The sequence below is a fragment of the Triticum urartu genome, chromosome 2 (genome assembly GCF_003073215.2).
Source record: "Triticum urartu cultivar G1812 chromosome 2, Tu2.1, whole genome shotgun sequence".
Classification (NCBI taxonomy): Eukaryota; Viridiplantae; Streptophyta; class Magnoliopsida; order Poales; family Poaceae; genus Triticum; species Triticum urartu.
In genome coordinates this window covers 28,552,505-28,624,033 of record NC_053023.1, presented here as the reverse complement: position 1 = coordinate 28,624,033, position 71,529 = coordinate 28,552,505, and the positions used below count along the sequence as shown (strand labels likewise).

The window sequence follows — 71,529 nt, the reverse complement described above, 5'->3', positions numbered from 1 at the left end:
GACTGCCATTGGAACTTGGTACACATGGTGCTGGTGATGGTCCAACATCCCTTCACATGGAAGGAAACAAGTTTCATGGACAAATTCCAGCAGAATGGCAGTTAGCATCAACTCGATCTATCCTACAACAACTTGGAAGGGGAAATTCCTAGAAGTGGGATCTTTGGGAATTCCGCCGCAATAGTTTTGGATGGAAACAAGGGACTCTATTCAAATTCCCTGAGTCTAGCATTGCCAATTTGTCCTGGCATCTCATCTTCAGCAACTAAAACAAAGCACTGTCTGTCCTTGCTGGCAACCTTGCTGCTAATTGTACTACCATCACTTACTATTTCTTTCCTAGTATTGTCATGGCTTCTGTTCACTCTTTGGGAGAGAGGGGTACTGTCCATTCTTTGGAAGAAAGTGGTTTTATCATTTTCACCATCGGATGTTTTGTCAAAGATGTTTCGCTTTTTTGCCCATCTCAAGCAAAGAGAAGTGCATACATTTTCGTCCAATGAGGAGAAGCTATAAAGAGTGTCATACCTTGACATCCTTCAAGCTACTGATTGGTTTTCACCAAACCACAAAATAAGCTCAACCTGCACTGGATCAGTCAATGTTGGGAGGTTCAAGTTTGAGAATGATTTAGTGGCTATCAAAGTATTCAACCTGAATGAACCTGGTGCCAATAAAAGTTTCTTTGCCGAGTGCCAAGTGCTACGGAGCACACGCCATCGAAACATTCTCAAGTGTGTGACCTCATGCTCGACGTTGGACACAGAAAGCAATGAGTTCAAAGCACTAGTCTACCAGTTCATGGCTAATGGCAGCCTTGAAAGATGGCTTCACCCTAAGCAACACAATGGCACACCAAGTAGAACCCTAAGCTTAGGGATGAGGATATGCATAGCCGTGGATGTGGCCTCTGCTCTCGATTATCTTCACAACGAACCGACGCCATCTTTGATGCATTGTGATTTGAAGCCAAGCAACATTCTTTTAGATTATGATATGACTGCACGTATTGGCGACTTCGGTTCATCAAAGCTTCTGTCGCCAGTTTGGGTAGTCTGGAACACTTGATCAGTTTCCGAGGAACAATTGGATACATGGCACCTAGTAAGTTTATTTTTCATTAATGCACTTATCCATGGTTTATCTTGTATGTAAGTACATCATGTTGCTTTTGCAGAGTACTGAATGGGTTGCCAGATCTCAGTAGGAGGTGATGTCTACAGTTTCGGAGTGATTCTACTGGAGTTGCTTATTGGTAAATGACCAACCGATGATATGTTCGTGGATGGGCTTAGCCTTTGTAAGTTTTATGAATCCATGTTCCCAGACAGAGTTGCAGAGATTCTAGATCCTCATATGGCGCATGAGGAGCATCAGTCGAAGAAGTGGACGCGGAAGCATGGATGCAACGATCTATTGTCCTGCTGGTTGCCCTAGGGCTGACATGTACCGCGGATTCTCCGAAGAATAGGCCTGGAATGAAGGATGTTTATGCAAAACTATCTTCTATCAGAAGCTCTTTTCTGGAACGTCGTCATGATTGATGAATATATCAATTATGTTAGGGCGTACTAAATCGTCATTGTTAAGAATGTATTTTTGTAATTACCAGAGTGTGTTTGCATCATGTACCCTATCTATTTGACGAAACTAAAACATATAGCAAGTGTCCGTCTCCCATTGTAGAGGAGGAAGCTGGTGTTGCACATCACCTGCTTGCTGTAATGCGCTGCTCATATTCTTGTTAGAATTCAAGAAAGGACCTGCTTAAAGCTTCGCCACTTTCTCTTTTCCTTCCTCTCGTTGGTCATCAAGGCCGGGCCAGAGGAGGTGCACACCTGGAGCAGCGGAGGAGCGGAGCCGCCTAAGTGCAGCTGCCCCGAATCGAGGTACTACTTTGACATCCTTGCCTCTTCTAGCTTGTTTTGCAGCTATACATGGTCTCAAGTCTCAACCAAACATTCAGCACCTGTTTGCTCTTCCCGTCTTGCATCAAGCTACGTGGAGGGGGCTGTTGTTGCACATCACATGTTTGTTCTAATGCCCTGCGCATGTTCTTGTCAAAACCAAGGATTGTTGCTTAACAACGTCCAGTACTTCTTGTTAACATTAGCGCCTTCTGTCATTCCCGCGACCAGTTTGTTTCTTTCCATCGGTCAAGAGATCAATGGGAGATTTACTCCCTCTGGTGTTGTTGTCGCTGCCCATCACGTGTTTGTTTCAATGCCCTGCCCTTGTTCTTGGTAAAAAATTAAGGATAGTTAGTTGCTTAACAACGTCTAGTACTTCTTGCTAAGTGTTTACATTAGTTTGGTCAAGAGATGGAAGATAGATTGGATGTCTGAATCCAACTTCTGTGGACCTCTGTCTACATAACTAAAAGCGTTCAGTAGAGTTATGTGGCCGGGTCACTCTTGAGTCTTGACCGATCTGCAGTAAACGTGTATCAGGCCCTCAACTGAACCGAAAACGGGTTTGGCAGTAGCGCATCATAACCTAGCAAAGTACTGTGCTGATGTACCAGCTTCATGAATCAGTCTCTGCACGCCTTTTTCTCTTTGCTTTTTTGTCGAGTCGCCGTCTCATTTCTCATCCACTTTTTATTCTGCCACTGAGGAGTGTTGGTCTGTGATGCGTGACGAAGATTACATGCAAGTCAACACCAAGTCAAGTATAGGTCCCAGAAAAGAAAACACCCGGTCAACTAGTCAAGTGTGCAAGTCTACTTAGGGCGACACATATAACACAAGGAAATCGCACAAGATGCACTGCATTAGACATGGCACCTGCAATAACTCTGCGCTCTCTTTCTTCGCATGGCATCCTCGTTCTCTTCACCCATCTTCTCATATTGTTCTTGTCCAACACCGTCGCAGAATCCATCAGCAACGGGTCCGAGGTCGACCTGCAGGCCCTCCTCTCCTTCAAGTCCAGCATCTCCAGTGATCCGCGTGGTGTCCTGTCATCATGGAGCACCTCAACCAGCTTCTGCAGCTGGAGTGGTGTCACTTGCGGTATTACTCTTCCAACTCGTGTGGTCTCGCTGAACTTGAACTCTAGACAACTTAGTGGTCAGTTATCTCCTTGGATAGCTAATCTTACGTCACTAGAACGGTTAGACCTTTCAGAAAATCTCTTCTCTGGAGGCATTCCAGAGGAGTTAGGCACACTTCAACAGCTACAGTTTATGATCCTTTCAACGAACAACCTTGTAGGTACCATTCCTAGATCATTAGGCACTAGTAGATCTCTTAAAAGTGTTGATCTCTCATTAAACCAGCTTGTCGGTCCTATCCTAGATTTCCATAAGATGTCAGCCCTTCAATTTCTTGATCTTTCAAGTAACAACATTTCTGGAAGCATAATTTCATCATTGGGAAATGTTTCTTCTCTCACAGATATACGGCTTGACACAAACATGTTATCGGGTTCAGTTCCAGAGACTTTGAGCCTTATTCAGAACCTTAGGGCATCTTCAATGCAAGGCGCTTGCATAGGCGCTAATGGATAAAAATTTAAATACTGTAAAATAAAAAGACTGGTTAGTGTTTTCTCGCCCAACGCTGGGCTCTAATGACAGGCGCTAATCAATCGCTAAACTAACCGTAAGACAGATCGCTAGCACATCGCTCCAAACTATCTTGAGAAAAAAAAGGCTAAGCGTCCGCCTCCAGCTGTTGCGTCGACACCGAGTAGGACGCCAGGATTTGTTCACGTAACTGCCGATACGGCAGGATACGAATCCTAGCGCCGGCTCCTGGCGCCCCCCGTTGTACGTGCCCTTAGTATGCTCAGTTTAAGTAACAACTACCTATCAGGGCACGTCTCCACCAAACTCTGTAACATGCCGTCACTCATTTATCTTGGACTAGACCAAAATAACCTTACTGGACGAGTACCATCTTGCATTGGAAACATGTTACAGAACCTTGAATTGCTGACCATGTCGGGTAACAAATTTGAGGGATTAATTCCATCATCACCAGCAAATGCGTCGAACCTCCAATATATTGATCTTGGACACAACTTACTAAAGGGACGAATCCCATCTCTAGGATCTCTATGTAACTTAACCTTTCTAAATTTAGGAAATAACTTCCTACAAGCTGAAGATTGGGAATTCCTTGTCTCTTTGACAAACTGTGCACAACTTAAAACATTGGATCTGGATGGAAATGCCCTGAATGGAAATATCCATATATCAGTTGGAAATCTTTCTAGAAGTTTAGTGTGTTTAATTCTTGGAAACAATCAAATTGTCGGCACAATACCACTTGAGATGTTTAACCTTCGAAGCCTCCAAATGCTTGCTATGGGCCAAAACTTGCTTTCCGATGTTATTCCCTCTCTTATTGGGAATCTAGGCCATCTGATTGTCCTAAACCTGTCAGGAAACAAATTTTCTGGCCAGATCCCATCTACAATAGGTAATCTTTCTCGGCTGAACAAGCTTTATCTACACAACAATGAGTTGACTGGGAACATCCCAGCAACTTTAGGAAATTGCAATCAACTGTATATGCTAGAATTATCTTTTAACAGCCTTGAAGGACCAATACCAAGTGAACTCTTCAGTGGCACAACCCTGATCAGTTTGGATTTGTCAAACAACTACCTTACAGGATCAATACCACTACAAATTGGTGGATTGATTCAACTTCTCTGACTCGATATTTCCTTTAACAAATTGTCTGGTAAAGTTCCACTTTCATTTGGCGAATGCGTTGAACTATCTTCTCTCAGATTGAGAAGTAACATGCTTAATGGAAACATACCTCGATCATTCAATAACCTGAAGTCCATCGAGCGGATTGATCTTTCCCAGAACTCCCTTGTTGGAAAAATTCCAGAGTTCTTTGCAAACATGGATTATTTGTAGCAACTTGATTTGTCTATGAACTACTTTGAAGGGCCGATTCCAACTGGTGGCATCTTTCAGAATCATAGTGCGGTAAACTTGGAAGGCAATGATGAGCTTTGTGCAAGTGCAGCAACCACCTTATTCTAGTTTCCACTTTGCCCCATGGCATTAGCTGTTGAGAGGAAGAATGCACTCCTATTGGTGAAAATAATTCCTCCCATTGCTATTGCCTTGCTCTCCTTTATATGCTTTGTGGTCACTCTTCTGAAGAGAAGGCAAGCACAAGCAGCTCCATGCTACAAGGAGACATTTTTTCCAACCGGGCTCGCACCCCTTTCCATTAATTTTGCAATCAACAGAAATACAATGTTCCAGTAATTTTCCACGACAACAACCCAAAATAAGACTGAAATGGGAGGAGCGAGCTGGAGCATCGACACGAAACCCACCGCAAGAGGACCCTAAAATGGATCAACCGCCATGGGACGAAAACCTGACGACACTAACTAGCCACTATCCTAACCACAAAGACATAGTGTGAAACCTGAGAGGCTACATAGCCTACTCAGGGTCAGAAAGAGATAATCCTCCAAAATCACAGGTCACTCCAGGACGGGCATCAAACCCCAGTGGACTGGAAAACGAGCAGATTAGCCGATCTGGATCCCATCTCCATCCTTCAAAAGCATCACACCTCGCGAGTGAGACCTGTCCGCCAGAGCTGCTGCCGCATACGCCAACCTCTTCACGCCCGCCTGAAGCTTCAACCTCTCTTCTTCTTTCAGCAGTCCTGCCCAATACAACAGAAAAGAGCATGCACTGAAAACAGCCTCCAGTGGAGAACGAGCATTATAATTGTCAAATGTGACTTTATTTCGAAGACACCAGATCCCCCAACACAAAGCAGCAATAATCATCATGTAGAACTTTTTTCCACCTGGGAAAAATTTATATAACCTACCCGCCGTCGCCGCGCCTCCCCCGAGGTTCCTTCTTCCCGGGCCCGTAGCCGCAACTCGTCGGATTCGATCCGCAGTTCAGTTAGCGGGGCTAGCCCTCGCTGCGGCGGCTCCCTGTGGCGAGCTACGCCGCCACCCCGGGCGCGCGGGAGACGAGTGAGCAGCATCTCGTAGCATCCGGTAAGTCCTCCAGCAGATTCCCAATTCGCCATGATGAAATGGATGAGACTCGGCTGTCCGTCTGAAATCCCATTCAGTTAACCAAGCATTTTTCAATCATCAAGCATGATAGCGCAACGCTGACTGAATTGCAATGTAGCGTCATTGTTGCTGCAGATGAAGAAGGGATGCACGAGCGAGCTATCTAGATTTGTTTGTCCGGTCTGAGTGGACAAACATCCCGTTTGAAGGGATCTCACTCTCACCACTCGAGACTAGACAGATTCATGGCCTCCTGCTTGAACATTGTCCCGAAAACAATGGTCACACCCTTGCCAAACACCTCCTCAGCTGATGATAATATATCGGACATTGGACTGCAGGGCCTTAGTTGGCCAAGTATGTTTTGTATATAAGGATCCATGGTCTTATCAAACTCCAATTACCAAATGGTACAAACAGGAGTTGTTGCATAAAAGGAAGTACCATTGCCACCAGTGATCTTTAAAAGTGATAAACTAAACTCATCACGTTAGGAGAATCCTCTAAACTTAATATAATAGGCTCACTTTATCACTATAAACTTTTTAGTGATGACCAAATAACGAAAACACTTCATTGAATGACGTGTTGTTAAAGAAAATAGCTGCCTCCCCTTCAAGACAGGAAACTATAGACAAGTACCTGAGGTGCCCTGCTGAGAGAAGAATTTGTCAACAATCAAGCACTTGAGCTTGCAAGAATAAATATATGATGTCTATGCTATTATTGGGATAAAATGAATCAAAAAAGTAGCAGAATATGAGAAGGATTTCTTTTCTTAAAGGGTGTATACATTAGAGTGTACCTGCTTGGTAGGCATGAAATCACTGACAAAGAGTTGCCTAGCTCCGATGAGCTTGCAAGCATAATTTGCAATTTCATAGAAGCGAGCATAGCTAGGGGTGAACCACGAGAAGTTAGAGCAATTAATGGGTAGGTATCGTAAACATCCTGAGTGTATCACTGTTGGGGAACGTAGCAGAATTTTAAAATTTTCTACGCATCACCAAGATCAATCTATGGAGTCATCTAGCAACGAGGGAGAGGGGAGTGCATCTACATACCCTTGTAGATCGCGAGCGGAAGCGTTCAAGAGAACGGGGTTGATGGAGTCGTACTCGTCGTGATCCAAATCACCGATGACCTAGCGCCGAACGGACGGCACCTCCGCGTTCAAAACACGTACGGTTGGGAAGACGTCTCCTCCTTCTTGATCCAGCAAGGGGGAAGGAGAGGTTGATGGAGATCCAGCAGCACGACGGCGTGGTGGTGGAAGCAACGGTGATCTCGGCAGGGCTTCGCCAAGCTCAGCGAGAGGGAGAGGTGTCACGGGAGGGAGAGGGAGGCGCCAGGGGCTAGGGTGCGGCTGCCCTCCCTCCCCCCACTATATATAGGACCCCTGGGGGGGCGCCGGCCCTAGGAGATCCAATCTCCAAGGGGGGTGACTTGCCCCCCAAGCCAAGTGGGGCGCCCCCACCCCTAGGGTTTCCAACCCTAGGCGCAGGGGGAGGCCCAAGGGGGGCGCACCAGCCCACCAGGGGCTGGTTCCCTTCCCCACTTCAGCCCATGGGGCCCTCCGGGATAGGTGGACCCCCGGGACCCTTCCGGTGGTCCCGGTACAATACCGGTGACCCCGAAACTTTCCCGATGGCCGAAACTGGACTTCCTATATATAATTCTTCACCTCCGAACCATTCCGGAACTCCTCGTGACGTCCGGGATCTCATCCGGGACTCCAAACAACTTTCGGGTTACCGCATACTAATATCTCAACAACCCTAGCGTCACCGAACCTTAAGTGTGTAGACCCTACAGGTTCGGGAGACACGCAGACATGACCGAGACGACTCTCCGGTCAATAACCAACAGCGGGATCTGGATACCCATGTTGGCTCCCACATGCTCCTCGATGATCTCATCGGATGAACCATGATGTCGAGGATTCAATCAATCCCGTATACAATTCCCTTTGTCAATCGGTACGTTACTCGCCCGAGACTCGATCGTCGGTATCCCAATACCTCGTTCAATCTCGTTACCAGCAAATCACTTTACTCGTACCGAAATGCATGATCCTGTGATCAACCACTTGGTCACATTGAGCTCATTATGATGATGCATTACCGAGTGGGCCCAGAGATACCTCTCTGTCATACAGAGTGACAAATCCCAGTCTCAATTCGTGCCAACCAAACAGACACTTTCGGAGATACCCGTAGTGCACCTTTATAGTCACGCAGTTACGTTGTGACATTTGGCACACCCAAAGCACTCCTACGGTATCCGGGAGTTGCACAATCTCATGGTCTAAGGAAATGATACTTGACATTCGGAAAAGCTATAGCAAACGAACTACACGATCTTTGAGCTATGCTTAGGATTGGGTCTTGTCCATCACATCATTCTCCTAATGATGTGATCCCGTTATCAATGACATCCAATGTCCATAGTCAGGAAACCACGACTATCTTTTGATCAACGAGCTAGTCAACTAGAGGCTCACTAGGGACGTGTTGTGGTCTATGTATTCGCACATGTATTACGATTTCCGGATAACACAATTATAGCATGAACAATAGACAATTATCATGAACAAGGAAATATAATAATAACCATTTTATTATTGCCTCTAGGGCATATTTCCAACAATCACGGCATTGAAGCAGAAGAAACAAAAATGTTTTCCTTTCTTTCGCATTTGATTTGCATGCCCCCTGTAGATTTGACCCGGAGCCAATGCCAGTCTTTTTTGCGATCAAATGCACTTGAGCTAGTCACTAAGTAAGGCGACAACACCAAAAGATGTGCATGTGTCATTAGGCCATTGTATTACTCAACAAAAAGTGAAGTGCCAAACGATGAAGAAGAACACTTGAAACCAGGCACTGAACCCTAAATGCTTCACCTGGCTAACCAGATAGATTACTTCTATCTGCTAGCTTGCCCTAAGAAAAACAACAGTTCCACAGATATCTCCAGTGCTTTTCTATTCGAAACACAAGGGCGCTAAGCAAAGAGAATTTCAATTAACGAACGGTAGGTGCTTTTTCTTCCTTGGCCCATCTCAGTGATTAAAGGTAAAGTGCTTCGGTACATTGGTGCAGGGGAATGCGTACCTACGCCTTTTAACTACCTTGGGGAGAGCGGACTCGCTGATGACCCTCCTTAGTAAACAAATGAAGTGGGTGGATTGGAGTTCGTCTCCGCCAATTAGAGATACGGTGCTGACTCAAGCTGAGTGAGTGAAGGCTCCGGCTTGACCTACTAGTTGTTTGCTATCAATAAATAACTAGCTGACAATATGCTATGCTTACTCTCCGAGCACTAAAGCTATCGAGAAGTGATGCAACAAAGGTTGTTGAAGGTAAAAACCGTCAAACAGATAAATCTTAATCGTTAGAACAACGCTGAACCTAACTTGTACAAGAGTTGGTAAGGAAGTGCAAACGTTGAGTAAGAAATCGCCATAGGGCGGCACAAACAGAAAGAAAGGCTTCCGCCAATCGGAATAGGAATGTGAAATCCCAGTAAAAGGGTGTTCAGTCGAAGATAGGAGGATTCCTTTGATCCATACCGTCATCTGACGGACTTCCTGTTGACTTCGTCAATTGCTCTTTATCGCTTAATAGAAGGGAAATTTCATGAGATAAATGAAAAAATGAATATCAATCAAGAAAAAGCTTAAATAGACACAATTCGTAATAGATAAAATTCGTAAGGAAGAACTGATCAAAAGTACGAGGTCGGCATAGGAGATATGATGTGTCGGAGGCAGAAGGCACGGAGAAGTAAAGATCTTCCAAGATAAACCCATTCCGATGCCTATAAAATCAGGTGCACCGCGTCTATACTACAAAAGTGTGATAGGTTTCTTCGTATTTCTTCCGCCGACATCGCTTTCTTATTCCTAACACAATTGTTTAGCTAAGTTTGCTAACGAATCAGAGAGAATCAACAACGAACACCGCATTTTGAAAAGGAGACGTGATTTATTCCTACCATCCTGAACACGTCTAGAAACATCAACCTCGTACATAATACCATTTCGCATTATAGTATCCACTTTCAAGTCGGGGTGAAACTTACTAAGATGTTGGGTCATCAGAATACCATTGAATCGACTCATGTTATGAAAGTAAATAATTAGTGACTTTCTTTGTTTGCTTACAACAGAAAGCATTCCATTTATGAATGCTTGGAGTACACAATCACTTCGATCATAAAATGATGGGTGCGTATTTATGTATTCGTGGGAACTATAATGATTAATATAAATCTTTGATAGTTTCTTGTCTGAATTGACAGTCATAAAGGCGGCTGCATAAGCGTGGTGGCGGGGAAGATTTTGGATTCTATTATCTCCACGGGAACATAGTTCTGATCCAACAAGGGAATGGTTTCAATGTCACCTACAAGGAATACTGATGGTTTAGGAGGTTGCCCTTTATAATCAGGGTCTGCTTCCAGTTCCTTAAGGTATTTATCCATTTTTAGCTTATTCTTATTTGGAAGTTTGGTAATGTATGATGGGAATCTTGAATTATTTTTACATATAGGTTCTTCCGCATGATTTTCCATATCACTGTGAAAAAAAAGAGATCTCATTAATGCTTCTAAAAATAGTTATAGCAATCCCTCGTCATCTGAGCCAGAACGAATCCCAGTCAAATCTCTAAATGCTTTTGGCATTCTTTTCCCTCGCATTTCCCTAATTCTTTTATTAATATGGGAATGGGAGCAAATGAGGAGGCATCGAGTCGAAGAAATGAATTGCTCTTTGGCTAGTGGAAATGGGGTTCTTGTCGTCAACGAAGTAACTGCTCTATTTGGAGAGTGGAGCCAGCCTCAAAGCCGCCTTGGTTCTATAGTAATCTCTCAGCGTTTGAGTTGACTAATCCGATGGTACTTGAAGAAGAGTGAAACGACGAGATTTCCTTATAGGAGGAGAAAGGGATTCCTGTTGCTTTTGGGTGGGTCCAATCAAGGTACGAAAAAACTCTTTTCCCACGGCTCACTAATATGATCCTATCTTACCATTCTTCTATCCTTCTTCATCACGGGACAGAAGCATAACGCTGATCTATGGACGAAGGAAGGTATCAGAAAATTCATTATGACCTAGACCTAAACCAGGCTGATATTGAACAGAGGAGGAGTTCTTGTTACTACTTCTCGCTGGCACCAAAAGAAGTTTCGCCTGATTCGGACCTTTTGTGGTGGTCTGCCGAGGACAGCACCTAAAAACAACCCTTGTGCCATGGAATATTCCCTTTTACGATTGGAGAACCTGGCTTTGATGACATTCCTGAGGAAGGTATTTCCCCTACTAGGCTCGTTGCTTCGCTTATTAAAGATCAAAGAAGCGAATGCCTCTCATAATTGATTTAAAAGTGCTCGCCTCTAGTTCCGGCAGATGCCTGCCATGTACCATCCGTGGAGGAAGTAGTGGGTTATTGGAAGTATAGGATTACTTCTCAAGTGTCACCAAGGATACACCCCACTTACTAAATAGGCCTGTGGATGCGGCATCTGGCTCTATGCGATGAAAGCAATGGGAAATGAGATCGTCTCCAAGTCGCGGGATCTGGCGGAGATCCCTTCCCTTCATATCTATACATCCCCACCCCCTCAGGATGCCGGTGTCTCATCGAGAAAACCTTGACTGCTGTAGGCCTCCATGCAATCAAGGGAGCACATGTGAATAGCCTAGAAATGAAATCTGGAGGCAAGAATAGTTCTAAGTTCTCCAACGGCTGCTCTTCTTTTTTTTTACTTGATTTGCTTGTTCTCTCTCTGCAATTTGAATGTGCTAGACGATTGATCTGATGCAGTTATTAGAGCAAGCCTGTTATAGTTTGGCACTGTTGATTGTCTCCATTATCCGCTGAATTAATAGAAGTACACAATTGACAATGTTTTAATGAGAATTTGAAACTATGTGGATATTAAATTTGTTCCATTTTTACGCACTTCTTTTGCATGATATAGTTATCTCTTTCCTAGACTGATATGTAAACATTAGAATTTGGAATGATATGTGCCATTCTGCAGGTTATCAGACATGTTCACCAAAATCTTTCATTGTCTTTTCTTATTGTTGTTGCATGTCTCTATCTGATTATGGTTGCCAGATTCTGTGTAATCTTTCTCTCTACTTTTACTTTGTGATTCTCTAGATATATATTAGAATGGTAGCTGAGAACATGTCTGATCTTGAGAAGCAAGACAAGTCAGAAGATGATAGCCCAGTGTTTTTCCCTTTGTTTTCCTACATATCATGCAATTGATGAGTTATTTGGTTGGTCTTCATTTTACTTGCAAGATAGTTAAGACCAGAATACTGATTGTAAATAGAGCAGATTATTTTAATGAATTATTTTGCTGTAGATATCTGCAGTGGTATCCTTTGCTATGTTCGTATAGGCAGAACCAAAGAAACAAACTTAACAGCCTCTAATTAGTGTAACATTAATACCGACGTCTATCAAATTTGAATATAAGAAATGGCGCGTAAGGATACATGGAGCAGATTTTTGCAAGATTCTACGCCCGTTGCAACGCACGGACATTTATACTAGTAAAGAAAAGCCAACGAGGGTTAGCCTTTGGGTTGGTCTTATTTTTTTAAATAATTGCTACAATGCTCAGAAAAGAAGATACTACTGTTTGAGATAGTTTGATTATATGGCTCACTCTCGGTTCACCTTCGTAGCGAATGCCTTTTGAGAACTATATATAGCAGTAAACGGTTGATTCGAAACGCAGCGTAGCAGTAAACTTGAAGATCCGCTCTCAGCCGTTGGATCTTCGTGCTCGGACTCCGGTACCTGACGGTGTGCTGTTGAGCCTCCGGCGACAGCCCCGCCGTCCGCCGCGCCCGCTTGCCTCCTCCCCGGCCTCGAAAGCCTCCAGCAGTTCCCATCCCACCCTCACTTTTCCTCGCCGCCTCCACGCGAGGTCTCCACCGTCCCTGGTTCCCACGACGGCTCGTCGCGCCGGTCGACGACGCCACCACTGGCCGCCGCCTACCAGCCGCCAGCCTCGCCTAGTGTTTCTCCACTCGGATGCGCGTCGCGGCTCGTCGGATTCGCCCTCGCCCGCGGCCTCCTCCGCTCAGGGCCTCCGAGATTCAAACCCCAGCAGGCTAGCCCTCGCTTAGGAAGACGAGTTGGTGAGCACCAGTTGCCGGTAAGTCTTGCAGTAGATTCCTATTTTTCCACACTAAAATTAAATGGGATGAAATATGGTTATCTACTCGAAATTTCCAATGTTCCATGCTGCGTCGCACCATTCAGATTCAGTTATGAAAGCATGTTGGTGTGACACGAAATTGCAATTCTGAACCAGTTTGTTCTCTGAAGAAATGTCTAATCACTTTGAGTGGTTCAGGTTTGTTTATGTGTTCTGACCACTCCAGCATCAGTCAATGGCTTGGTTTGCCTTGGTGTCGCCTCTTGGTTTGTTCATCCTGTCTCTTTGATGTGTGCTCCGCAGGTTGCAATCACGGTATGAGCCAGGACTAGCCTTAAAGCATCCTTGTGTCGCTGTCAAAATAATTGTCACTTTTGCTCTTGGAATTTATATTCTGCCTACTGCAATTCTAATAGTCACGGTACATTTCTCAGTCCGCACACGTTTTCTCTCACAAGTCTTTGTTTCATACTTCTACCTTTCTTTCCCCTTGCATCACGTTCAGGGTGAGATGACCTGTATCAGGTCAAGTCAACTTAGTCGAGCTTAACTTCAGGCCCATTCCTTCCGGCAGAAAATAAATCTTTAAATGGCCTCTACACACAAAGATCACCCAAGCTCCAGTCTAAAACACTCTAGCTCCTTGGTTCTTCCACATCCTGTAAAGTCTGGAATCATGCCCTCAATGTTTACTCTACTCTATATTTTACTCATCCTTTTCTCCGTCAGGACTACAATACTCGAAGCAGCACAAGCAAACAAGTCCGAGATTGATCGCCAAGCCCTCCTCTGCTTCAAGTCCGGCATCAACTCTTATCCCATTGACATCCTAAATTCATGGAGTGATGACTCACTTAACTTTTGCAGCTGGAAAGGGGTCATTTGCGGCACAAAGTTTCCACCCCGGGTGGTCTCACTTAACTTCAACTATGCTCGTCTCAGTGGGAAGTTATCTGGATGCCTGGGCAACTTGACATTTCTATCCAGGATGAACCTTGCCTATAATAATCTTTCGGGAACTATCCCTGAAGAGTTGGGTATGCTTCCAAACCTCCATACACTGAATCTTGCCGGCAGCTATCTTCAAGGTAACATCCCCATTTTCTTAGGCGCTAGCAATTCTCTTAGCTATGTAAATCTTGCAAACAACACCCTTACCGGTGGTATTCCTCTCCCATTGACCGATTGCTCCTCACTCAGCACACTTATACTGTCACGTAATAACCTCTCAGGAGAGATCCCTTCTACTTTGTTTGATAATTCATCTAAGCTTGCTGTGGTTGATCTCCAGAAGAATTCTTTCACTGGTCTCATCCCACGTTTCCATAAGGTCACAGCACTCAAATTTCTTTGCCTGACAGAGAACTTCCTCTCTGGAAGCATACCTCCTTCAATGGGAAATGTTTCTTCCCTCACTTCTATATTGCTCGGCCAAAATAAGCTATCAGGATTAATTCCAGAAGCTATAGGTCACACTAGAAAACTGCTTGAGCTTGACCTAAGTTTCAACAGTTTATCAGGTAATGTCCCGGTTTCCCTTTATAACATGTCATCACTCAAAAACTTTAGTGTTGGCAGCAATGGCCTTGTTGGACAGTTACCATCTTACATTGGTCACTCACTACCAACCCTCCAGTCCCTAATTATGGGAAGCAACAGGCTGGAGGGCTTGATCCCTACTTCACTAGCCAACATGTCAAATCTTCAAATGCTTGATCTTTCAGACAACTCGCTAAATGGCCCTGTTCCATCTCTTGGTTCTTTGGCAAACTTGAGTCAGTTAGTTTTGGGGAGCAACTTGCTAGAAGCACATGACTGGTCATTTCTTACATCTCTAGCAAATTGCACCCGGCTTACAAAGTTGTCCTTGGAAGGGAATGGTTTGAATGGCAGCTTACCTGCAGCAGTTGTTAATCTTTCCACAAGACTGCAAGATTTGTCGCTTGGGTCAAACAAAATTTCAGGCTCCATACCTGTTGAAATTAGCAATCTTGTTAATCTCACTTCTCTTAGGATGGAAAGTAATTTTCTTTCTGGAAGCATACCTTCTACCATTGGAAAGCTGCAAAACCTATATGTCCTAAATCTATCAAAGAACAAATTATCAGGTCAGATCCCTCCCTCAGTTGGTGACATTACTCAACTGGGCAAGCTTTATCTTGATGATAACAACTTGATTGGAAACATACCTGATAGTTTAGGTCAGTGCAAGGGACTTCTTGAACTAAACTTGTCTACTAACAGCCTTGATGGGTCAATACCAGTCAAACTTTTTGATCGCCCTCCACTTTCCTTGGGTGTGGACTTTTCGTACAACAAGCTCATAGGAGAAATACCATCAGAAGTTGGTAATTTGGCAAATCTTGCTCTTCTGAATGTTTCCAACAATATGTTGTTTGGAACAATTCCTGAAGCTCTTGGAAGCTGTCTTACTTTATTGTTCTTGCGCATGGAGAGAAACATGCTTGAAGGGCAAATTCCTCAAAGTTTCAGGAAGTTGCGGTCCATCCAGCAGATTAATCTAGCTCGAAATATTTTGTCTGGTCCAGTGCCGGAATTCTTTGGCGACCTCACTTTGTTGGACAAGCTGGATCTATCATACAACAACTTTGAAGGGCCAATTCCCTCTGGTGGATGCTTTAGGAACTCGAGTATGGTAGTTTTGGATGGCAATAGGATGTTGTGTGCGAGAGTCTCCATGCTAGGGCTTCCAATTTGTGATGACACCCAAACAAAGAACCATGTGCCCTTGCTAAGAATAATAATGATAATTACACCGTTAATTGCTGGTGTGTTATTGTTATATTTGGTTGTCACTGTTTGGAAAAGAAGGGTGCAGCTTACATTTCCAAGGTGTAATAAGATTCCTGGTGTGTTATGTTTAGTTGCCAACCGGAAGAAAAGAGAAGCAGTTGCCAACCAGAAGATAAGAGAAGTGGTTGCATGTTCTAACCACAAGGAGACTCTGAAGAAGATATCATATGGTGACATTCTGAAAGCTACCAACTGGTTTTCTTCGGTCCATACTATCAGCTCAACCTGTACCGGATCAGTTTATGTCGGTAGGTTCAAGTCTGACAGGAGCCTAGTTGCTATCAAAGTATTCAACCTGAATGAGCCTGGTGGATATGGTAGTTACTTTACCGAGTGTGAGGTGCTACGAAGCACCCGCCACCGGAATATAATGCGGCCTATGACCCTATGCTCGACACTTGATTCAAAAAACCATGAGTTCAAAGCACTGGTCTTCAAGTTCATGGTTAATGGCAGCCTTGACAGATGGTTGCACTCTGAGCAGCACAATGTAATCCCAGACAGAGTGCTAAGCTTTGGCCAGAGGATATGCATAGCAGCAGATGTCGCTTCTGCTCTGGATTATGTCCACAACCAACTGACGCCTCCTTTGATCCATTGTGATTTGAAGCCACACAATGTCCTTTTGGACGATGACATGACTGCACGGCTCAGTGACTTTGGCTCAGCAAAGTTTCTATTACCAGGCCAGGTTATTCGTAAAAGCCTGGTTGATGTCGGAGGGACTATTGGATACATAGCACCTGGTGAGTTTACCTTTCCAAATCCCCAATTAAATAGTTTATCTTGTACGTATGTGTATTGTTTCACCTGTACAGCGCATTTTTCCCCTAAATGTATGTATGCATGGTTTATTGAGTATTTGAGTGTATTTGCAGAGTACGGGCTGGGCTGCAAGATCTCTGTAGGAGCTGACGTGTATAGTTTTGGAGTGCTTCTGCTAGAGTTGCTTACCGGAAAACGACCAACCGATGATATGTTTGTCGATGGGCTTACCCTTCCCATTTTCTCTGAATCCATGTTCCCTGACCTAGTGGCGGAGATGCTAGATACTCATATGGCGCATGAGGAGTATCAAGGGTGCGTAGAAGCATGGATGCAGAGATATATTGCCCCGTTGGTTGCTCTGGGGCTGTCATGTACTGTGGAATCTCCGAAGGACAGACCTGGAATGAAAGATGTTTGTGCAAAACTTTCTGCTCTCAGAGACGACTTTCTGGAACGCCATCATGACGATTGACGAATATTTGAGCTCTGTTAGAGCATGCTGATTTGTTATCGTTAAGAATGTAATTTGGCATAATCTACTGAAAGTGCCAAGTGCCCAATGTGATTTGCAGTGAGCAACAGTTGGCTACTGAAAGTGTCAACTATCCTTTGTTGCGGGTTTGCTGACTATTTTCATTTTGATCTTAAGGTGTATGTATGGCTAAATTCCTTAGTAGCATAAACTGTATTGTTTATATCAAGGTATTTTTCTGTCAAATCTTACATCCATCCAGTTTAATAGCATAAATCCTTCTTTTTGGGTTAACTATTGGCTGGGTCTAGTTTTGGTCCCTAAAGTCTGACAAGACGTAGCTGACACTCAACTTTTGAAACCAGTCAGATTTGGCCCCTTATAAATACAGTATAAAACACTAAAAATTAGTGAAAACAATAGAAAATATGTTAAATGGAAAGACGCTTTGGAATGGGAACGTTTTATTCTAGAAGTCATGAAATAAATATAAATAAATGGAGATAAAACATTTGAAGAATGGAAAAGAACAGGAAATGTAAAAAGGAAGTTGAGAAACGTTTAAGACGAATCATGCAACATGTATTTTTTCCATGAATGCTTAGAAGACATTTATGAAGCATCAAGAAACATGCAACATGTATTTTTTCCATGAATGCTTAGAAGACATTTATGAAGCATCAAGAAACATGCAACATGTATTTTTTCCATGAATGCTTAGAAGACATTTATGAAGCATCAAGAAACATGCAACATGTATTTTTTCCATGAATGCTTAGAAGACATTTATGAAGCATCAAGAAACATGCAACATGTATTTTTTCCATGAATGCTTAGAAGACATTTATGAAGCATCAAGAAACATGCAACATGTATTTTTTCCATGAATGCTTAGAAGACATTTATGAAGCATCAAGAAACATGCAACATGTATTTTTTCCATGAATGCTTAGAAGACATTTATGAAGCATCAAGAAACATGCAACATATATTTTTTCCCCCATTCAGATTCAGTTGGTTATGAAGCATGTTGGTGCAACACGAAATTGCAATTCAGAACCAGTTTGCTCTCTGAAGAAATGTGTAATCACTTTGAGTGGTTCAGGTTTGTTTATGTGTTCTGTGTCGATGCCACCAAGTCTGACAACTCCAGCATCAGTCAATGCCTTGGTGTCGCCTCTTGGTTTGCTCATCCCGTCTGTTTGATGTGTGCTCCACAGGTTACTATCAGGTAGTATGAGCCAGGAACAGTCTACTGAAAGTGCCAAGTGCCCAATATGATTTGCAGTGAGCAACGGTTGGCTACTGAAAGTGTCAACTATCCTTTGCTGCGGGTTTGCTGAGTTATTCTTACTTTGATCTTGAGGTGTATGTATGGCGAAATTCCTGTACTTAATAATTTGTAAACTGTACGGTATATATCAAGTTGTTACTCTGTCAAATCTTACATCCAGTTTAATAACACAAATCCTTCTTTTTTAGTTAGCTATTGGCTGAATCTAGTTTTGGTCCCTGATGTCTGAAATGAGATGCAGTAGTTGACACTCAACTTACGAAACCAGACAGATTTTTGGCCCCTTACAAAAGAACGCGGTAAAAATAGTGAACAAATTAGGAAGTATGGAAAATGGAAACAAGCTTTGGAAAGGGAACATTTATTCTAGAAATCATGAAATAAACAGAGATAAAATATTGGAAGAACGGAACAGAACAGGGAAAGAAAAAGAAAAAGGAAGTTTAGCAACGTTTACGACGGATCATGAAACATGTTTTCTTTTTCATGAATAATACTTAGAAACATTTATGAAGCATCATGAGACATGACCATTTCTTTTCATGAATGCTCATAGAGATTTATGAAGTTCTAAGCAGAGATGGCCAAACGGGCCGGGCTGGCCCGGCATGGCCCAGCCCGTGCTAATCGTGCTTGGCACGGCACAGCCCGCCGTGGCACGTTTAATAGTCGTGCCGGCCCACATGCGCCACTCCTCGGCCCAGGCACAGCCTGGTTATTAAATGGGCCGGCCCGTGGCATGTTTAGCACGCTGGGCCACATGTTTTCCAGTCTATTGGGCTGTATTTTAGGCCTATTGGGCTGTAATTTAGATCATATATATATATTCTGTAAAAGAATAAAAAAAATAAACGGGCCGTGTCGTGCCGGCCCACATGCCCAGCCTCTAGGCCCAGGCATGACCCAAGGCGTGCCGCGTGACGGGCACGGCCCGTTTAGCCCGTGCTATGTCTGGCCCATGGCGGGCCGTGCCGGCGTGCTCGTGGGATGGTCTGATTGGCCTAGCCCGTTTGGCCAGCTATAGTTCTAAGCATTAATGATTATCATTTTTTTTCATGCTCCAAATCACATTTAAAGTTTCAAGACAAAATGAGTCATGTCGTATTTGGAGCGAAGAAAAAAAATAGCTACAAAAACAATGAATAGCGGCTTTTATATAGTACTCCCTTCATTCCAGAATGTAGTGCATATTTTGGTTTATAAAAGTCGAACTTGTCTACGTTTGACTAAGTTGGAAAAATTATCAACATTCATAATTCAAATTTTGTATCATTAGATTCATCCTGAAGTGTAATTTTATATTCTATTTATTTGTTATTTTAGATGTTTAGTCAAACAAAAGCATGTTTGACTTCGAAAAATCAAAATATGCACTATATTGTGGAATGGTTGGAATATTGATTGTGTTGTATTTTGCTCGGAATAGGGCATTACTCATTTTGTTCTAAAGCTTTAAACATGAGTACTATGCTAGACCATGTATGCTGCCAAAATATTTCAAATATATTTGACTATTTAAAATAACATGAGTACTAGGTGGCTAGGACAAACTCTCACCTCCAGGCTTCACCGCCGAGCCTGTGGATTCGCCTCCCATCTACCTGATGCTCCGGCGGCCGTTGCGCGGAGGGAATCTCGACCCCTCCACTCGTGTTAGTAGTTTAGGTTAGGTTTCTTGTCCTCGCAGGCGCGGTGCTCGGACGGATGGCGACGCTTCTTTTTCGAGTTTTTCTTCCAGGTTTCGATTCTCTTTGATTTCGTCTGTCTAGACGTAGTCGACGAAGCTCCGACATAGATTCCCGTCGTTTCCTTGGGACGATGAGGTTAGGATTTATCCTCGCGCGCCGAGATTTGATGTCAGGTGTTTGAGATCTATGCAAGGGTTCAACTGTTGGGGAACGTTGCAGAAAACAAAAATTTTCCTACGGTTTCACCAAGATCCATCTATGAGTTCATCTAGCAACGAGTGATTGGATTGCATCTACATACCTTTGTAGATCACGCGCGGAAGCGTTCAAAGAACGGGGATGAGGAAGGCGTACTCGACGTGATCCAAATCACCGGAGATCCTAGCCCCGAACGGACGGCACATCCGCGTTCAACACACGGACGGTCAGCGTAACGTCTCCTTCTTCTTGAGCTAGCAAGGGGAAAGGAGAGGTTGAGGAAGATGGCTCCAGCAGCAGCACGACGGCGTGGTGGTGATGGAGCTGCAGTAGTCCGGCAGAGCTTCGCCAAGCACTATGGAGGAGGAGGTGGTTGTTGGAGAGGGAGAGGGAGGCACCAAAGGCCACGGTAAGAAGTCCTCCATCTCCCCACTATATATAGGAGGGCCAAGGGGGGGGGGCGCCGGCCCTAGGAGATCTAATCTCCTAGGGTGGTGCGGCCAAGGGGAGGAATCCCTCCTCCCCAAGGCACCTAGGAGGTGCCTTCCCCTCCTAGGACTCTTCCTCCTTGAAACCCTAGGCGCATGGGCCTCTTGGGGCTGGTGCCCTTGGCCCATGTAGGCCAAGGCGCACCCCCTACAGCCCATGTGTCCCCCCGGGACAGGTGGCCCCACCCGGTGGACCCCCGGGACCCTTCCGTTGGTCCCGGTACAATACCGATGACCCCGAAACTTGTCCCGATGGCCGAAACAGGACTTCCCATATATAAATCTTTACCTCCGGACCATTCCGGAACTCCTCGTGACGTCCGGGATCTCATTCGGGACTCCGAACAACATTCGTGTTACTACATATACATATTCCTACAACCCTAGCGTCACCGAACCTTAAGTGTGTAGACCCTACGGGTTCGGGAGACATGTAGACATGACCGAGATCGCTCTCCGGTCAATAACCAACAGCGGGATCTGGATACCCATGTTGGCTCCCACATACTCCTCGATGATCTCATCGGATGAACCACGATGTCGAGGATTCAAGCAACCCCGTATACAATTCCCTTTGTCAATCGGTATGTTACTTGCCCGAGATTCGATCGTCGGTATCCCAATACCTCGTTCAATCTCGTTACCGGCAAGTCACTTTACTCGTACCGTAATGCATGATCCCGTGACCAGACACTTGGTCACTCTGATCTCATTATGATGATGCATTACCGAGTGGGCCCAGTGATACCTCTCCGACATACGGAGTGACAAATCCCAGTCTTGATCCATGTCAACCCAACAGACACTTTCGGAGATATCCGTAGTATACCTTTATAGTCACCCAGTTACGTTGTGACGTTTGGTATACCCAAAGCACTCCTACGGTATCCGGGAGTTACACGATCTCATGGTCTAAGGAAAAGATACTTGACATTGGAAAACTCTAGCAAACGAACTATACGATCTTATGCTATTACGATCACATGTATTACGATTTCCGGATAACACAATTATAGCATGAATAAAGACAATTATCATGAACAAGGAAATATAATAATAATTCTTTTATTATTGCCTCTAGGGCATATTTCCAACAGTCTCCCACTTGCACTAGAGTCAATAATCTAGTTACATTGTGATGAATTGAACACCCATGGAATTCTGGTGTTGATCATGTTTTGCTCTAGGGAGAGGTTTAGTCAACGGATCTGCTACATTCAGGTCCGTGTGCACTTTACAAATATCTATGTCTCCATCTTGAACATTTTCACGAATGGAGTTGAAGCGACGCTTGATGTGCCTTGTCTTCTTGTGAAACCTGGGCTCCTTGGCAAGAGCAATAGCTCCAGTGTTGTCACAGAAGAGCTTGATCGGCCTCGACGCATTGGGTATGACTCCTAGGTTGGTGATGAACTCCTTCACCCAAATTGCTTCATGTGCTGCCTCTGAGGCTGCCATGTACTCCGCTTTACATGTAGATCCCGCCACGACGCCCTGCTTGCAACTGCACCAGCTTACTACCCCACCATTCAAAATATACACGTATCCGGTTTGTGACTTAGAGTCATCCAGATTTGTGTCGAAGCTAGCGTCGACGTAACCCTTTACGACGAGCTCTTCGTCACCTCCATAAACGAGAAACATTTCCTATGTCCTTTTCAGGTACTTCAGGATATTCTTGACCGCTGTCCAGTGTTCCTTGCCGGGATTACTTTGATACCTTCCTACCAAACTTACGGCAAGGTTTACATCAGGTCTGCTACGCAGCATGGCATACATAATAGAACCTATGGCTGAGGCATAGGGGATGACACTCATCTCTTCTATATCTTCTGCCGTGGTCGGACATTGAGCTGAGCTCAATTTCACACCTTGCAACACAGGCAAGAACCCCTTCTTAGACTGATCCATATTGAACTTCTTCAATATCTTATCAAGGTATGTGCTTTGTGAAAGACCTATGAGGCGTCTTGATCTATCTCTGTAGATCTTGATGCCTAATATATAAGCAGCTTCTCCAAGGTCCTTCATTGAAAAACTCTTATTCAAGTAGGCCTTTATGCTGTCCAAGAGTTTTATATCATTTCCCATCAAAAGTATGTCATCTACATATAATATGAGAAATGCTACAGAGCTCCCACTCACTTTCTTGTAAACACAGACTTCTCCATAAGTCTGTGTAAACCCAAACGCTTTGATCATCTCATCAAAGCGAATGTTCCAACTCCGAGATGCTTGCACCAGCCCATAAATCGAGCGTTGGAGCTTGCACACCTTGTCAGCATTCTTAGGATCGACAAAACCTTCCGGCTGCATCATATACAATTCTTCCTTAAAGAAACCATTAAGGAATGCCGTTTTGACGTCCATTTTCCATATCTTATAATCGTAGAAAGCGGCAATTGCTAACATGATTTGGACGGACTTTAGCTTCACTACCGGTGAGAAAGTCTCATCGTAGTCAACCCCTTGAACTTGTCGATAACCCTTAGCGACAAGCCGAGCTTTATAGATGGTCACATTACCATCCGCGTCTGTCTTCTTCTTAAAGATCCATCTATTTTCTATGGCTCGCCGCTCTACGGGCAAGTCAGTCAAAGTCCATACTTCGTTTTCATACATGGATCCTATCTCGGATTTCATGGCTTCTAGCCATTTGTCGAAATCCGGGCCCGCCATCGCTTTTTCATAGTTCGAAGGTTCACCATTGTCTAACAACATGATTTCCAAGACAGGGTTGTCGTACCACTCTGGTGCGGAACGTGTCCTTGTGGACCTTCGAATTTCAATAGGAGCTTGATCAGAAGTATCTTGATCATCATCATTATCTTCCTCTCTAGTCGGTGCAGGCACCTCAGGAACATTTTCTTGAGTTGCGCCTTTTTCCGGTTCAAGAGGTAATACTTCATCAAGTTCTACGTTCCTCCCACTTACTTCTTTCGAGAGAAACTCTTTCTCCAGAAAGGACCATTCTTGGCAACAAAGATCTTGCCTTCGGAACTGAGGTAGAAGGTATACCCAATAGTTTCTTTAGGGTATCCTATGAAGACGCATTTTTCCGATTTGGGTTCGAGCTTTTCAGGTTGAAGTTTCTTGACATAAGCATCGCATCCCCAAACTTTTAGAAATGACAGCTTAGGTTTCTTCCCAAACCATAATTCATACGGCGTCGTCTCAACGGATTTCGACGGAGCCCTATTTAAAGTGAATGCGACAGTCTCTAAAGCATACCCCCAAAAAGATAGCGGTAAATCGGCAAGAGACATCATAGATCGCACCATATCTAATAGAGTGCGATTACGACGTTCGGACACACCATTACGCTGAGGTGTTCCAGGCGGCGTGAGTTGTGAAACTATTCCACATTTTCTTAAGTGTGTGCCAAACTCATGACTCAAGTATTCTCCTCCACGATCTGATCGTAGGAACTTGATTTTCCTGTCACGTTGATTCTCAACCTCACTCTGAAATTCCTTGAACTTTTCAAAGGTTTCAGACTTGTGTTTCATTAAGTAGACATACCCATATCTACTTAAGTCATCAGTGAGGGTGAGAACATAACGATAGCCACCACGAGCCTCAACACTCATTGGACCGCACACATCAGTATGTATGATTCCCAATAAGTTGGTTGCTCGCTCCATTGTTCCTGAGAACGGAGTCTTGGTCATTTTACCCATGAGGCATGGTTCGCACGTGTCAAATGATTCGTAATCAAGAGACTCTAAAAGTCCATCAGCATGGAGCTTCTTCATGCGTTTGACACCTATGTGACCAAGGCGGCAGTGCCACAAGTATGTGGGACTATCATTATCAACCTTGCATCTTTTGGTACTCACACTATGAACATGTGTAGCATTACACTCGAGATTCATTAAGAATAAACCATTCATCATCGGAGCATGACCATAAAACATATCTCTCATATAAATAGAACAACCATTATTCTCGGATTTAAATGAGTAGCCATCTCGTATTAAACGAGATCCTGATACAATGTTCATACTCAAACTTGGCACTAAATAACAATTATTGAGGTTTAAAACTAATCCCGTAGGTAAATGAAGAGGCAGCGTGCCGACGGCGATCACATCGACCTTGGAACCATTCCCGACGCGCATCGTCACCTCGTCCTTCGCCAGTCTCCGTTTATTCCGCAGCTCCTGTTTTGAGTTACAAATGTGAGCAACCGCACCGGTATCAAATACCCAGGAGCTACTACGAGTACTGGTAAGGTACACATCAATTACATGTATATCACATATACCTTTTGTTTTGCCGGCCTTCTTGTCCGCTAAGTATTTGGGGCAGTTCCGCTTCCAGTGACCATTCTCCTTCCAATAAAAGCATTCAGTCTCGGGCTTGGGTCCATTCTTTGGCTTCTTCTCGGCAGCTTGCTTGCCGGGCGCGGCAACTCCCTTGCCGTCCTTCTTGAAGTTCTTTTTACCCTTGCCCTTCTTGAACTTAGTGGTTTTATTGATCATCAACACTTGATGTTCCTTCTTGACTTCTACCTCTGCTGATTTCAGCATAGCAAATACTTCAGGAATGGTCTTTTCCATCCCCTGCATATTGAAGTTCATCACAAAGCTCTTGTAGCTCGGTGGAAGCGACTGAAGGATTCTGTCAATGACTGCGTCATCCGGGAGATTAACTCCCAGCTGAGTCAAGCGGTTATGTAACCCAGACATAGTGAGTATGTGCTCACTGACAGAACTATTTTCCTCCATCTTACAGCTAAAGAATTTGTCAGAGACTTCATATCTCTTGACCCGGGCATGAGTTTGGAAAACCATTTTCAGCTCTTCGAACATCTCATATGCTCTGTGTCTCTCAAAACGCTTTTGGAGCCCCGGCTCTAAGCTGTAAAGCATGCCGCACTGAACGAGGGAGTAGTCATCGGTACGTGCCTGCCAAGCGTTCATAACGTCTTGTTCTGCAGGGAGAACAGGTGTGTCACCTAGCGGTGCTTGTAGGACATAATCTTTCTTGGCAGCTATGACGATGATCCTCAGGTTCCGGACCCAGTCTGTGTAGTTGCTGCCATCGTCTTTCAGCTTGGTTTTCTCTAGGAACGCGTTGAAGTTGAGGACTACGTTGGCTATTTGATCTACAAGACATATTGTAAAAATTTTAGACTAAGTTCATGATAATTAAGTTCATCTAATCAAATTATTCAATGAACTCCCACTTAGATAAACATCCCTCCTGTAATCTAAGTATAACATGATCCGAATTAACTAGGCCGTGTCCGATCATCACGTGAGACGGACTAGTCAACGTCGGTGAACATCTTCATGTTGATCGTATCTTCTATACGACTCATGCTCGACCTTTCGGTCTTCTATGTTCCGAGGCCATGTCTGTACACATGCTAGGCTCGTCAAGTCAACCTAAGTGTTTGCATGTGTAAATCTGTCTTACACCCGTTGTATGTGAACGTTAGAATCTATCACACCCGATCATCACGTGGTGCTTCGAAACATCGAACTGTCGCAACGGTGCACAGTTAGGGGGAACACTTTCTTGAAATTATTATGAGGGATCATCTTATTTACTACCGTCGTTCTAAGTAAACAAGATGCAAAACATGATAAACATCACATGCAATCAAATAATAATAGTGACATGATATGGCCAATATCACATAGCTCCTTTGATCTCCATCTTGGGGCTCCATGATCACCTTGTCACCGGCATGACACCATGATCTCCATCATCATGATCTCCATCATTGTGTCTCCATGAAGTTGCTCGCCAACTATTATTTCTACTACTATGGCTAACGCGTTTAGCAATAAAGTAAAGTAATTTACATGGCGTTTCTCAATGACACGCAGGTCATACAAAAATAAAGACAACTCCTATGGCTCCTGCCGGTTGTCATACTCATCGACATGCAAGTCGTGATTCCTATTACAATAGCATGAACATCTCATACATCACATATAGATCATTCATCACAACTTTGGCCATATCATATCACAAAGCACTTGCTGCAAAAACAAGTTAGACGTCCTCTAATTGTTGTTGCAAGTTTTACGTGGCTGAAGTAGGGTTCTAGCAAGAACGTTTTCTTACCTACGTGAAATCCACAACGTGATTTGTCAACTTCTATTTACCCTTCATAAGGACCCTTTTCATCGAATCCGCTCCAACTAAAGTGGGAGAGACAGACACCCGCCAGCCACCTTATGCAACTTGTGCATGTTAGTTGGTGGAACCGGTCTCACGTAAGCGTACGTGTAAGGTTGGTCCGGGCCGCTTCATCCCACAATACCGTTGAAGCAAGATAAGACTAGTAGCGGCAAGAAAGTTGACAACATCTACGCCCACAACAAATTGTGTTCTACTCGCGCAAGAAGAACTACACATAGACCTAGCTCTGATACACTGTTGGGGAACGTTGCAGAAAACAAAAAATTTCCTACGGTTTCACCAAGATCCATCTATGAGTTCATCTAGCAACGAGTGATTGGATTGCATCTACATACCTTTGTAGATCACGCGCGGAAGCGTTCAAAGAACGGGGATGAGGAAGGCGTACTCGACGTGATCCAAATCACCGGAGATCCTAGCACCGAACGGACGGCACCTCCGCGTTCAACACACGTACGGTCAGCGTAACGTCTCCTTCTTCTTGATCCAGCAAGGGGAAAGGAGAGGTTGAGGAAGATGGCTCCAGCAGCAGCACGACGGCGTGGTGGTGATGGAGCTGCAGTACTCCGGCAGGGCTTCGCCAAGCACTATGGAGGAGGAGGTGGTGTTGGAGAGGGAGAGGGAGGCACCAAAGGCCACGGTAAGAAGTCCTCCATCTCCCCACTATATATAGGAGGGCCAAGGGGGGGGCGCCGACCCTAGGAGATCTAATCTCCTAGGGTGGTGCGGCCAAGGGGAGGAATCCCTCCTCCCCAAGGCACCTAGGAGGTGCCTTCCCCTCCTAGGACTCTTCCTCCTTGAAACCCTAGATGCATGGGCCTCTTGGGGCTGGTGCCCTTGGCCCATGTAGGCCAAGGCGCACCCCCTACAGCCCATGTGTCCCCCCGGGACAGGTGGCCCCACCCGGTGGACCCCCGGGACCCTTCCGTTGGTCCCGGTACAATACCGATGACCCCGAAACTTGTCCCGATGGCCGAAACAGGACTTCCCATATATAAATCTTTACCTCCGGACCATTCCGGAACTCCTCGTGACGTCCGGGATCTCATCCGGGACTCCGAACAACATTTGGGTTACTGCATATACATATCCCTACAACCCTAGCGTCACCGAACCTTAAGTGTGTAGATCCTACGGGTTCGGGAGACATGTAGACATGACCGAGATCGCTCTTCGGTCAATAACCAACAGCGGGATCTGGATACCCATGTTGACTCCCACATACTCCTCGATGATCTCATCGGATGAACCACGATGTCGAGGATTCAAGCAACCCCGTATACAATTCCCTTTGTCAATCGATATGTTACTTGCCCGAGATTCGATCGTCGGTATCCCAATACCTCGTTCAATCTCGTTACCGGCAAGTCACTTTACTCGTACCGTAATGCATGATCCCGTGACCAGACACTTGGTCACTCTGAGCTCATTATGATGATGCATTACCGAGTGGGCCCAGTGATACCTCTCCGTCATACGGAGTGACAAATCCCAGTCTTGATCCATGTCAACCTAACAGACACTTTCGGAGATACCCGTAGTATACCTTTATAGTCACCCAGTTACGTTGTGACGTTTGGTATACCCAAAGCACTCCTACGGTATCCGGGAGTTACACGATCTCATGGTCTAAGGAAAAGATACTTGACATTGGAAAACTCTAGCAAACGAACTATACGATCTTATGCTATGTTTAGGATTGGGTCTTGTCCATCACATCATTCTCCTAATGATGTGATCTCGTTATCAATGACATCCAATGTCCATAGTCAGGAAACTATGACTATCTGTTGATCAACGAGCTAGTCAACTAGAGGCTTACTAGGGACATGTTGGTGTCTATTATTCACACATGTATTACGATTTCCGGATAACACAATTATAGCATGAATAAAGGCAATTATCATGAACAAGGAAATATAATAATAATGCTTTTATTATTGCCTCTAGGGCATATTTCCAACATCAACGGCAACAGCTACGGCTCTAGGATGCTTATCCTTAAGGGCACGTGTACGAAGACTTTTCAGCTGTCATCAATAAGGGCAAGCCCGCTCCGGTAGGGAACTTGCGACAACGGCGCGTCGACAGCTCGTTCTGACGATAGTAGTGGTCCTTTGATGGTCTTGAAATCTTAGTGTGATTTTTGTTATGTTAAAGATGTTTTGTATTTCCGGTGAACTTTTATAATTTATCGGATCACAATGGATCACTGAGCCGTGCGGTCATGTCATCTTCCAACAGGATATTCTCTGGCTTCAAATCACAATGGATCAAAGGAGGCGTCAGTTGGTTGTGGACATAATCAAGAGCAGAAGCCACATCTGTTGCTATGCATATCCTCTGCCCAAAGTTTAGCACTCTGCCGGGGATTTCACTGTGTTGCTCAGAGTGTAACCATCTGTCAAGGCTGCCATTAACCATGAACTTGAATATCAGTGCTTTGAACTCATGATTTTGTGAATCAAGTGTCGAGCATACGGTCACAGGCTGCATTATATTTCTATGGCGGGTGCTTCGTAGCACTTCACACTCAATAAAGTAACTATCACATGCGCCAGGTTCACTCAAGTTGAATACTTTGATGGCAACCAATCTCCTGTCGGACTTGAACCTACCAACATAAACTGACCCAGTACAGGTTGAGCTGATAGTATGAAGCGAAGAAAACCAGTTGGTAGCTTTAAGAATGTCTTGATATGACACCCTCTTCAGCTTCTTCTCATCGTTGCATGGAACTTTATCCACTTCTCTTCTCTTGTGATGGGCACAAAAACAAAACATCTTGGACACAACATCCCATTGTGGAAATGAGGACACTCCTCTCTTCCGAAGGGCGGGCAAAAACCATAGCAACACTAGTAAAGCAATCGTAAGTGGTGGTAGTACAATTAGCAGCAAGGTTGACAGATGGTGCTTTGCTGATATGCCAGGACAAAGTGGTAATAGTGGCATGGAGTAATTTGAACATAGTGCTTTGTTGCCATCCAGAAATACTGCGGTAGAGCTTCAATGACTAAAACAAAGCTTTGTTGATGGACTTACCCTTCCCATATAGTTTTGGAGTGTTTCTGCTGGAGTTGCTTACCGGAAAACAACCAACTGATGATATGTTTGTTGATGGACTTACCCTTCCCATTTTCTCTGAATCCATGTTCCCTGATAGAGTCGCGGAGACTCTAGATCCTCATATGGCGCATGAGGAGTATCAAGGGTCCGCAGAAGTATGGATGCAGAGATATGTTGTCCCGTTGGTTGCCCTTGGACTGTACCGTGGAAGCTCCGAAGGACAGGCCTGGAATGAAAGATGTTTGTGCAAAACTTACTGCTATCAGAGACGCTTTTCTGGAATGCTGTGGTGACATTGACGAATATTTTAGCTCTGTTAGAGCATGCTGATTCGTTATCGTTAAGAATGTTGTAACATGTTCATTGTGCCCTATCAATATGACGAACTGAATGAAAATATGAGTCTTGAGCACAGAGATATGTTTTGCTGTGAGCAATAATTCGCTACAGAAAGTATCAACTATCCTTTGTTTAATTATTTTTATTTTGAGGTGTATGTATGGCAAAATTCTTGTACTAGTTAATTTTGTAAAGGGTACTGTATATATGAAGGTGTTTTTCTCCCTTGAAATATTTTGTCCAGCTTAATAAAGGAAAGCATTATTTTCTAATGGACCATAATAAAATGAGACAAAGCTGGCACTATAACATTCAAAACCAGATAAATTTGGCCCCTTGTCTATACCTGCCTCAAAGATGTGTGATTGATGAAGTGCTATTGTATTAGTAGTGAAAACGAAAGCAATAACAAAAGAGAAAAATAGGAAATAAGAAAAAAAAATGAAATGTATTTTGAAAAGGAAGATTTATTTCAGGAATCATGAAAGATAAGAAAACAGAAAAATGGATATAAATATTTTTCATTTTTTTCGAGAATACGCAAGGGATACAACACATGATACGAACGCAGACAGGCGTGAATATGGTGCCCGGAGCAGAGGGAGAAGGAATGCTCAGCCCGAACAAAGGATACACCACGACTAAACCTACCAAGAGCGGCAATGCCGAACCAACATGAATTCCATCATTGCTCGAGCCGAATAACTGGGGACACCGCGAGCGAGCAAGATGGCGCCTTCAAGAAGGAAGATGACGCCGAGACACCATCGCCATCCGGTCCGGAGGAACCGGACCTAGGGTTTCCCCTGAGCTCGAAGAGGGGCGCGGCTAGAGGCCTTAGCAACGCCTTTAAGAAGGAAGCGGCACCCACAGGCGTCGCCGTTGCCAGCACCGGCAAGCCGAGCAGGGATCTCTCCCTAGACTGAAGCTGAGCAACCCCATAGTCGCCGAATCAGGAATCAAAGATGAGGAAGCCGAACTTGGTCGAAACCACCATGTCGAAAGGGGGTTGGCGGGGGCTGCACCTGCCGTCGGAGGGTGGCACCGCCTGTGGAACCGTGAACATTGGATCTAGCAAAAAGGGAGGCTTTGATGCACATGGTATGGTAGGCGATGAAGCGAAACATGCGGGGAGGTCGGAGCGATGACATTTAGCAACATCGGCAACAAGTTAGGACTGGAGGGATGCATATCCGAGCTATCGTGGCCTTAGCCATCAAGACATCGGCGAACCAGGTGAGCTGGAAGGGACACAACCACATGGTCGCCGAGGCCAGAACTACCGGCAGAGAACACCAAGGACACCGGAGAGAGACACGGGCCCAAGGCCATCGGGGCCGGAATAGCTCCAGCAAAGACCCACCACAAGGAGCCCGGTGTTTGTCACAACCACAGAAGCATCGCCGTCTCCGCACAAGAACCATCACCATTGCTCAGGAGGAGGAAGTGCCACCGAAGACGAGGGGGCGCCTGCACACGGGAGGCAGGACCACCCCCGCAACCAGCCGCAGGCCCCACACCGCACCCACATCCGACAACAGCACAAGTAGTGGCTGGCGCCCTTGCGAGGGGTGGGGGCTGCAGGGGATGGCGCCCAAGGCCATTGCCGAGAGCGCCGGATCCGCCACCGGACGGGCAGGCTCAGGCAGCAGCAGCTGGGGGAGGGCGTCGGGGACGCGTCGGGGAAGGAGCCCAGGGCATCCTAGGAGGCAAGGGGCGGGGGAGCGTGGCGAGGCTGAAGCGGGGGGGGGGGGGGGGGGGGGGGGGGGGGGGGGGGGGGGGGGGGGGGGGCGGATCCGGCCGCTCAGCACGCCCGGGGCGCATCGCCGCCGCACCGGACCAGCAGGGGAGCCGTCGAACCGGTGGTCGGGCGCGGAGCTAGGGCGGGGTTTGGGGATCATGAATGGCCAGATCCGCCCCGCCGCCGCCTTCCCGGGGTTCGGCGTGGCTTCGCCAGCCGGCCCTCCGACGGCAGCGATGCGGGGAAGGGTGGCGAAGGAGACTTGTACTGCCGACGGCTAGGGTTCCCCCTGTGCCGCCAGAGGAGGGGCGACACCGGGGGGGGGGGGTGGTGATAATGATGTTTTTCATGAATGTTGATAAATAAAGATATGTGAAGTTCCTAACATAGAATGATCACCTCTTCTTTTTCCTTGCTCCAAATCGCCACATAATCTCCATTCTAACAAGGCGAATAAACATGCGACGTATTTACAAGAAGGTTGATGGCAACAATAATTGTAGAAGATCCCCTAAAAATAATAATTGTAGAAGATAGAATTAACAGTTAATATGATGGTAGTATTTTGCTTGCTTTAATGATTAGGGATTTTTCGCTATTCCTCTTTTATTAAATAAAAAAGAAAAACAGGAGTAAGTCTGATATCAACGAGAATGACAACTTTACCCCTCCCTTCCTCCTCCCAAACCCTCCCCTCTGTCCGTCGGTCAGACGGTCACCGGCTCCGGCAGCCCGCTCGGCGCTGGGGGCAGAAGCCGCCGCGCGACGGAGAGCTCCCATTCCTCTCCCCGCCCCGAACCGATGGATCTTATCGACGCGAGCGCCACCCGCCATCGCCCGCCGCCGCGCGGAAGGCACGGCGGGATAGAGCCCGCCGGGGTGGCACCATGGCAGATGCGGTGTGAGGGGCGGCGTCTCGAGCCCCGGCGCGGGCAGGCATCGCACCCCCAAGCCCAAGGGCTACATACATCCTCCACATGTTCCCCTACCCCAGGTACTGTATACATCTGTATCTGTCTGTCCACACGAATTTGTGCTCGAATTCGTCCGAGTTGACTACGGCTCTGCGTAGTGCTTGACTGAATTTCCCGAGTGCATAAATTCGTTGTGGTGTCAAAAGTTTATAAGTTTGAGAAAGGCAACCGCCGTGTGCCGTGGCTGCCATGGCCGGTGAAGGAGAATAGGTGGATTTGAGATGAAGAAGAAGGAGAGGTGATGCTCGCAAGTCGCAATGCCTGCCTGCCTGCCATATACTGTGTACCTAACGCCTGCAATTCAATTATCTGGTATTATCATGTGGAGAGGAATGCTGGGAAAACTTCTTTTCTGGCAAGCATCTCTCTTAAATTCACCGGATAGTTCGTGTGGAGGACGTTCGATGATGGGGATAGCCGGACCTTGACTGCAAACTGTTGTGTATCAAGAATTAATTTTCTGCACTTATGACAAAAAAGATGGCCGGAGAAGTCTTTGGCTTGCCCTGCTTCTTCTCCTTGATGACTGAGTTGGCACTTTGGAGGGTCAACTACGTTGCACAATAATAGGGCACTTCCTGAACCGTACTGGAATCCAGAAATTTGGTTTCAAGAAACTGTAATTAAAATACACCGTCTACAACTACAAATATTTATTGTTTGTTACTTGATGGTGCCAAATAAATAATTATAAGTGAGTAGCCAACATGTCCCCTTTTCTACTGTTCACTTCACTGAGTACTTCCATGATTGGGTGGATTTGGGGGTACAGAAGCTGTAGCTTGTATAACAAGCAAGGAATTGTATTTGCACTTTGATAGACTCACTGGTATATGCACACGCTTTTCTTTACCCGCATAAACCTCTCACATGTTCCTTTTGTGCCCAGGCTATTTTTCAATCATCCGGGGGCGTGATCTAGAAGCAAGCTAACCAGGACAGCACTGAAGTCAAAATCAAGTACAAGTTTCAGCTCCCATACCCTTACTTCCACATATATCTAAGCAGACACACAAATATTTTAATAAGCACACTCCATTAGGACAAGAAGAGAGACATGGCTCCTCAAGATTTTCGCACCCAACCTCTGATTCCTCCGTCCTACCAATCACTCTTCCTTCTTTGCACCATCCTCATATTTCTATCCTCCAACACAGTAGTATTCACATCAGCACAAGCTAGCAACAGATCTGAGAGTGACCGGCGAGCCCTTCTCTGCTTCAAATCCGGCATCTCCAAGGGATCTGCCCGTGTTCTTGGATCATGGCGCGATGACTCGCTCAGCTTCTGCGGCTGGCGAGGGGTCACCTGCAGCACCACCCTCCCAATCCGGGTCGTGTCCCTCCAACTCAGGTCTACGCTGCTCACAGGAACACTATCCAGTTGCATGGCAGCCCTTGGTTCTCTAGTTCAGTTGAACCTTTGGAACAATAAGTTATCTGGAAGCATACCTAAAGAGATAGGTGAGCTTCGGAGCCTCCAAACCCTGATGCTTGCTGGAAACAGGCTTTCAGGTAACATCCCTCTGTCATTAGGTACAGCTGCATCTCTTAGATATGTCAACCTTGCAAACAACTCTCTTAGCGGAGCTATCCCTGATTCCTTAGCAAATAGTTCGTCACTCAGTGAGATCATCCTCTCACGTAATGACTTATCTGGGTTGATCCCAGCTACTTTGTTCAACTCATCCAAACTTGTTGCTGTTGACCTCCGGTCGAATGCTCTCTCCGGGCCTATCCCACATTTCCAAAAGATGGGAGCTCTGCAATTTCTCAGTCTTACAGGGAATTTACTTTCTGGTACTGTACCAGCATCTTTAGGAAATGTTTCATCCTTGCGTTCCCTCCTACTAGCACAAAACATCTTAATAGGATCAATTCCAGAAACTTTGGGTCAAATTTCAAACCTAACAACGCTAGATCTAAGTTACAATAATTTCTCGGGGTATGTCCCAGCCACACTGTACAATGTGTCATCACTCACACTCTTTAGCTTAGGCAGCAACAATTTTATTGGACAGATACCTTCTAAAATTGGCTACTCACTTCCAAATCTTCAAACATTGGTAATGGGAGGCAACGGATTTCGTGGACCAATCCCAGATTCTCTGACCAACATGTCAAAGCTCCAAGTGCTTGATCTTTCAAGCAACTTGCTGACGGGCGTGGTGCCATCTTTAGGATCCTTGGCAAACTTGAGTGTGCTGCTTGTAGGAGATAATAAACTCGAAGCTGATGACTGGGCATTCCTTACCTCTCTGACCAATTGCACTCAGTTGTTAATATTATCAGTAGATGGAAATATCCTGAATGGAAGTTTACCAAAAGTAGTGGGCAAACTTTCAACAAAGCTTCAGCGGTTAAGCTTTGGTAGAAACCAAATTTCTGGAAACATACCAGCTGAGATAGGCAAGCTTGTAAGTCTCGCTCTGCTTGACATGGGCCAGAACATGCTCTCAGGACAAATTCCCCCGAGTGTTGGGAACTTGAGCAATTTGTTTATCCTGGAACTATCGAGGAATAGATTATCAGGTCAGATTCCATCAACGGTTGGTTATCTTCCTCAACTAGGCCAGTTTTATCTTGATGACAACAGTTTGTCTGGAAACATACCAGCAACTATAGGACAATGCAAAAGTCTAGATATGCTGAACTTATCAGTCAACAACCTTGATGGATCCATACCAAGAGAACTCCTAAATATTTCTTCCCTTTCATTGGGTTTGGACTTGTCAAACAACAACCTGGATGGGCCGGTACCAAGGGAAGTTGGTAACCTGATCAATCTTGGCCTTCTTAATGTTTCCAACAACAAATTGTCTGGTAGCCTTCCTTCTGAACTTGGCATGTGTATTCGTCTGACATCCCTTCAGATTGAAAGCAACATGCTTAGTGGGATTATTCCTCAGTCTCTCGTTGATCTAAGGGGCTTAGACCAAATAGATCTGTCGGACAACAATTTAACTGGTGAAGTTCCGCAGTTTTTTGAGGGCTTCAGCAGCATAAGTTACATTGATATATCAAACAACAAATTTGAAGGGCCAATCCCGACTGGTGGTATATTCAGAAATTCAACTAAGGTATCCCTGCAAGGTAACAAAGGGTTATGTGAAACAGCTGCTGCCATATTTGGACTGCCCATTTGTCCAACCACCTCTCCGACCACCTCATCAACTAAAAGGAAGATGAACACACGCCTGCTGCTGATAATAGCTCCAGCAGTTACTATTGCTTTGTTCTCATTATTATGTGTTGTTGTCACTGTTAGGAAGGGGACTAAAGCTCAACCATCTGAAAGTTTCAAGGAGACAATGAAGAGGGTGTCATATGGGGACATCCTTAAAGCCACCAATTGGTTCTCCCCGGTCAACAGGATCAGCTCCAGTCACACAGCATCAGTCTACATTGGTCGGTTTGAGTTCGAAACGGATCTAGTGGCCATCAAGGTCTTCCATCTTAGCGAGCAAGGTTCGAGAAATAGCTTTTTCAGCGAGTGTGAAGTACTAAAACACACCCGCCACCGTAATCTGGTTCAAGCTATTACCCTGTGCTCAACGGTAGATTTTGAGGGCGATGAGTTCAAGGCTATAGTATACGAGTTCATGGCAAATGGTAGCCTGGACATGTGGATACACCCAAGGGTTGGCAGCTCAAGGAGGCTGCTGAGCTTGGGCCAGCGGATAAGTATTGTTGCTGATGTGGCTTCTGCTCTGGACTATACGCACAACCAGCTGACACCTCCTTTGATTCACTGTGATTTGAAGCCGAGCAATGTTCTGCTGGACTATGACATGACCTCACGCATTGGCGATTTCGGGTCCGCCAAGTTTCTCTCTTCAAGTAGTGGCAGGCCAGAAGGCTTCATTGGGATCGGAGGAACAATCGGATATATCTCTCCTGGTAAGTTGCACTTTTTTTTACCTTTGAGACTACTGCAAAGTTTGATTCTGAACTGTCTTCATTTTGTTAGTTTCACAAGTATTTATGCCATTGCTCCTGTTTTACAGAATATGGGATGGGATGCAAAATCTCGACAGGTGGCGACGTTTACGGTTTTGGGGTGCTGCTACTGGAGATGCTCACGGCAAGGCGACCGACGGACGCGCTATGCGGCAATGCTCTCAGCCTCCACAAGTATGTCGACCTAGCCTTCCCCGAGAGGATCGCTGAGGTTCTTGATCCCCATATGCCATCCGAGGAGGATGAGGCGGCTGCTTCTCTGCGTATGCAGAACTACATTATACCTTTGGTCAGTATTGGCCTGATGTGTACCATGGATTCGCCGCAAGATAGACCAGGTATGCATGATGTCTGTGCCAGAATTGTTGCCATCAAAGAGGCATTTGTCGAGACCTTCTTGTGATTACGGCAACTAGTAAGTTGGGCAGTGAGATGTTAAATATCATGTATATACATTTATAAGTACAGTACAGTTACTACAGTATGGTAATGCCTATATACACTATTACAGTAGCTGTATCACTTGTAGAATAATTCCAACATTTATTTTATTTATCTAGTATATATGAACCAGTATGCTATGTGCCCGCCAAAATAAGCGGTGCAAGTATTTCTCTCTTTTTATCTCACATTGAAGTGATTATTTTAGCATCTGGGAGCTAACGTTGAAGCTCTTTTAAAACTTTGTTTCACTAAACAACAAAGGTGTGATTTTTTTTTCTGAAATGCTATCAGTTACATATTTTTGAGATCAGTGTTATCGATTTGATTTTTTCTTTGGAGCCATGAATGTCAAAATCTGAAGGACACTCAACTTTCAAACCAGATAAATTTGGCCGCTAACCTGGCTGAAAGCGGTTTTATGGATGACGTGTTAGTAGTGAAAACAAATAAATAATAGATAAACGTAGGAAATATGAACAATGGAAATGTGTTCAATAGGATTATTTATTGAGTGAAGTGCATGGTAGGTCCTGAAACTATTTCAGAGGTGTCACATAGGTCCTTGAACTATAAAAATCGTCATCCAGATCCTCAAAGTGCAGTAAGTGTGTTATTCAGGTCCAAAATCTGCCTAACCCCATCTGACTGGCCAGCTGGCGCCGTTGACCGTGACACGCACACGATGACCAGTAAATCAAAAAATCCCAACGAAATAAAAGTGCATCGGCGACCAGTTTTCCCGTACGGAACGAACAGTGCGCTGATGATCAGTAAAATAAAAAAAATTGTTCACATATATGGACAAAATGTTTGGGACTTTAAAAAAATATTCACAAACAATAAATTTGAAAATATGTTTGCGAACCACAAATATTGTGCGCAGATATGAAAAAAATGTTCGCGAACAATAAATTTTAAAAGAAAAGAAAATATGTACACGAACCACAAATATTGTTCGTGACTTTAAAAAAATGTTCACGACTGTAGCAGTATTTGTAAAGTCGCGAACATTTTTTCCATATCCGCGAACAATATTTCTGGTTTGCGAACATATATTTATTTTCATTTAAAATTTATCATTCGCAAACATTTTTTGAAAGTCGCGAACATTTCTTTTTTGGGGATTTGTTTTCAATTTTACTGTTCATGCACCACGCTTCGATGGCAAAGAAAATTTTGTTTCATTTGGGAATTTTATTCGATTTCACTGTTCACACACCAAGCATCGATGACAAAGATTTTTTTTTTCAGTTGAGATTTTTCTTCTGATTTTTACTGTTCACGGTGCACTGTTTATCACATCCTTGTCGCCAACGGCGCCAGCTGGCCAGTCAGATGGGGTTAGGCAGATTTTGAACCTAAATGACACACTTACTACAATTCGAGGACCTGAATGACGATTTTCATAGTTTGAGGACCTACGTAACACCCCTGAAATAGTTCAAAGACCTACAATGCACTTCACTCTTATTTATTTTAGAAACAATGGAATAGTGGGGGTTAAACAAAAAGTTGATTAGTTGAAGATAAAATACTGGAAATACCAAAAAGAATAGGCAATATGAAGAGGAACGTTTAGAAATGTTTACGAAGAATCGAGAAACATGATGTTGTTCATGAATGCTCATACAAGATTTTCAAAGTTCCGGACATGTTTCTAAAGTTCCCAAAAAAGAGCTGTAGGCAATAAACACAGAGAAAATGAGGAAATGTGAAGAAGAAAAAGGAAAACATGTGTTTGAAATGAGAAATATTATTTCAGCTCCATTGCAGCATGTTGATATGGTATTTAAGAAAAAAAGTAGTTTTGTAACTAGTAGAGTGCATCCTGTATTTAGCAAACTGGAAGAATCTTTGAGCACATTGAAAATATCAACCACGTTTCTTTTTTTATATTGACGTGTATGCACAACGAAAATGTTACTTCCTCCGTCCCATAAAATAAGATAGTTTTGCTCGGGATGGAGGGAGTAGTTAATTTAAAATGTTACCATATATATATATAGGGTCGCGCTATTCGTCACCTTGGTTGAGGAATAGTTATTCTTCACCCCCCTCTATTTTACCATCAATGCACCGTAATTTTACGTTCCGTAAGTTTTGTCTTATTTCCGACGTAAAAAGAGATCGTAAGAAAATATATAATCGCCGTAAAAAATATTTTATGTTATGTAAAATTACAAACTGATGGATTAGCCTTCGTGCAGCTGTCGTGCAGATTTCGTGGTGCACACAGCAGTTTCATTTGCTCCACGAATCATCTTTTTCATGCAAAACGTAGACATTGACATAAACTTTCATCATTGCACCATCACAGCATTCTTTCATCAAGATTTTTTTTTCTTATGTCATTGAGCACTAAAAATGCTACATAGAGTAATATCAAATGCATTTTTACTGACCATCATCATATTTTCCACAGTTAACTAACTCGAGACCCCTAAAAAAACTAACTAACTTGAGAGTTACAGATACTCCCTCTGTAAGAAAAATATAAGAGCGTTTAAAGAGAACGGGATGTCGACCCGTTGGCTAGGCAGCTAAGGTTGCCGCCAGCCCACCTAAGTTCAAGTCCCGGCTTGGATGCGTGGTGCTCACGGAGTTTTTTATAAAAAAAATGCCAACGACGGTTAGCCTAACCCTCGGTTGCTCTCATTTGATAACAGCGTTTAGATCACTGTACGGACGAAAGTTGTATTTACCACTTTACCCCTCTTCTTCCTGGCGACCCCTACCCCCTTCGTCGCCGCACTCCGGCATTTCTCCGGCTCAGCCCCTACCACGCGGCTGCAGCGAGCGAGCGAGCGAGCGCGGGAGCGAAATGGGAGCTCCCACTCCTCTCCCGCTCCAACCCGATAACTCCTCACGACGCAAGCGCCGACTCCCTCCCGTCAGGCCTCCGCCCCCCGCCCGCCGACGCCGCGTGCTTCCCGCCGCGCGGGCGAGGAGGAGGTGCCCGCACGACGACGGGTTCGATCCCGACGCCGGCAACGGCCTTGGCACCGCCAAGCCCCAACCTCAGCGCTGCATCCTCGACATGTTCCCGTACCCTAGCCCCAGGTACAATTTGTGCTCGAATTTTTGCTTAATAAAAATTACGACTTTGTGTAGTGGTAGGCCTTAATTCATTCATCTATTTGGATACTAGGACGCGATTTGGCTCGATTGGACGCATAAATTATTCGTGGGAGGCGTTGAAGGTGTGCAGTGGGAGAAAGGAAGCAGTCATTTGCCAAATAACTGTACTGTAACTGAAACACGAAAGCCCAGCTGGTTCACAAATAAGCGTTCGTTCAGGACGGTTCTCTTGGGAGGAGATTCGGTGGAGCATGATAGATGTCCCGTCGAGGGTGTATCCTCATTAGTGTTATCATGCCATGGATTTAATTATGCCGAGCATCTCTTTCAAGATTCTCAGATAATTCATGTCCGACAGTCCGAGGAAGCTTGATGATGGGGATAGGTTGTTGTGGATCATTGACTAACTTTCCTGCAACTGCGACCAAGACAGACCAAGTCTTTGGCATCATTGCCATGTCCATTTCCTCTCCTTGATAACTGACCTGCTGCCACTTTGCAGAGTCAACTAAATTGTGCTTCGGCTTACAATACATAGGACACTTCATCCGACTGTGACATATGTCATGTGCAATTTATATCTATCTTTCTTTGGTACTTGGATGGCGGCAAAGAAATAACGGTCGGTGGGGAGCCAGCTTTCCTGATATTCAGCTCACTTGATACTTCCATTTGGTGGATCCTGGGGTGCACAAGCTGTAGATTGTATAACAAGCAGAGAATGGTATTTGTACTTTGATAGACTGGTTTATGCACGCGTATTCTTTACCCACATGAACCTCACAAGTTTCTTTTGTGCTCAGGTTTTTTTCAATCATCTCGGGTGTGACGTCAATAGAACCAAGCCAAACAAGCCGGCAGCCCGGCTCTGAAGAAGTTCCAACTCCCCTACCCTTCCAACATATATCAAAGCACGCACACAAAGCATTTAACCAACATACTCCATTAGGACAAGAACAGAGCCATGGCTCCTCAAGTTTTTCGCACCCAATCTCTAATTGTTCCTTCCCACCATGCACTCTCTCTTCTCTGCGCCATCCTTGTATTTCTGTCCTCCAACACAATAATATTCACATCAGCACAAGCTAGCAACAAATCTGAGAGTGACCGGCAAGCCCTTCTCTGCTTCAAAGATGGCATCTCTGGGGACCCTCTCGGTGTTCTCAGATCGTGGCGCAATGACTCACTCAACTTCTGCAGCTGGCGGGGGGTCACCTGCAGCATGACCCTCCCAATCCGTGTTGTGTCCATACAATTCAGTTCTGCACGGCTCACAGGAACACTATCCAGATGCATAGCAGGCCTTAGTTCTCTAAAGAAGATGGAGCTTTCAAGTAATCAATTTTCTGGACGCATACCTGACAAGATAGGTGACCTCCGGAGCCTCCAAACTCTGAATCTTGTGGGCAACAACCTTGTAGGTAACATCCCTCTGTCATTAGGTACAGCTGCATCTCTTAGATATGTGAACCTTGCAAACAATTCTCTTAGCGGAGCTATCCCTGATTCCTTAGCAAATAGTTCGTCACTCAGTGCGATGATCCTCTCACGGAACAACTTAGCTGGGGTGATCCCAGCTAATTTGTTCAACTCATCCAAACTTCGTCTTGTTGACCTCCGGTCGAATGCTCTCTCCGGGCCTATCCCACATTTCCAAAAGATGGACGCTCTGCGATTTCTTAATCTTACAGGGAATTCACTTTCTGGTACTATACCAGCATCTTTGGGCAATGTTTCATCATTGCGTTCCCTCCTGCTAGCACAAAACAACTTAGCAGGATCAATTCCAGAAACTTTGGGTCAAATTCCAAACCTTAGAATGCTAGATCTAAGTTACAATAGCTTGTCGGGGTATATCCCAGCCACACTCTACAATGTGTCATCACTCACACTCTTTAGCCTAGGCAGCAACGAATTTGGTGGAGAGATACCTTCTGAAATTGGCCACTCATTTCCAAATCTCAAAACATTGCAAATGGAAGGCAACCATTTTCATGGATCAATACCAGATTCTCTGAGCAACATGTCAAAGCTGCAAGTGCTTGATCTTTCAAGCAACTCGCTGTCTGGCGTGGTGCCATCTCTAGGATCCTTGGCAAACTTGAGTCATGTGCATCTAGGAAATAATAAACTCAAAGCTGGTGACTGGGCGTTCCTTGTCTCTCTCACCAATTGCTCTCAGTTGTTAAGATTATCAGTGGATGGGAATATACTGAATGGAAATTTGCCAAAAGCAGTAGGCAACCTTTCAATAAAGCTGGAGCGGTTAAATTTTGGAAGAAACCAAATTTCTGGAAACATACCAGCCGAGATAGGCAACCTTGTAAACCTCGCTCTACTTGACATGGGCCAGAACATGCTCTCAGGACAAATTCCCCTGACAGTTTGGAACTTGAGGAACTTGTTCGTCCTAAAACTATGCATAAACAAGCTGTCAGGTAAAGTTCCATCAACCGTTGGTAATCTTGCTCAACTCAGCGAGCTTTATCTTCATGACAATGAGTTGTCTGGAGCCATACCGGCAAATATAGGACAATGCCAAAGGTTGCTTTTGCTGGACTTGTCATTTAACCATCTTGATGGATCTATACCAGTTGAACTCCTCAATATTTCTTCCCTTGCCTTGGCTTTGGACTTGTCAAACAATAACCTGGCAGGGTTGATACCACCGCAAATTGGTAACTTGATCAATCTTGGGTTACTACGTGTTTCCAACAACAAATTATCTGGTGAACTTCCTTCTGCACTTGGCCTGTGTGTTACATTGGTATCCCTTGACATGAAAGGGAACATGTTTAGTGGAATTATTCCTCAGTCTTTCAGTGCTTTGAAGGGCATACAGCGAATAGATCTGTCTGGGAACAATTTAACTGGTCAAGTTCCACAGTTTTTTGGGAACTTCAGCAGCTTAAATTATATTGATATATCATACAACAAATTTGAAGGGCCAATCCCGACTGGTGGTATATTTGGAAATTCAACTGCAGTGTTCCTGCATGGTAACGCAGGATTATGTGAAACAGCTTCTGCCATATTTGGACTGCCCATTTGCCCCACCACCTCAGCAACAAAAAGGAAGATCAATACACGCTTGCTGCTGATAATAGCTCCACCAATTACTATTGCTGTGTTCTCATTATTATGTGTTGCTGTCACTGTTATGAAAGGGACCAAAACTCAACCATCTGAAAACTTCATGGAGACAATGAAGAGGGTGTCATACAGTGACATTCTTAAAGCCACCAATTGGTTCTCTCTGGTCAACCGGATCAGCTTGAGTCATACAGCATCAGTCTACATTGGTCGGTTTGAGTTTGATACAGATCTAGTGGCAATCAAGGTATTCCATCTCAGCGAGCAAGGTTCGAGAAATAGCTTTTTCACCGAGTGCGAAGTGCTAAAACACACCCGCCACCGCAATCTGGTTCAAGCTGTCACCCTGTGCTCCACGGTAGATTTTGAGGGCAATGAATTCAAGGCTATTGTATACGAGTTCATGGCAAACGGTAGCCTGGACATGTGGATACATCCGAGGCCTCACCGAGGCAGCCCAAGGAGGCTGCTAAGCTTGGGTCAGCGGATAAGTATTGCTGCTGATGTGGCTGCTGCTCTGGACTATGTACACAACCAGCTGACACCTCCTTTGATCCACTGCGACTTGAAGCCAGGCAATGTTCTGCTGGACTACGACATGACCTCACGCATCGGTGACTTCGGGTCCGCCAAGTTTCTCTCTTCAGGTATTGGTGGGGCAGAAGGCTTGGCTGGTGTCAGAGGAACGATTGGATATATCGCACCTGGTAAGTTAGACTTCTATTTTCTTTCAAACGACTGCCAAGTTCAACTCTGACCCCCTTTGTTTTCGTTAGTTTCCCAAGCATCATGTGCACTGCTCCTGTTTTACAGAATACGGGATGGGATGCAAAATATCGACAGGCTATGACGTGTACAGCTTCGGGGTGCTGCTACTGGAGATGCTCACGGCAATTCGACCAACGGACGCACTATGCGGCGACGCTCTCAGCCTTCACAAGTATGTTGGCCTAGCCTTCCCTGACAGAATCGTTGAAGTTCTAGATCCCCATATGCCATCCGAGGAGGATGTGGCGGCCTTTTCCCTGCATATGCAAAAGTACATTATGCCTTTGTTCAGCATTGGCCTGGTGTGCACCATGGACTCACCGAAAGATAGACCAGGGATGCATGATGTTTGTGCCAGGATTGTTGCCATCAAACAGGCATTTGTTGAGACCTTGTGATCCGCGGCAACTAGTCGGATGTGCATGCAACCAGATGTTAAATACCATGTACATATTCGATAGCACAGTTACTACACTACTCTAATGCTTATATAGTACAAAACTATAGCTGTATCACTCCCAGAATATAATTGTAACAGTTTTAGTTATGTATCTAAAATTATCCACCGTTATGCTATGCACCACCAAAATCAGCGGTGCAGATCTTACTTTTTATCTCACATCAATGTGAGTTTTTTTAAGCACCTGAAAGCGAATGTGCAAGCACTTGCAAAACTTTGTTTCACTGAACTGTGGAGGTGCATTTGTCCTGTCTGAAAAGCTATTTAGTTAGGCATTCTTCACACCAGATGCTGTCAATTTTGGTTCTTTCCTTGGATCCATGAGCCCACGGGTGTCAAATATTGCTGGTTTGCACATTTCAACATCTACTAATACTAAAAACACCAAGATAGGAGCATCAGGAAACTCGGGGGCTGTGACTTTCGCTTTCCAGCTTTCCTGAAATTCAGGTTTGTTTCCTTGACTCTGCAAGTCAAGAATTTGCAAAAGTAAGGGTGCGGCTTTGGCTTTCTGGGTTTTCACAGGATTCAGGCTGTTTCCGCAACTCAGCGTTAGGAAATTCGATGCAAAGAAGCGACTCACCTTGGCTGAAATGCTACTAGTCAGTTACACATGTTTCATGCAAGGGTCGTCAGTTTTGATTCTATCTTCGGAGCCAAGAATGTCAAATGTTTTTGCAGGTATTCAAATTTAAACATATTGCTCTGTAAACATCGAGAACTCAAAAAAGGAGCACCATGAAACCCGGCGCCTGTGGTTTTCGCGTTTCCGCTTTTTCTTAAATCGGGTGGTTGTTTTCCTCGAGTCGGCAAGTTAGGAATTCGGGGGAAAAAAGAGGAATGGCACGAATTCGGCTTTCGTAGGATTCAGGTTGTTCCTTCAACTCCACAAGCAAGGAATTCGAGAAAGAAAAATGCGAAAGGTCAAAAGGGAGGATCAATGATGGGAAGGAAAAGAGGGCTCGACCGGTTGTGCCAAAAGGAAAGGAAAGGAAAGGAGAGGATAGGAATAGGGTAGCGCATCCTGGATAGAAGCAAGAATATATGGGACACGGAGTATCTATTCGCGAGCTCATATGCTCCTAGATGAATAGTAATTAAAAAAACAAATTCAAACAACTCAAACTTTAAGGAATGTTTGAAGTGCATAGAAAAATTCATCACAAAACCACAATGGTGGAAGGCATGGCAACAAAAAAACCCGATGCTATAGAAACGGTACTTTCAAACTCATTTTGGAGCGCCGATTTTTCTTTTTGGCCACGCCTTCCACCAATGCGATTTCGTGATAAAATTTACATGCACTCCAGACATTCCTTTAAGTTTGCCACAAAAACATTTTACTGTTTATCCAAAGAGTATTTGAGCTTGAGATTAGAAATTTACTTTTAGAATATGTAAGCCTTGCCACATAGACAAAAGTGTATATAGAAGTGCGGCGGCATGGGGATTCGGCCGATTTGGTGGTGACACAAGGGGGATGGGGATGGGGCTGGGTGCGGACGCTTTTTGTTTTACTTCAGTCGTCCAGATGTTGCATCCTATTTTGGAGGTGTTACAAATTTGAAATAAATTTTGTTTGCATATAGGGCACCTATTGGTGCATTGCTTTTGTCAGAAAAAAAAGTAAAATGGTCCTTCCTTATTATTGGTGCATTAGTGTAGTGTAAAAAACGCTCTTATACTATGAGATGAAGTGAGTAGTTTTGATTATATGCTCATTCTCAGTTCACCTGTGTATTAATTTTTTTTAAAATTTTACAATATAAGGTCCTGTTCAGAGTCCCTCCTGTTCCGTAACTCCGCTCTCGAAACAGCCGGAGCCGCGGTTTAAATTTACGGAGCAAGGAAATAGGTACTCTGCCGATCTTTGAATCTAGCGGAGCTGGAGGCTTCCCGAACAGCTCCTAAATCTAATCTGATCGATTTCTCGCTGGTAGTTGTCAGAAAAGTAACTGTAGCCACGCAATGTAGCAGTAAACTCGAAGATGCACTCTGAGCCGTTGGATCCTCGTGCTCGGACTCCGTTACTTGACGGCGTGAGGAGAGACTCTGACCCTCCGACGACTTCCCCGCCGCCGCCGCCGCCGCCGCGCACGCTTGCCTTCTCCCCGGCCGCCGCCGGCATCGAACGCCTCCAGCCGTTCCTCGCCACCTCCAGCAGTCCGCGCGGCTCGTTGCGCCGCGGTGAAAGGCCGCCACTGGCCGTCGCCGCGCGAGCCTCGCCTAGGGTTTCTCCGTTCGGATGCGCGGCCCGCGGCTCGTCGGATTCGCTCTCGCCCGCGGCCTCCTCCGCCTTGAGAAACCTCGGAGTCTCAAATCCCAGCAGCAACCCTCGCGTCGGGGGTGTGGAACTAGTGTAAGTAGCTGCGCCTTGTATGAGGTAAGCCCTGCAGTTCGGTTCCCAATTTTCCATGCTAAATTGGATGAAATGAGGTTATCTACTCGGAATTCCATTGTTCCATGCTACGTTTACACAATCAGGTCCAATTGTGAAGCATGTTAGTGCAACGCGAAGTTGCAATGCAGAATTCGTTTGTTCTGTGAAGAAATGTGTAATCACTTTGAGTGGTTCAGGTTTCTGTATCTGGTCTTGGGTCGATGCTACCAAATCTCACAACTTCAGTGGCTGTCAATGGCTTGGTTTGCCTTGGTGTCGCCCCTTGGGGTTGATCATCCTGTCTGTTCTGTTTGATGTGCGCTCCGCAGGTTAAACCTAGTACAAAATTGAGTCACTTATTTTGGGACATAGAGAGTATGAGCCTAGATTAGTCTTACAGCATCCTTGTGTTGCTGTCAAAATCATTCACCTTTCCTCTTCCAGTTTTTATTCTGCTATTACTGCGATTCTACCAGTCACAATCCATTACTCGGCCTGCACACGTTTTCTTCCACAGATATTTGTTTCATCCTTCTACTTTTCTCTACCCTTGCAACACGTTCAGGGTGAGACAGCCCACCATTGTTTGTTAAGTCAAGTCAATAGTCTAGCATAAATCCAAGCCCATTCCTTCCGGCAGACAAATCCTTTAAATGGCATCTACATTCTACACACAAGATCGCCCAAGCTCCAACCTAAAGTTCTCCCAACTTCCTGGTTCTTCCACATCCTGTAAGCTCTGAACATCATGCCCTCATTTTTGTCTCTGCTCTGTATTTTTCTCATCCTTTTCTCCTTCAACACTACAACACTCGAAGCAGCGCAAGAAAACAAGTCCGAGATTGATCGCCAAGCCCTCCTCTGCTTCAAGTCCGGCATCAATTCTTATCCCCTTGGCATCCTAAATTCATGGAGTGATGACTCACTTAACTTTTGCAGCTGGAAAGGGGTCATTTGCGGCACAAAGTTTCCACCCCGGGTGGTCTCACTTAACCTCACCTCCGCTCGTCTCGGTGGGCAAATATCAGGATGTGTAGGCAACTTGACTTTTCTATCCTCGATGAACCTTGCCGATAATGATCTATCGGGAACCATCCCTAGAGAGTTGGGCAAGCTTCCAAACCTCCATACACTGAATCTTTCCAACAGCAACCTTGAAGGTAACATCCCTGATTCATTAGGCACTAGCAATTCACTTAGCTATGTCAATATTGGAAACAACACTCTTACAGGCGGTATCCCTCTCTCATTGACCAATTGCTCCTCACTCAACACACTTATACTGTCACGTAATAACCTCTCTGGAGAGATCCCTTCTACTATGTTTGATAACTTATCTAAGCTTCCTAAGGTTGATCTCCAGAAGAATGCTTTCACCGGTCTCATCCCACGTTTCCATAAGGTCACAGCACTCAAATTTCTTTGCCTGACAGAGAACTTCCTCTCTGGAAGCATACCTCCTTCAATAGGAAATGCTTCTTCCCTCACTTCTATATTGCTCGGCCAAAATATGCTATCAGGATTAATTCCAGAAACTATAGGTCACACTACGAAACTGCTTGAGCTTGACCTAAGTTTCAACAGTTTATCAGGTAACGTCCCGGTTTCCCTGTATAACATGTCATCACTCAAAAAATTTAGTGTGGGCAGCAATGACCTTGTTGGACAGTTACCATTTTACATTGGCCACTCACTACCAAAGCTCCAGTCCCTAATTATGGGAAGCAACAGGCTGGAGGGCCTGATCCCTACTTCACTAGTCAACATGTTAAATCTTCAAATACTTGATCTTTCAAACAACTCGTTACATGGCTCTGTGCCATCTCTTGGTTCGTTGGCAAACTTGCGTCAGTTAGTTTTAGGGGGGAACTTGCTAGAAGCACATGACTGGTCATTTCTTACATCTCTAGCAAGTTGCACCCAGCTGACAAAATTGTCCTTGGAAGGGAATGCTCTGAATGGCAGCTTACCTATAGCAGTTGTTAATCTTTCCACAACGCTAGAAGAGTTATCGCTTGCATCAAACCAAATTTCGGGCTCCATACCTGTTGAGATTAGCAATCTTGTTAATCTCACTTCGCTTAGGATGGAAAGCAATTTTCTTTCGGGAAGCATACCATCTACCATTGGGAAGCTGCAATACCTATATATCCTAAGTCTATCTAACAACAAATTATCAGGTCAGATCCCTCCCTCAGTTGGTGACATCACTCAACTGGGCAAGCTTTATCTTGATGATAACAACTTGAGTGGAAACATACCTGGTAGTTTAGGTCAGTGCAAGGGACTTCTTGAACTAAACTTGTCTTGGAACAATCTCAATGGGTCAGTACCTGCCAAAATGTTTGATAATCCTCCATTTTCCTTCGGTCTAGACTTCTCACACAACAATCTCACTGGGGAACTGCCTCTTGGTACACATGGTGCTGGCGATGGTCCAACATCCCTTCACATGGAAGGAAACAAGTTTCGTGGACAAATCCCAGCAAGCTGGAGCTCACTATTATCAACCCAGCAGATTAATCTTTCTCACAATGACTTATCCGGTGTTGTGCCTGAATTCTTTGAGGACCTTTCTAAGTTGGAGCAACTTGATCTATCTTACAACAAATTGGAAGGGGCTGTTCCTACAAGTGGGATCTTCGAGAATTCTGCCGCAGTAGTTTTGGATGGAAACAAGGGACTCTGTTCGAATTCCTCGAGGCTAGCATTACCAATTTGTCCTGGCATCTCAGCAGCAACTAAAACAAAGCACCATAAGTCCAAGCACCATCTGTCCTTGCTGGCGACCTTGCTGCTAATTGTACTACCACCACTTACTATTTCTTTCCTAGTATTGCTGTGGCTTCTGTTCACTCTTTGGGATAGAGGGGTATTATTCACTCATTGCAAGAATGTGATTTTATCATTTTCACCATCGGATGTTTTGTCCAAGATTTTTCGCCTTTTTGGCCATCTCAAGCGAAGGGAAGTGCATACAGTTTCGTCCCATGAGGAGAAGCTGAAAAGAGTATCATATCGTGACATCCTTGAAGCTACTGATTGGTTTTCGTCGGAACACAAAATAAGCTCAAGTTGTACTGGATCGGTCTATGTTGGGAGGTTCAAGTTTGAAAATGATCTGGTGGCTATCAAAGTATTCAACCTGAATGAACCAGGCGCTAATGAAAGTTTCTTTACTGAGTGTCAAGTGCTACGGAGCACACGCCATCGAAACATTCTGAAGTGTGTGACTTCATGCTCGACGACGGACACAGAAAGAAATGAGTTCAAAGCACTAGTCTATCAGTTCATGGCTAATGGCAGCCTTGAAAGATGGCTTCACCCTAAGCAACACAATGGCACACCAAATAGAACCCTAAGCTTACGGCTGAGGATATGCATAGCCGTGGATGTGGCCTCTGCTCTCGATTATCTTCACAACGAACTGAGGCCGTCTTTGATGCATTGTGATTTGAAGCCAAGCAACATTCTTTTAGATTATGATATGACTGCACGTATTGGCGACTTCGGTTCATCAAAGTTTCTGTCGCCAGTTTTGGGTAGTCTGGAACACTTGATCAGTTTCCGAGGAACAATTGGATACATGGCACCTGGTAAGTTTATTTTTCATTAGTGCACTTATCCATGGTTTATCTTGTATGTAAGTACATCATGTTGCTTTTGCAGAGTACGGAATGGTTTGCCAGATCTCAGCAGGTGATGTCTATAGTTTTGGAGTGATTCTACTGGAGTTGCTTACCGGAAAACGACCAACCGATGATATGTTCGTGGATGGGCTTAGCCTTTGTAAGTTTTGTGAATCCATGTTCCCAGACAGAGTTGCAGAGATTCTAGATCCTCATATGGCGCATGAGGAGCATCAAGGGCGTGCTGAAGTATGGACACAGAGATTTATTGTCCCCCTGGTTGCTCTTGGGCTGTCATGTACCGTGGAATCTCCGAAGGACAGACCTGGAATGAAAGATGTTTGTGCAAAACTTTCTGCTATAAGAGACGCTTTTCTGGAACACCGTGATGACGATTGACGAATATTTCTGCTCTGTTAGAGCACGCTGATTCTTTATTATTAAGAATGTAGTAACAGGTAAAGTTCATTCTTCATAGTACCCTGTCTATTTGACAAACTGGAAGAAACTTTGAGGCTTGAGCACAAAGATATGATTTGCAGTGGCAATAATTGGCTACAAAAAGAATCGACTGTTCTTTGTTGTATATTTGTTGAATTATTTTTATTTTGACCTTGAGCTGTGTGTATGGCGAAATTATTGTACTAGTTAATTTTGTAAAGGGTACTGTATATATGAATGTGTTTTCCTCCCATAAAATCTTATGCCCAGCTTACTAAAGCAAAGCATTATTTTTCGGTCAACTTTTGGTCCATGAAAAAATGAGACAAAGTTGACACTCAATTTTCAAAACCAGATCAATTCGGCCCCTTGCCTATACCTGCCTCAAAGAGGTTTGATTGATGAAGTGTTGCTGTGTTACTTATGAAACCGAAAGCTATAAAAAAGAGAGAAAATAGATATTATGGGAAAACAGGAAATGTATTTTGAAAAGGGGACATCAATTTTCAAAAATCATGAAAGATTGCAAAAAATGTGATAAAATATTTGAAAAACTGGAAAGAAAGGGAAACAAAGAGAGGACGGACCGAAAAGAAACAAATATAAGATCTTTTACTAAATTCTTTCTGAGTTGAATGTATATAGGCACGTTTTAGTGAGGTTGTGAAAAGGAGGGAGTAGAAGATAAAATAAAGAGTCAACATGATGGTATTTATTCTTGTTTTAATTTTTTTTTGCTTTTCTTTTATAATATTTTTTGTAAATATAAACAGGAGTAAGTTTGATATCTAAAAAAATGACCACTTTACCCCTGCCTTCTTAAAAACAAGTCCTCCCTCTCTACAGAACTGAGAGAAAAATTGCTGTCCGACAACTTCTGATAAAATTATACGGTCATTCCGTAAAACCATTTTTACTGGAATTGCTTTAAGCCTGATGTCTACGAAAATGACCACTTTACCCTTCTTCCTCCCAAATCCTATCCTCTCCTCTGTCGCCGGTCACCGGCTCCGGCAGCCCGCTCGGCGCTCGGGGATGAGAAGCAGCCGCGCAAAGGAGAAACTCCCATCGCTCCTCCCCACGCCAAACCGATGGTTCTTGACGGCGCGAGCGCCACCCGCAATCGCCCGCCGCCCCACCGGCACCGCGTGCCTCCCGCCGCGCGGAAGGCGCAGGCGAGGAGGAGGTGACAGGGCCGGCCGAGGTTGCACCCCGGCAGATGCAATGTGAGGAGCAGCGTCTTGGGTCCCGGCCGGCCGGACATCGGCATCCACACGCCCAAGGGCCACATCCTCGGCATGTTCCCCTACCCCAGGTATACTGTACCTTGCATCTGTCATTCTCTCCACACGAAATTTGTGGCCGAATTCGTTCGAGTTGACTGCGATTCTGCATACTGCAGCGGTGGCTACGTGATACTGTAATTCGTGATTGTCCTTGTTACTGTTAGGATGCTGGGAGATGGTGCACACAATTCGTTGGCAGCGTTATGGATTTGAGATGAAGAAGAAGAAGGGGGAGAGGCAATGCCTGCCGCACCTTACAATTCAATCAGGTATTATCATGTGGAGAGGAATGTTTGGGACATTTCATTTTGGCAGCCATCTCTTTTGAATCTATCAGGTAGTTCGTGTGGAGCAAGTTCGATGATGGGGATAGCTGGATCCTGACTGCAAAATGTTGTGGACCAATAATTGATTTTCCTGCAGCGCGACAAAGATGGACGGACAAGTCTTTGGCTTGCCCCGTTTCTTCTCCTTGATGACTGAATTGGCACTTTGCAGAATCAAGCAAACTCTGCTTGGGCTTTACAGTAGGATACTTCCTCAATGACAAGCCAACCGTAGCAATATGCCATACACAAATTTGAGTTTTCCACATTAGTGAAAATGGTCTTGTTCTGGTCTTTTTTTGGTTACTTTTCTACTATTCAGCTCAGCCAATATTTGCATCGATGGGTAGATTTTGCGGTGCACAAGCTGTAGGTTGTATAGCATGCAGAGAATAGTATTTGTTCCTTGATAGACTGGTTTATGCACACGTTTTCTTTACCCACATAAACCTCTTGCAAATTCTTTTTGTGCCCAGGCTATTTTTCAATCATCCGGGCGCTCAAGTCAAAGTATAGAAGTTTCAACCCCCCTACCCTTACTTCCACATATATCTAAGCACACACACAAATATTTTAATAAGCACACTCCATTAGGACAAGAAGAGAGACATGGCTCCTCAAGATTTTCGCACCCAACCTCTGATTCCTCCGTCCTACCAATCACTCTTCCTTCTTTGCACCATCCTCATATTTCTATCCTCCAACACAATAATATTCTCATCAGCGCAGGCTACCAACAAAACAGAAGATGATCGGCAAGCCCTTCTCTGCTTCAAAGCTGGCATCTCCAAGGACCCTGCCGGTGTTCTTGGATCATGGCGCAATGACTCGCTTAACTTCTGCAGCTGGCGAGGGGTCAACTGCAGCACGACCCTCCCAATCCGTGTCGTGTCCATCCAATTCAGGTCTATGAAGCTCACAGGAACACTATCCAATTGCACAGCTGACCTTACTTCTCTAGTTCAAATGGACCTTACGAACAATACACTGTCCGGAAGGATACCTGAAGAGATGGGTGGGCTTCGGAGCCTCCAAACTCTGTTGCTTGCTGGCAACAGGCTTAAAGGTAACATCCCTCCGTCATTAGGTACAGCTGCATCTCTTAGATATGTCAACCTTGCAAACAATTCTCTTAGCGGAGCTATCCCTGATTCCTTATCAAATAGTTCGTCACTCATTGTGATAATGCTCTAACGCAATAGCTTATCTGGGGTGATCCCAACTAATCTGTTCAACTCATCTAAGCTTGTCTATGTTGATCTCTATTCGAATGCTCTCTCCGGGGCAATCCCACATTTCCAAAAGATGGATGCTCTGCAAATTTTAAATCTTGCCGGGAATTTACTTTCTGGTACTATACCAGCATCTTTGGGAAATGTTTCATCATTGTGTTTCCTCCTGCTAGCACAAAACAACTTAGCAGGATCAATTCCAGAAACATTGGGTCAAATTCCAAACCTAGAAATGCTAGATCTAAGTTACAATAGATTCTCGGGGTATGTCCCAGCCACACTGTACAATGCGTCATCACTCACAATCTTTCGCCTAGGCAGCAATAGATTTACTGGACAGTTACCTTCTGACATTGGCCACTCACTTCCAAACCTCGAAACATTAGCAATGGGACTCAACGGATTTTGTGGATCAGTCCCAGATTCCCTGACCAACATGTCAAAGCTCCAAGTGCTTGATCTTTCAAGCAACTCGCTGACTGGCGTGGTGCCATCTCTAGGATCCTTGGCAAACTTGAGTGTACTGCTTCTAGGAGATAATAAACTCGAAGCTGATGACTGGGCCTTCCTTACCTCTCTGACCAATTGCACTCAGTTGTTAATATTATCAGCAGATGGAAATATCCTGAATGGAAGTTTGCCAAAAGCAGTAGGCAAACTTTCAACAAAGCTTCAGCGGTTAAGTCTCGCTCTGCTTGACATGGGCCAGAACATGCTCTCTGGACCAATTCCCCTGACAGTTTGGAACTTGAGAAACTTGGTTGTCCTAAAACTTTCCATGAATAGGTTGTCAGGTCAGATTCCATCAACAGTGGGTAATCTTGTTCAACTCAGCCAGCTTCATCTTGATGACAATGAATTGTCTGGAAACATACCAGCAAATATAGGAAAATTCAAAAGGCTGCTTATGCTGAACTTATCAGTTAACCGCCTTGATGGATTCATACCAAGAGAACTCCTCAATATTTCTTCCCTTTCATTGGGTTTGGACTTGTCAAACAACAACCTGACTGGGCCAATACCACAGGAAGTTAGTAACCTGATCAATCTTGGCCTCCTAAATGTTTCCAATAACAAATTATCTGGTGGCCTTCCTTATGAACTTGGCCAGTGTGTTCAACTGCAATCCCTTCAAATAGAACGCAACATGCTCAACGGGTATATTCCTCAGTCTTTCAGTGCACTGAAGGTCATACAGCAGATAGATCTGTCCGAGAACAATTTAATTGGTCAAGTTCCACAGTATTTTGGGAACTTCAGCAGCTTAAATTATATTAATATATCATACAACAAATTGGAAGGGCCAATCCCGACTGGTGGCATATTTGGAAATTCAACTGCAGTATTCCTCCAAGGCAACAAAGGGTTATGTGCAGCTGTTGCCATATTTGGACTGCCCATTTGCCCCACCACCTCAGCAACAAAAAAGAAGATAAATGCACGCCTGCTGCTGATAATAACTGCATTGATTACTATTGCTTTGCTCTCTATTATATGTGTTGTTGTCACTGTTATGAAGAGGACCAAAACTCAACCATCTGAAAACTTCAAGGAAACAATGAAGAGGGTGTCATATGGGAACATCCTTAAAGCCACCAATTGGTTCTCTCTAGTCAACCGGATAAGCTCAAGTCATACAGCATCAGTCTACATTGGTCGATTTGAGTTCGAGACAGATCTCGTGGCCATCAAGGTGTTCCATCTCAGTGAGTAGGGTTCGAGAACCAGCTTTTTCACCGAGTGCGAAGTTCTGAAAAACACCCGCCACTGCAATCTGGTTCAAGCTATCACCGTGTGCTCAACCGTAGATTTCGAGGGCGATGAATTCAAGGCTATAGTATATGAATTCATGGCAAACGGTAGCCTGGACATGTGGATACACCCAAGGGTTGGCAGCTCAAGGAGGCTGTTGAGCTTGGGCCAGCGGATAAGTATTGCTGCTGATGTAGCTTCTGCTCTGGACTATATGCACAACCAGCTGACACCTCCTTTGATTCACTGTGATCTGAAGCCGAGCAATGTTCTGCTGGACTACGACATGACCTCACGCATTGGCGACTTTGGGTCCGCCAAGTTTCTCTGTTCCAGTATCGGCAGACCAGAAGGCTTGATTAGTGTAGGAGGAACAATCGGATATATCGCTCCTGTTAAGTTGCACTTTTTTCTTTCTTTGAGATGACTGTTGAGTTTGATGCTGAACTATCTTTGTTTTGTTAGTTTCACTAGTACTTATGCGCATTGCTCCTCTTTTACAGAATACGGGATGGGATGCAAAGTCTCGACAGGCGGCGATGTGTACAGCTTCGGAGTGCTGCTACTGGAGATGCTCACGCGATGCGACCTACGGATGCACAATGCAGCAACGCCCTCAGCCTGCACAAGTATGTCGATCGAGCCTTCCCCGAGAGGATCGCAGAGATTCTAGATCCCCTTATGCCACCCAAGGAGGACCAGGCGTCTGCTTCTCTGCGTATGCAAAACTACATTATACCTTTGGTCAGTATTGGCCTGATGTGTACCATGGATTCGCCGCAAGATAGACCAGGTATGCATGATGTCTGTGCCAGAGTTGTTGCCGTCAAAGAGGCATTTGTCGAGACCTTGTTGTGATTACAGCAACTAGTCATATATACACTATTACAGTAGCTGTATCACTTGTAGAATAATTCCAACATTTTTTTTGCATGTATCTGGTAAATATGAACCATTATGCTATGTGCCCGCCAAAATAAGCGGGGTAAATATTTGTCTTTTTATCTCAGATTGAAGTTAGTTTTTTTGCATTTCGGAGCGAAAGTTGAAGCTTTGTTTCACAAAACTACGAAGGTGTGATTTTCTGAAATGCTACCAGTTACATATTTTTAAACAAATGCTCTTGATTTGATTCTTCTTTTGGAGCCATGAATTAATGTCAAATACTGAAGGACACTCAACTTTTAAACCGGATAATTTAGCCACTAACCTGTCTCAAAGCGGTCTGATGGACGACGTGTTATGTTAGTATTAAAAAATTAATAATAGATAAACCTAGGAAATATGAACAATGGAAATGTGTTCAAAAGGACTATTTATTTCAGAAAACAAATAGTGGGGGTTAAACAAAAAGTTGATTAGTTGAAGAAAAAATACTGAGAAAACCAAAAAGAATAGGCAACGTAAAGAGAACGTTTAGAAATGTTTATGAAGAATCAAGAAACTTGATGTTGTTCATGAATGCTCATACAAGATTTTCAAAGTTCTGGACATGTTTCTAAAGTTCCCCAAAAAGAGCTTGTAGGCAATAAACACAGAGAAAATGAGGAAATATGAAGAAGAGAAAAAGGAAAACATGTTTTGAAATGAGAAATATTATTTCAGCTCCATTGCAGCATGTTGATATGGTATTTAAGAAGAAAAAAAGTAGTTTTGTAACTACTCCCTCCGTCCGGAAATACTTATCATCAAAATGAATAAAAGGGGATGTATCTAGACGTATTTTAATTCTAGATACGACCCTTTTTATCCATTTTGATGACAACTATTTTCGGACGGAGGGAGTAGTAGATTGCATCCTGTATTTAACAAACTGGAAGAATAATTATATTGACGTGTATGCACAACGAAAATGTTGCATACTACTTCCTCCGTCCCATAATATAAGATTGTTTTTTTCTTTTCCATGAATTAACATGTTAAGTTTTCCAATAAACTTTGCCATTTGTTACCAATTACTTCCTCCTTCCCATAATATAAGGCGCGGTTGACTTTGCACGGTCTTTGATGCATGACTTTGACCACTAATATATATCAAAGTACATGAATTGAACATGTATAAATGGCATCATTGTATTTGGCTTGCAAAAAAATTGTAGTTCACATGTCTGTATACTAATTTTATAGACATACAATATGTGAAAATCATAGTCAAATTTGTGCAAAAAAGACCAGAAAAGTCAAACGGCGCCCTATATTTTGGAAAAGAAGGAGTACTATTTTGACGAAGTATCAAGTGAAAACGCTGATTCAGTGAAAATCTGGAAACTCACCTCATGAGTCATCAGATCAATAAAGAGCGGCATAGATCTTAGGTCGTATCCCACCAGCCACTTAAACACTAATTAGCAAATAACCCCTTCATTTACGCACCAGGTCCTTACGTTTCGACTACAATCGATTCGTCTTTCAATCTCGTCGGCGAGATGGAGACTTGCCCTACGCCGGCCACGACGGGCCCTCCGTCGACCGTGAACTACTCCCTCCGCCGGCCACGAAGAGCCCCAGGCCAGCCACGATGCGTCCTCCGCCGGCCACGAGGGGCCCTCCGCTGGCCGTGAATTATCTCCCTCCGCCGGCCATGTTCCCTGTCGACGCATCGGTGCCGCCTCTCCAGGACCTCGCTCCTCCTCGTACTGTGCCATGCCTCAACCTCGTCTTAGCCCTGCACAGGTAAGCAACAGCTGCTTCGGTTACTGATTGTACTAATATGGCGTTGCCACAACATCCTCATATCCCTCTCCACCTGATGGTAGAACAAGCACTACCTGAATCATGTTAACCTGAATGTCATAGTTGTCTTTCTTCAGTTGTACTTCTGAAGTATCTGGTTTGGTCTTTCTTGTTTGCATCTTCGTCGGTGTACTGTAGCATGTACATCAGTTGCCGGCAGTAGAATATGTAAACTGGACTTGTAAATCCTACTTGAGAGCAGTGGAGCACCGTTCAGTCTAAATAAAGAGAATCAACAATGCTTTCACGTTGAGTGATAACACCTCACAAGATCAAAATTGCATTCAGAAATTTCATCTCTACTCCCTCCGTTTCAAAATAGATGACTCAACTTTATACTAACTTTAGTACAAAGTTGGATCATCTATTTTGGAACGGAGGGAGTACATGACAAGCACGCACAACAAATCTGCTGTAAGGAGGCACTGTAGAATTAAGCTTCAAACGAGCAACATCACATTCCACCGCCTGCCCCGTCGGCAGCATGCCTTGCGGGAGCCTTCCTCGCACAGGAGAGCTTCGGCGAGGTGGACGCCTACATCAGCGCCGTTGGTAGCCCCGCCGGCTATCGCCGGATACCTCCGTAGCATCCGCCCGGCGGCGCCGCCATGGGGGACGGCTACGCAGTAGGTCGTTGCAGCGAGGGATGGATCCGTCGTCTGTCGTCGCGGTGGGGAACGGCTTGGCTCCGCTGTAGGTCGCCGCGGTAGGGGAGGCCCCGTTGTCGGCCATCGCGGTGGTGGACGGCAGCATCGCCATCGTCCTCGCGGTGGGGCGTGGGGAGGCGACAATTATACCTGGCCAAACCTCGGGCCGGGCTGGGCCTAGCCAAGCCCGAGCCAAAAAACCTGGGCCTGAGCCCGGCCCGGCCCGGCCATCGGGCCTAGTTTTTGGGCCCAAGCCCGGCCCGAACATGCAAAAGCCCGCCGGGCCTCGGGCCTCGGGCCGGGCCCCTTCAGATAATGGCAAAAATGACGGGAGCAGCATCGGGCCGGGCTGGGTCGGGCTTTTTCGGGCCGGGTCGGGCCGGGCCGGGCTGCCCATGGCCAGGTCTAGCGACAATGGATGAGATGAGATCTAAGACTTCGTGTGTAGGACAGGGGGTTATATGAAAGATAGCCATAAGTGACTGGTTAGCAAACCCACCTCTCATCTGTGCCATCAATTAAAGATCCAACGGCTCGGGTCGCAAGTTTCCAGATTTTCACTAAATCAGCGTTTTCACTTGATACTTCGCCCTACTATTTTAACACCTCTTAAGCCTTTGTACAATAATGGCGCCTTATATTTTGAAAAGGAAGGAGTACTATTTTAACACCTCTTAAGCCTTTGTACAATAATGCGAGATGTTTAGGGATGCGCTTAGAGAAATTAATCATTTTTTCTTAAGCATGCTTATTTGTACATAACAGGCGCTTATTTAGGTATCCCTCTTATAAAGATAAACACCAATGCTTAAAAAAGCTGGTTTATTTTATTAAGCACCTGCCGATGGCTAATGTTAAAAAAACTGGTTTATTTTATTAGTGGTGCATCCTGCATTAGTAATCGGTGTTAAAAGAAAATAAGGATATGCATATGAAATGTCAATTTGGGGGTAGATAATAACATAAGCTATAATCCTCTTTTGCTCTCTGAATCATCTTTTTCATGCAAAATGTAGACACTGGCATAAATTTTCATCATTGCACTGCCAAAGCATTCTTCTATTCCTATGAAGAATTTTTCTTATGTCATTTGATGAGGACATGACTACCTTGAATACGACCAAATAAGCATTTAGAAATTTTTTTAATATCAAAAGGTATTTTGACTGACCAGCATCATATTTTCCACTTTACCCCTCTTCTTCTTCTTCCTGGCGACCCCTCCCCCTCCGTCGCCGCACTCCGGCATTTCTCCCGCTCAGGTCCCCACCCAACCACGCGGCTGCAGCGAGCGAGCGCGCGAGCCAAATGGAAGCTCCAACTCCTCTCCCGCTCCAACCCCTCACGACGCAAGCACCGACTCCCTACCGTGAGACCTCCGCCTCCCGCCCGCCGACGCCGCGCTGGCGAGGAGGAGGTGCCCGTACGAATACGGGTTCCAGCGGAGTCCCGGGCATCGGCACCTCCAAGCCCCAACCTCAGCGCTGCATCCTCCACATGTTCCCGTACCCTTAGCCCCAGGTACAATTTGTGCTTGGACTTTCCTTAACAAAAATTACGACTTTGTGTAGTGCCAGGCCTTAATTCATTCATCTATTTAGATACCAGGACGTGATTTGGTTTGATTGGACGCATAAATTATTCGTTGGAGGCGATGAAGGTGGGGAGAAAGGCAGCAGTCATTTCCCAAATAACTGTACTGTAAGTGAAACACGATAGCCCAGCAGGTTCACAAATTAGCGTTCGTTCAGGGCGATTCTCTTGGAGATTCGGTGGAACATGATAGATGTCCCGTCGAGGGCGTATACTCATTAGTATTATCATGCTATAGGTTTAATTTTGTCGAGCATCTCTTTCAAGATTCTCAGATAATTCATGTCCGACAGTCCGAGGAAGCTTGATGATGGGGATAGGTTGTTGTGGATCATTGACCAACTTTCCTGCAAGTGCGACCAAGACAGACCAAGTCTTTAATTGGAATCATGCCATGTCCATTTCTTCTCCTTGACAACTGACCTGCCACTTTGCAGAGTCAGCTAAATTGTGCTTCGGCTTACAATACAATAGGATACTTCATCCAACTGTAACATATGTCATGTGCAATATCTTTCTCTCTTTCTTCGTTACTTGGATGACGGCAAAGAAATAATGGTCAGTGGGGAGCCAGCTTGTCCCCTTTTCCTGATAATATTCGACTCACTTGATACTTCCATTTGGCGGATCCTGCGGTGCAGAAGCTGTAGACTGTATAACAAACGGAGAATGGTATTTGTACTTCAACAGACTGGTTTATGCTCGCGTATTCTGTACCCACATGAACCTCACAAGTTTCTTTTGTGCTCAGGTTTTTTTCAATCATCTGGGGAGTGTCTGTGGAAAAACAAACAAAAATAGATCATCTGGGGCGTGATGTCAATAGAACCAAGCCAAACAAGCCGGCAGCCCGGCACTGAAGAAGTTTCAACTCTCCTACCCTTCCAACATAGTATATCTAAGCACACACACTAAGCATTTAACGGGCATACTCCATTAGGACAAGAACAGAGACATGGCTCAAGTTTTCGGCACCCAATCTCTGATTGTTCCTTCCCACCATGCACTCTTTCTTCTCTGTGCCATCCTCCTATTTCTGTCCTCCAACACAATTATATTCACATCAGCACAGGCTAGCAACAGATCCGAGGATGACCGCCAAGCCCTTCTCTGCTTCAAAGCTGGTGTCTCAAGGGACACCGACGGTGTTCTCGGATCGTGGCGCAACGACTCACTCAACTTAGCAGCACCACCCTCCCGGTCCGTGTTGTGTCCATACAATTCAGGTCTTCATGGCTCACAGGAACACTATCCAGATGCATAGCAGCCCTTAGTTCCCTAGTGCAGATGGACCTTGGGTACAATGGATTTTCTGGAAGCGTGCCTGAAGAGATAGGTGAGCTTGGGAGCCTCCAAACTCTGGATCTTACGGGAAATCTTGAAGAACACAATCAGGATCTCCTCCAGGACTAGGGTTCAGATGTGGGGGGTGGAGAGAAAAGGGGAAAACTCTGGAAGTTCTGTTCGGGGGGAGAAAACTTCTCATCCATTCCTCAGTACAGAGTATTTACAGGGTTCCCTTTTTTACACATAAGACCTCTAGCTATCCTATTATACAACACAAGGACCACCAACACTCCCCCTCAAGATGGGGCAAAGATGTCAATAAGCCCCATCTTGTTACAAATCCTCATAAATGATACGACTCCTATTCCTTTTGTCAATACATCTGCAAGCTGATCTACAGACTTAACATAACTAATTTGGAATAACCCTTCGTCTAATTTCTCTCGAATGAAGTGCCTATCGATCTCTATATGTTTAGTTCTATCATGATAAACTGGGTTATTCACTATGTTAATTGTGGCCTGATTATCACAATAGACTTGAATAGGTGCACCAGCACACAACTGCAACTCAATTAGCAAGGTTTTCGGCCACATCAGTTCACACAACCCTGAAGCCATTGATCTAAACTCCGCTTCCGCTGTCGATCGAGCCACCACACTCTGCTTCTTACTTCTCCAACTAACCAGATTTCCTCCTACAAACATGCAATAGCCTGAAGTTGAACGTCTATCATCTAAGCATCCAGCCCAATCTGCATCGGTGTACCCCTCTATTCTCAGATGCCCATGATTAGAGAACAAGATTCCTTTCCCAGGACAACTCTTCAAGTATCTTAGAATTCTATTCACGGCATCTAAGTGGCTAGTTCTAGGATCATGCATGTATCTGCTTACAATACTAATAGCATATTCTATATCAGGTCTTGTATGCGACAGATAGATTAATCGCCCAACTAGCCTTTGATATTGATGCCTATCAACAGGATCACCACTATCTGCCAAGATCCGATGATTTTGTTCTATTGGGGGTGGCTGCAGGTTTACATCCTAACATCCCTGTCTCCTCAAGTAAATCAAGCACATATTTTCTTTGTGAGAGGTAAATACCTTTTGGGCCATATGCAACTTCAATTCCCAAGAAGTAGTGGAGATACCCCATGTCCTTGATTTCAAACGAATTTGCTAACATCTTCTTCAAGTGAGATATCTCCATCTCATTGTTACTTGTAATCACAATGTCATCCACATAAACAAGAAGTATAGTAATCTGATCACGCAGACATTTAAAGAACATGGCATGATCTGCATTGCTTTGTCGATACCCCATAGAACAGATTTCCTTTCGAAACCTTCCAAACCATGCCCTAGGTGACTGTTTTAGTCCATAGAGAGATTTTCTTAACCGACATACTTTACCCGCTGTTTCCCGACTGCTAAACCCAGGAGGAATTTCCATATAAACCTCCTCTTGTAGATCTCCATGGAGAAAAGCATTCTTAACATCCATCTGGAATAATTTCCAGTGTTGATTTACAGCTATCGAGATTAAAGTTCTGACAGTACTCAATTTCGCCACCGGTGCAAACGTTTCATCATAATCTACCCCATAGGTTTGACTATACCCTTTTGCCACTAGCCTAGCCTTATATCTTTCCACCTTGCCATCTGGAGTTTGTTTAACTGTAAATACCCATTTACAACCCACAACTTTCTTATCTGCAGGGAGAGAAGTAAGTATCCATGTTTGGTTCTTATTAAGAGCCGCCATTTCCTCCAACATTGCTGCCCTCCATTCTGGATATTGCTTCGCTTCCCTCCAATCACGTGGTATAGGCCCAGCCGAATGCAAGGAAGCTATAAATGACTTACATAAAGGCCCAATAGAAGAGTATGAAACATAATTTGAAACATCATATGGGGCTAACTTAGAGGGCAATTTTCCGGCAATAGTGCGAGGCTGCTTTCTATGGGCAATTGGAACGTTCAAGTCATCATAATGAAGAGAAAGTATACCATCACTTGTGGAGGCTGGTGATGAAGTATTGGATGAAGTTGATGGTCGTGAGCTTGAATCATGCATGTCGGATTGAACTTGAACTTCTGAATCATCCTCCATCGAAATTATTTCCTCCCCCTGCACCTGTTCTTCCTCAGTTCGATGCCTTCGTGTATACACCTGCAGATTTTGTTCTTCATTCGGTCTTGACCACCGTATAGCCTTAGTTGGTGTATCATGTTGCTCCCCTTGCATCTTCCCTTGTTCTCCAATAAGATCCACATCGCTATCATCAATCTTGTCTTCCTGTGGTATTACCCCAACCATGATTTTCTCTAATGGTGTAGAGTTGCTTTCTTCTTCTTTTCCTCCCCCTGTCTCGCTGTCCAGATCTGAAACATCACTAGGAAACAGATCAGGAAAGACATCAGTTAAATCTTCAGGTTCTCCATAAAATGGAACTTGTTCCCTAAAGATTACATCCATGCTCACAAACATTCGTCTTTCCGATGGGCACCAACACTTGCAACCTTTCTGCTTCCTAGAATACCCCACAAACACACACTTCAAAGCCCTTGGATCTAACTTCCCAACCGATGGCCTGTAATCTTTTACAAAACACACACACCCAAACACCTTTGGGGGGACAACATAAGTAGTCTTGCCAGTTAAACATTCTATTGGTATCTTGTAACCAAGTACTCTAGATGGCATTCTATTTATCAAGTAGGCTGCTGTCATCAATGCCTCACTCCACAAGAACTTAGGAACATTCATAGCCATCATCATAGAGCGAGTAACTTCTAACAAATGTCTATTCTTTCTCTCAGCTAAGCCATTCTGCTCAGAGGTACCTGGACAGGTAGTCTGATGCATTATCCCAAAACTTGACAAATAACCATCAAACTCCTTATTTACATACTCCGTACCATTATCGGTCTGAAGTACCTTAACACATGCATTATGCTGGGTCATAATCATATTATGGAAATCTCTAAAGCATTCGAATACATCATTCTTGTTCCTCAACACATACACCCAAGTGGTCCTAGTACAACAGTCAATAAAGGTAACAAAATAGCGATATCCATTAATAGACACTACTCCACTAGGACCCCATACATCAGAGTGAATTGTCTGAAGTGGCACATCACTTCTATGATTAGATAGAATATAAGTGCTTCGAGTTTGCTTTCCATATTGGCAAGCATCACATACCAGGTCCTGCTTTCTAACTTTATTGAAGAGTTTAGGATAAAGCTGGCCCAAAATAGGAAAAGATACATGCCCAAGTCTTCGGTGTTGTAGCAGAAATTCTTCGAGTGGTGAAGAAGATAGAGCAGCAACTACAATAGGTGATGTATCATTGTCCAAATAATACAATCCATCATGCATGCTCCCTGTCCCAAGTCTTCTTCCAGTCCCAAGTTCCTGAATTAAACACCATGATGGGAAAAAAATGGCAACACAGTTCAACTCCTTTGTAATGCAACTTATAGATAAAAGATTAATTGGAAATGAAGGAACATGTAACACATAAGAGAGAGGCATATTGGAGTTGCAGATGACCGTCCCTGAACCCATAATAGTTTGCGTGGAACCATCAGCCAACTTTACGCTTTGTGTTCTTAATTCAGGGACATAATTAGTAATTTCCTTATGTGAACCAGCCATATGTCTAGATGCACCAGAATCTATCAACCATGGTGCATCAGCAAAATAAGGATGATTATCATTAAAAATATTACCACTAAAATTTGCAGAAGCGGCAGAGGTTGAGGCTCCTGGCACTTCGGTGGTTTGCTTATCACTTAAACTTAACCCTTTGAATTGCTGCCACTTCTCCCAATCATCCGCGCTCATTTCCACACTCACATTTTGCGAGTGCACCTCTGTCATAGCGGAGGCATTTGCCCTGCCTGCTGGTCGCATACCACGTCCGCGACCAGTACCACGTCCATCAAGCCCCCGGCCGCGACCTCTTCCGCGCCAGTCCTGACCTCTTCCGCGTCCTCCCCCAAATAATCCAGGGCAAGATGCTCTTACATGTCCTGGCTGGCCACACTCAAAGCACTTCCGATCAGAAGAGTTCAACCCAGACCGCTGATAATTTGCATTTTCTGTGACAAAAAGTGCTGAACGCCTCTGTGCTATGCCCTGTATAGATGGTCCTCCAACCTCCAATTTCAGACGTGTCTCCTCACTCATGATCGCAGAGATTGCTTGCTCCAAAGTAGGCAGCTTGCCATTGCCATAAAGTGCGGCCCTCCTATTCTCAAACTTAGGATTAAGTCCATTCAGAAATTCCCTAACACGCCTCCTTTCCGTCCATTTATTGAGTTTTTCAATGCATTTGCCACACTCCATCTCAATTGGATCGTAATAGTCCAAATCGCTCCAAAGCCGTTTCAGCTCCGAAACATAGTCGACCACTGTCTTCTCGCCTTGGCTCAGGTCTTGTAACTCCTTCTGAATCTTGCAAGCAAGCATTTCATTTCCTACTCCTGAGAATGTCCCTTTCAATAACCTCCAGATTTCAGATGCTTCTTTAATCCTTTCAACTTGCTTGGCAATTTGAGGTGATATTGAGCTCAATAGCCAGGCCCTCACTAGTGCATTCATCATCTTCCACTTCTGACCTTCTTTAGAACTCTCCTCCAGAGGCTTCTCCACTATACCTAGAATGTAACATTCAAGCCTCCTAGAAACCAAAATTGTCTCTGCATGCTCTGCCTAGCTCGCATAGTTCTCAGGTCCTTCTAATTTTACAAGAGGAATTTGCAAAGGATGTACTTCCTCTTTGGTCTCCCCTTCTGATCTTGAGGCCCCTTGCTTGCTAATCGCATCAAACAACACCTGATACTTCTCATCCATTGCCTGCAAGACAGCAGCTAGCTCCCCTGCAGTGACAGCTGCTGGAGCATTATTGTTGCCTGCCATACCTTCAATTCCTCCACACTCAGCACACACGCCTTCCCCTGCGATTCACTATTGCAGCTTCTCAATCTCACACTCTCCCTGACCTCCTCCTTCTCCACGAACCCACAACTCAACTCTTCTGACTCAGAACACAAACACCTGACCTGTTTAGCTACAGCAACGAAGGGGAACTGAGTTGCTGGTGAGGCTCTCCTTCCTAACCGACGCCGCACACCCTCGCTGTGCCTAGCCACCTCCTTGAGCTCGATTTGCTCCACCAGCGCTGCCTCCGACCAAATCTCTGGCCGGAATGCTGCACCCCCTCCCATTGCTGCCAGATCACCTCCGGCTGAGGCTTGGACTGGCCACCCCGATTTGCTCCGATACCATCTTGAAGAACACAATCAGGATCTCCTCCAGGACTAGGGTTCAGATGTGGGGGGTGGAGAGAAAAGGGGAAAACTTTGGAAGTTCTGTTCGGGGGGAGAAAACTTCTCATCCATTCCTCAGTACAGAGTATTTACAGGGTTCCCTTTTTTACACATAAGACCTCTAGCTATCCTATTATACAACACAAGGACCACCAACAGGAAACAAGTTTGCAAGTAACATCCCTCTGTCGTTAGGTGCATCTGCATCCCTTAGCTATGTCAACCTCGCAGACAATTCTCTTAGTGGAGTTATCCCTGATTCCTTATCAAATAGTTCGTCACTCAGTGTGATAATGCTCTCACGTAACAACTTATCTGGGGTGATCCCGGCTAATCTGTTCACATCATCCAAACTTGTCTCTGTTGATCTCTATTCGAATGCTCTCTCAGGGGCAATCCCACATTTCCAAAAGATGGATGCTCTGCAAATTTTAAATCTTGCCGGCAATTTACTTTCTGGTAATATACCAGCATCTTTGGGAAATGTTTCATCCTTGCGTTCCCTCATGCTAGGACAAAACAACTTAGAAGGACCAATTCCAGAAACTTTGAGTCAAATTGCAAGCCTAACAGTGCTAGATCTAAGTTACAACAGATTCTCCGGGCATGTCCCAGCCACACTGTACAACTTGTCATCACTCACAGTCTTTAACTTAGCCAGCAACAATTTTATTGGACAGATACCTTCTGAAATTGGCCGCTCGCTTCCGAATCTCCAATTATTGGAAATGGGAGGCAACAAATTTCGTGGATCAATCCCAGATTCTTTGACCAACATGTCAAATCTCCAACAGCTTGATCTTTCAAATAACTTGCTTACTGGTGTGGTGTCATCTCTAGGATCCTTGGCAAACTTGAGTCAATTGCTTCTAGGAAATAATAAACTCGAAGCCGATGACTGGGCATTCCTTGCCTCTCTGACCAACTCCACTCAGCTGTTAAGATTATCAGTAGATGGGAATATCCTGAATGGAAGTTTGCCAAAAGCAGTAGGCAACCTTTCAACAGTGCTCGATCGGTTAAACTTTGGAAGAAACCAAATCTCTGGAAACATACCAGCTGAGATAGGCAACCTTGTAAGCCTCACTCTGCTTGACATGGGCCAGAACATGCTCTCTGGACAAATTCCCCTGACAGTTTGGAACTTGAGCAACTTGTTTGTCCTGAAACTGTCCATGAATAGGTTGTCCGGTAAAATTCCATCAACGGTTAGTAATCTAGCTCAACTCGGAATGTTTTATCTTGATGACAATGAATTGTCTGGAAACATACCAGCAAATATAGGAAAATTCAAAAGGCTGCTTATGCTGAACTTATCAGTTAACCGCCTTGATGGATTCATACCAAGAGAACTCCTCAATATTTCTTCCCTTTCATTGGGTTTGGACTTGTCAAACAACAACCTGGCTGGGCCGATACCACAGGAAGTTGGTAACCTGATCAATCTTGGCCTCCTTAATGTTTCCAACAACAAATTATCTGGTGGCCTTTCTTCTGGACTGGGCCATTGTGTTCAACTACTATCCCTTCACATGGAAGGGAACATGCTTAGTGGGATTATTCCTCAGTCTCTCAGTGCATTGAAGGCCATACAACAGATAGATCTGTCTGAGAATAATTTAACTGGTCAAGTTCCACAGTTTTTTGGGAACTTCAGCAGCTTAAATTATATTAATATATCATACAACAAATTTGAAGGGCCAATCCCGACAGGTGGTATATTTGGAAGTTCAACTGCAGTAGCCCTGCAAGGCAACACAGGTTTATGTGAAACAGCTGCTACCATATTTGGACTACCCATTTGCCCCGCCACCTCAGCAACAAAATGGGAGATCAATGCAGGCCTGGTGCTGTTGATAATAACTCCACTGATTGCTATTGCTTTCTTCTCGTTTTTATGGATTGTTGTCACAGTTATGAAGGGGCCCAAAACTCAACCATCTGAAAACTTCAAGGAGACGATGAAGAGGGTATCATATGGTGACATTCTTAAAACAACCAATTGGTTCTCTATGGTCAACCGGATCGGCTCAAGTTATACAGCATCAGTCTACATTGGTCGGTTTGAGTTCGCAACAGATCTAGTGGCCATCAAGGTATTCCATCTTAGCGAGCAAGATTCGAGAAATAGCTTTTTCACCGAGTGCGAAGTGCTAAAACACACCCGCCATCGCAATCTGGTTCAAGCTATTACCGTGTGCTCAACCGTAGATTTTGAGGGCGAGGAATTCAAGGCCATAGTATATGAGTTCATGGCAAACGGTAGCCTGGACATGTGGATACACCCAAGGGTTCACCGAGGCAGCCCAAGGAGGCTACTGAGCTTGGGTCAGCGGATAAGTATTGCTGCCGATGTGGCTTCTGCTCTGGACTATCTGCACAACCAGCTGACACCTCCTTTGATTCATTGTGGTTTGAAGCCGAGCAATGTTTTGCTGGACTATGACATGACCTCACGCATTGGCGACTTCGGGTCCGCCAAGTTTCTCTCTTCAAGTAGTGGCAGGCCAGAAGGCTTCATTGGCGTCGGAGGAACAATCGGATATATCGCTCCTGGTAAGTTGCACGTCTCTTTTCTTTGAGACACTACCAAGTTTGATTCTGATCTGTCTTTGTTTTGTTAGTTTCACAAGTATTTATGCACATTGCTCCTGTTTTACAGAATATGGGATGGGATGCAAAGTCTCGACAAGTGGCGATGTTTACGGTTTTGGGGTGCTGCTACTGGAGATGCTCACGGCAAGGCGGCCGACGGACGCCCTATGCGGCAACGCTCTCAGCTTCCACAAGTATGTCGACCTAGCCTTCCCCGAGAGGATCGCCGAGGTTATAGATCCCCACATGCCATCCGAGGAGGATGATGCGGCTGCTTCTGTACGTATGCAGAACTACATTATACCTTTGGTCTGTATTGGCCTGATCTGTACCATGGAATCGCCGAAAGATAGACCAGGCATTCATGATGTCTCTGCTAAAATTGTTGCCATAAAAGAGGCATTTGTTGAGACCTTGTGATCATGGCAACTAATGGGTTGGGCAGTAGCTGTTAAAGATTATGTATACATAATTGCATTTTCGGAAGTACAGTGCAGGTACTGCACTACTGTAATGCTTATATACAAAATTTACAGTAGCTGTACCACTTGTAGAACAATTCCAACACTTTTTTTTGTATGTATCTGGTAAATATGCACCACTATGCTGTGGGCCCGCCAGATTAAGCGTTGTAAATCTTTCTCTTTTTATCTCAGATTGAAGTGATAATTTTTAGCATTTGGGAGGGAGCGTCCAAGATGTTTAAGAACTTTGTTTCACTGAAACAACATAGTTGTGATATTTTGAAATGCTATTAGTTACATATTTTTGAGACAAGTGTTGTTGATTTGATTCTTCCTTTGGAGCCATGAATGTCAAATACTGAAGGACACTCAACTTTAAAACCGGATAATTTAGCCCCTAACCTGGCTCAAAGCTGTTTGATGGATGATCTGTTAGTAGTAAAAAAGCAATTAATAATAGATAAACCTAGGAAATATGAACAACGGAAATGTGTTCAAAAGGACTATTCATTTAAGAAAACAATGAAATAGTGGGGGTTAAACAAAAAGTTGATTAGTTGAAGATAAAATACTGAAAAACCCAAAAAGAATAGGCAGCATAAAGAGGAACGTTTAGAAATGTCTATGAACAATCGAGAAACATGATGTTGTAGCTGTAAGAAATAAACACAGAGAAAGTGAGGAAATATCAAGGAAAACAAGGAAAACATGTTTTGAAATGAGAAATATTATTTCAACTCTGTTGTAGCATGTTGATACGGTATTTAAGGAAAAAAAAAGTAGTTTTGTAACTAGTAC

General features: G+C 44.6%; 4 protein-coding genes and 3 pseudogenes across 6 annotated transcripts; all 7 read left to right on the top strand.

Annotated features, from left to right (window-relative positions):
- The window catches only part of LOC125534853, a 12,749-nt pseudogene extending 11,174 nt beyond the window's left edge, over positions 1-1,575 (top strand).
- A 1,082-nt stretch (positions 1,576-2,657) lies between these two features.
- LOC125534852 lies at positions 2,658-5,239 on the top strand (annotated as a pseudogene).
- Positions 5,240-13,537: 8,298 nt separating this feature from the next.
- Positions 13,538-17,512, top strand: LOC125535378 (probable LRR receptor-like serine/threonine-protein kinase At3g47570). The gene is made up of 2 exons (XM_048698432.1): positions 13,538-16,772; positions 16,905-17,512. Exons 1-2 carry the CDS (start codon positions 13,802-13,804, stop codon positions 17,264-17,266), a joined length of 3,333 nt encoding a protein of 1,110 aa, XP_048554389.1. The 5' UTR covers positions 13,538-13,801; the 3' UTR covers positions 17,267-17,512.
- Positions 17,513-32,739: 15,227 nt separating this feature from the next.
- On the top strand, positions 32,740-37,876 carry LOC125535374 (probable LRR receptor-like serine/threonine-protein kinase At3g47570). The gene is made up of 3 exons (XM_048698430.1): positions 32,740-33,236; positions 34,106-37,115; positions 37,223-37,876. The coding sequence occupies exons 2-3, from the start codon at positions 34,274-34,276 to the stop codon at positions 37,576-37,578; spliced, it is 3,198 nt and encodes a 1,065-aa protein (XP_048554387.1). The 5' UTR covers positions 32,740-33,236; positions 34,106-34,273; the 3' UTR covers positions 37,579-37,876.
- Positions 37,877-40,302: 2,426 nt separating this feature from the next.
- On the top strand, positions 40,303-45,124 carry LOC125535375 (probable LRR receptor-like serine/threonine-protein kinase At3g47570). Its single transcript, XM_048698431.1, has 4 exons — positions 40,303-40,679; positions 40,768-41,421; positions 41,501-44,497; positions 44,604-45,124. The coding sequence occupies exons 3-4, from the start codon at positions 41,662-41,664 to the stop codon at positions 44,954-44,956; spliced, it is 3,189 nt and encodes a 1,062-aa protein (XP_048554388.1). The 5' UTR covers positions 40,303-40,679; positions 40,768-41,421; positions 41,501-41,661; the 3' UTR covers positions 44,957-45,124.
- Positions 45,125-48,133: 3,009 nt separating this feature from the next.
- On the top strand, positions 48,134-57,066 carry LOC125535373 (probable LRR receptor-like serine/threonine-protein kinase At3g47570). Of its 3 annotated transcripts, none has more exons than XM_048698428.1 (4): positions 48,134-50,994; positions 51,068-52,783; positions 52,919-53,023; positions 56,568-57,066. In XM_048698428.1, the coding sequence occupies exons 1-2, from the start codon at positions 48,147-48,149 to the stop codon at positions 51,424-51,426; spliced, it is 3,207 nt and encodes a 1,068-aa protein (XP_048554385.1). In that variant the 5' UTR covers positions 48,134-48,146; the 3' UTR covers positions 51,427-52,783; positions 52,919-53,023; positions 56,568-57,066. The 3 variants fall into 3 exon arrangements, with proteins under 3 accessions (XP_048554385.1, XP_048554386.1, XP_048554384.1); XM_048698429.1 differs by having other exon boundaries at positions 52,871-53,023; XM_048698427.1 differs by having other exon boundaries at positions 51,068-53,023.
- A 2,762-nt stretch (positions 57,067-59,828) lies between these two features.
- Positions 59,829-70,967, top strand: LOC125535376 (annotated as a pseudogene).
- The last annotated feature ends 562 nt before the right edge of the window (positions 70,968-71,529 follow it).

Bases quoted from the DNA above. Each gene is read 5' to 3' on its own strand.
- LOC125535378 (XM_048698432.1), top strand. From the start codon at position 13,802: ATGGCCTCTACACACAAAGATCACCCAAGCTCCAGTCTAAAACACTCT. The intron at 16,773-16,904 runs GTGAGTTTACCT...GTGTATTTGCAG, and splicing joins TATTGGATACATAGCACCTG to AGTACGGGCTGGGCTGCAAG.
- LOC125535374 (XM_048698430.1), top strand. From the start codon at position 34,274: ATGGCTCCTCAAGATTTTCGCACCCAACCTCTGATTCCTCCGTCCTAC. The intron at 37,116-37,222 runs GTAAGTTGCACT...CCTGTTTTACAG, and splicing joins AATCGGATATATCTCTCCTG to AATATGGGATGGGATGCAAA.
- LOC125535375 (XM_048698431.1), top strand. From the start codon at position 41,662: ATGGCTCCTCAAGTTTTTCGCACCCAATCTCTAATTGTTCCTTCCCAC. The intron at 44,498-44,603 runs GTAAGTTAGACT...CCTGTTTTACAG, and splicing joins GATTGGATATATCGCACCTG to AATACGGGATGGGATGCAAA.
- LOC125535373 (XM_048698428.1), top strand. From the start codon at position 48,147: ATGCCCTCATTTTTGTCTCTGCTCTGTATTTTTCTCATCCTTTTCTCC. The intron at 50,995-51,067 runs GTAAGTTTATTT...TTGCTTTTGCAG, and splicing joins AATTGGATACATGGCACCTG to AGTACGGAATGGTTTGCCAG.